Consider the following 72,089-nt stretch of genomic DNA (forward strand, 5'->3'; position numbering starts at 1 on the left):
GCGATCCACATATACAAACACAGAGACAATTTTAACCGAGAAGATGGATTCAGGCTTAGCAATCATTGGAAGGACGTAATAAACCATTTCGATACACATTAGGGTGAGTTGAATAATACATAGTGGTTTACAGCAATACAGTATATAATTTAATGTTGGGTTTATCTATGGCAGTATATAGCAGAGGTGTGGACTCGAGTCATGTGACTTGGACTCGAGTCAGACTCGAGTCATGAATTTGATGACTTGCGACTCGACTTGGACTTGCATAACAATGACTTTGTCCCACCTATGAGATGTGGACTCGAGTCATGTGACTTGGACTCGAGTCAGACTCGAGTCATGAATTTGATGACTTGCGACTCGACTTGGACTTGCATAACAATGACTTTGTCCCACCTCTGGTATATAGTACTGTATATGCTAAGAGAATAAAGTTTAGATGGAAGTATATTATATACTTCTTACGACGTAGAATTGTAATTTATTATTTGTTGTTAGTAACTCAGCTTATTGTAGAGTATAGTAAGTATCAGTTTATATTTTAGTTTTTTATGTAGTTTTTTACTTTGGTTTTCTACATGGTTGTTTGGTAAATGCAGCTACATATCATTAACATTCCTTTCGTTTATTAACGCTGTTCCTTGCGCCCCCCCGTGGTGCTGTTGATCCTGCATAATGCATGGGCATAATGGGACTTTGAAACCCCTCCGCCCACCTCCTACGCATTGCCCATTGGTATGCTAAATTCCTCTTCATATGCACATTCTTTTGTTAAGGCGCTCCTCCTCGCTACACCTATATAAGCTCCTAGCTTGATAATGTCTCATTCTTCGCCTGAGGACGGCTGCTTGCGTTGTGGCCGAAACGTCGTGAGAATTGTTTTATTATGTTTTATTTTTATTATTTTATTACTTCCCTTCTACGTGACTTTACCGAAAGAACCAAGAAAATAAAAATATAAAACAATAAAATTATCACGACGTTTCGACTGCAACACAAGCAATCATCGTCAGGTGTGAAATCCACACAGCGGTTGAACTTATGACTCTCGGTCCGAACAGGCAATTGGACTTAAGAACAGGTTTGTTCGTATTTCTGAAAGTTCGTAAGTCGGATGTTTGTAACTAGAGGCATTTCGGAATTTTTTAAAGGTGTTTTCGGCCATTTAATATTCGCCTTTTGGCGTCCTCTGGTCTGACACTGGTGATACTATGCCATACAAGTATAACCCGTAAAAACAAAGCTTTTCACTATAAATCCTTTATATGCGTGGCGGCTAGAGTCCTCTCGTCCTCTGGCTTGAGATGGCTGCCACCTATGGGTCAGATGATTGCATGGCACCATTAAGCAATTGGTAATTAAATATAATATTTTTGTCCTAAAAAGTGTAAAATGTTGGAAAAAATTTGTCACGAACATTAATTGTCACGCACAACGAGTCTGTGTGGAAAATGTCAGCTCGATTGTATCACGGGAAGTGGGTTAAAAAACGACCGAAAGATTTGCACGGTCGTAAGCACGCAAAGCAAGCGCGCAAGTGAACTTAATATAAAGGATTTAAAAAAAAAGTCTGCTGCCTCTGGTGTAGGCCAATCAGTTTCAAAGACAATGCCCATACATTATCAGAGCCACGTGTGTGTTTGCATGTTCAGTGATGAAAAAACCCGCCGTGATGTAGCATGTGTGTGTGTTCGCGATGGATGCATACAATTTTGCGGACAACGGTGTAATATAATTGTTCAGGTGATATCTCTGGCGGCCGAATGCTCAACACAAACATTTAGCGTCATAAAATATGGTTCCATTATATGGCTACAGTCTTTGAAATGTCTCACGTATTTTGTTTGTTGCGATTGCACCCGACTTAAGAGCCGCATGGCTCACAGGGCTATACCAAATAAATGAAACTCTGAAAACTCTTGACAAGCACTGTGTGGTTAATGCGCACTTAATTCCTTGCAAAAAGGTTTCTATTCGGCGAACATCTTACCACCTCCTGTATTATTGCCAGAAAGGCTAAACACCTATTCTTATATTTTCTTTCATAATTAGACACGCGGATAGCTTTTGTTCGTATCTCTGAGAGTTCGTAAGTCGAGAGTTTGTAAGTCGAGCGTCCGTAAGTCGAGCGTGTCCGTAAGTCGAGCGAGTCCGTAAGTCGAGGAGTCACCGCCCCCTTCTCCCTACGTAAGATGGCCGCTGTCTTCGCGCGTGACCCCCACGGGATCCAGGAAGCTTTCGCGCGCCCAAATCGCAAACACGCCCTCAACCCACGGGTCGCGCGCCGCTAGACTCCGAGTGTTTAAAGTGGTGGTGGTTGTTGTGGTGGTGGTTATTGTGGTGGTTGTGGTGGTGGTTGTTGTGGTGGTTGTGGTGGTGGTTGTTGTGGTGGTGGTTGTGGTGGTGGTTGTTGTTGTTGCTGCTGCTGAGCCGTTTTGGCAATCGAGAGTAAGTCATTAACCAACCCAGCCGACAAGTCGTCGTCGTCGTTCTCGACAGGTGAGGAGGAGGAGGGGGGGGGGGGGTGAGGGGGAGGAGGTGAGGGGGGGGGGTACAGGTGAACTCGTTTTGAGGCTGAGTCGACCCAGGGGGTGGGCAGATCGTCGTCGTCGATATTGACCGTGAACGGGAATCGAACTCCCCCCGGTTCCTGCCAATGGGATTCGTAGCGCAGCGACGAAACCGCTGCACCACCGCTCCCCGTAAAGAGAGACAAAGGCGGCCGGGCGTGGTTTGCTGGCTACCCCCCCCCCCTCGTGTCACGTGGGGGCCCTCGCTAACAGCACTTGCCCCTGACAGTCTCGCAGGCTACACGCGGCTTTGTCTTAGTACAGTGGGTACAGTGCAATCATCTTGGCAATTCAAGGACACTTCGTCTGAAACGCGGAAACTCGAGAATCTCGAGTTCGATACGCTGCTTGTAAGAATGTGTCATGAATTGTTTGTTAAAGTGGTTGTTTTATTATAGAATACGGGACTAGGCAATGTGTTTGTTTTTGTAATCGTCTAGTTGTGCATGTCGGCCCAACTTCTTTCCAACAAGTACTAGTTGACCCCATTGGAACCTCCTTTGCCAGTAGCAAAATATGATAATTGTTTTTTTACACTATGAGACATCTCCTTTACCAGTGGCAAAATATAGTAATAGGTTTTTACCCTTTCAACTGGTACAAAACCTATTACTATATTTTGCCACTGGTAAAGGAAATGTCTCATAGTGTAAATGCTTAGCCCCGAGCTCTCAATACTCTGATGGTGCATTGTCTTTGAGTTGTGCGCCTTTTGGCGTCATCTGGTCCAACACCAATGGAGACTAGGCTCTAAGAAAAGCTGTCTCGGGTGTGGACCAATCAACTTCAAGGACAGTGCATATCATTATCATCATCAGAGTTGTTTCTTTTTGTTTGCATTTTGACTGCTTGTGTTGTGGTTATTGCAAACATGATACCTTGTATAAAGGTGTCAGTTTTTGTACCAGTTGAAAGGGTAAAAACCTATTATTATGATAATTGGTTTTTTACCCTTTTTTCTGGAAACAAAACTGACAACTTTTTTTTACAAGGAGTCATGTTTGCATTGACCACAATACCTGCAATTGGAATGCAAACAAAAAACATAACTCTGATAATGTATCCACTGTCCTTGAAGTTGATTGGGCCACACCCGAGACAGCTTTCCTTAGAGCCTAGTCTCACATGGTGTTGGACCAATCAGTTTAAAAGACAATGCATTTATTATCAGTGTGTTTTTTTTGCATTCTGACCACAAGTATTGTAGTTAATGCAGACATGATTCCTTGTAAAAGGTTTCAGTTTGGTGTTTTAACATCTGTTTTGTTGCCAGAAAAAAGTGGAAAACCTATTCATCCGGCAAAACAAGAGGGCAAATGCAATCTGTACTTTTTTCCCTGCCATGTGAATGTGTAATTTCTGCAGCCGAGTGCGACCGAGTAATGTTTTTTGCATGACCTTCAAACGGGTATTTTCCAATTTCTGACATGGAAATAATTGAGTGCAGAACCAAATTTAATTGTGATAGTTTTTGGTGACCTCGGACCAATATGCCCCACTTGAGAAACGGGTCTAATCACAGGTGGCTGAAACCTGGATTCGAACCCAGAATTTCAGGGATTAGAGCTTAGATGTATGCACGTATGTATGTTGAACTTCTTTCGCACCACACCTAGCCAACCGTGCTAATAGGAGGTGAAGGACAAGAAACTAAACACAAGAAGTAGTTTCTCTAACCTCTGTGAAAAAGAGCTTCATAGTTCATCGGATTCCTCCAGCCTAAATAAAGAGTCTGATTCTGACCTGGCCTGTACTTAACAGATACGTGCTTGTGAGGAATTTATTTAATTATTTTTTCCCTCTTATGCCGGCCCAAATCCACCCCCCCCCACACGCACAACCAGGAAGGAGAGCGAGAGGCATGTGTGCTGCGTTCAATCCCTCCGCCAGCCTGCTCGACGATTCGGCGCCCAGGCAGTATGACCCCGACTTCACGCAGGACATCAGCGAGAAGATGAGAATCCCCAACACCCTGAAGGCATGCACGTCGACCGCTGACACCGTCGTTCGCAAAGTTTACACGCAGCAAGCCCCGCTTTGCTTCATTCGCGCCATGCGTACCCAGTATGGGATTTGCTCCTGATATATAATTCATGTACAGCGTTGTGGGAAGCTGTTGGCACGAATGACGCCGTATAAAATGAAAGTTTTATTATTTTCATGGCGAATTGGCTGATCTTCTTGGTTCTTTCGGTAAAGTCACGTAGAATGGAAAGAATAAAATAATAAAAATATTTTATTATTTCCATTCTACGTGACTTTACCGAAAAAATAATAAAAATATTTTATTATTTCAATTCTACGGGACTTTACCGAAAAAATAATAAAAATATTTTATTCTTTCCATTCTACGTGACTTTACCGAAAGAACCAAGAAGATGAATCCCTGCAGTCACGAAAGCTTTAAATCGAAATTGAATTGGCTGATGTGTGAGCGTTTGTTACGTCTCCTGATGCACGAGGCACAAACGTTCGTTGTGCTGGCCCAGTTGCCTTGCTCGCCCCGCTCTCCTGTGGCTCTCACCCTCTTGCTGCGCCCGTTTCACTTCTTCTGTCACCGCAGGTGGCATCCACCGAGGCTGACGGCGGGCAGGAGTCCCCGTGGCCCAAAACGCAAAACTCACACTATCATCACCCGGCGATGGTGATGGAGGTGCCGGAGAGGATCATGGTTGCCGGTAAGCAGCACTCTCTCTCTGTCTCTCTGTCTTCCAACGAGACCTCTTGTTCACGTCCGTTTATGTGTCTGTCTGTGTGTCTGTCTGTGTGTCTGTCTGTGTGTATCCGTGTCTGTTTTGTCTCTCTCAAATTTAGTTCTACCTGATGACGACTGCTTGTGCTGCAATCGAAATGTCGTATTCTATTATTAAATTTATTTTCTATCGACGTGACTTTACTGAAAGAACCAAAGAGTAATTCCTGCAGTCACGAAAGCTTCAAATCAGGTAACTTGTTCTTTGATGTGTTTTTTTGTGGGTTGTACCACGTGTTGGCTTGGCATGGTGTCCCAACGTTTTTCTCCACTTGCTGGGAGCTTTTTTCAGAAGCGAAGCATCCGACACCATTCCGATCAACGGCATCGTACAACCCAAAAAAAACATCGGCAAACTGTACAGCACAACTTAGAAAACCCGACACAGTCGTAAGGTGACCTCTTCTTGGTTCTTTCGGTAAAGTCACGTAGAAGGGAAATAATAAAATAATAAAAATAAAACATAATAAAATACAATTCTCACGACGTTTCGGCCACCACGCAAGCAGCCGTCCTCAGGTGAAGAACAGGTCTGTCGGAAAGACAGCGTCTGAATGAAGATGAATCCCTGCAGTCACGAACGCTTTAAATCGAAAAGTAAGGTGACCTGTTCGCTTCTTGGAACAAACCTAGCACGGCGCGGGCCAGCTGTCCGAAGGTCAGTCACGGAAACGGGGCGTACCATTTTTGTCCTGTAGACTCCGGGCAGGACCCCAGCCGCTCGTCCATGCAAGGGCCACGGTTCTCCGTGGAGCTCCCACGGGAGATGTTCCACCTGCAGACTCCGCCGCGCGTGCTCACGCTGGAGGAGCAGCCGCTGGACTACATCAGCCTCGTGCCACCGGCATCGTCGCCCTCCGTGGCGGCCGAGACGCCATCGAGACCGCCGGTGCAGCGGGTATGCAACGAAACGCGCGTTGCGAGAGACTCAACTCTGGCACCGGCTGTGGCCGACTTGTACGATGCACCGATAAGTGCCAGATGTCCCGTGTTATTACTTTGCCGCTCTGACAAGTCTTATTAGGGGGGTGATGTTCCCCGGTTCAGTCCGCAGCTCGAGATGGTATGCTGATAACGATTCATAGTCCCGTGATAGCACAAGCCATTTCGCTACTGCGCATGAACTAACCTCGGAGTTCCATCGCCGCAGTGATGATCCTATCGGGCGTGCCTACTCTTTAGGTTTAATGATCGCAAAATGCCTTTTGCACTCCATAGCTCGATATATCATGCTCATGAACAATTAATAAGGGAGAAATTCACATTGCAAGTCGTAGCTCACATTAATGTGCACACTTAGCGGTGGCGGTGGTATGATCACATTTCACTTACAACGCGAACTCTCCTGTCGTTTTCACCACATTGAGGAGTTTTCTCTGATCCTTTAGAGAAAGAACCCAGGTGCTCGGCCGTACAGGGAGCGGTCACTGAGTGAGCGAGGACCTCGGCTGGGCACGCCCGCTCAACGGCAGCATGCGTGAGTCATCGCGACGCCGCGTTTCCCACGGCGTCAACCTCGGGCCTGTCCGTCGCGTGCAAGTGTCAGTGGCAGCGATGGCGCTTTCGCGTCTGTGGCGGTATTTCCGTTGCTCTACGCGGTCCCGTTATAAACACTTTGTGGAATTGGTTGCTTGAAGGGTGGGAGACCAGATCCGGATGAGATATTGCCACTGATGTTAGCCGTGACCGGGAATTGAACTCGGCTCTGGAGGGCGGCTTCCCCAATTTGACGAAAAATCTGATGTCGTGTCGTTGCCCGTTCTCCACGACAACTCGCGCGGTGCCAAAGCCTCACCGGCAGCGGGCTTTATTGTGCGATTGGCTCTGCCGAATCACTCGGCTGCTTATGCACACCAAATATATGGCTGCTATGAATTTCCACATGATAAGCCACTTCGTTGAACTATCATTTCGTGGTCAGGTCGCAGCTTCAAAATAACTCCATAGCTCAGTGGGACTTACCTGGTAAAGTAAAATATTTAAAATACAGAATATCGGAGTAAGAATGCTCGAAGCTAAATTTTAACACAGCTAATTTTTTAATGGCTATCATCCCTTCAATTGTGATAAAACAATGTTTTGCTAATTTTTTTAACTGGAGCTTATTATAGGCTGTCATTGATTCCGGTACAAATTGTGCGCCATCGCTTTGCATGTCTGTTCGAATGGCTCCTTTCCTTTCCTCGAGCTCTGTGGTTGACTCTCGAGGCGGTGGCGTAGTTACCGAGGGTGCAGGCGGTGCAGCTGCACCTCCGGCTTGATGATGTGACATCAGAGGTCACAACCGGGTACCCGTACCCTACCCGATACCCGGCTACCCGTACCCGGTCGGGTACGGGTAGCCGTTTGCGACACTGGTGCGGCCAGGTACGGGTACGGGTAGACCTTGAGTCACTGGTGAGTCACCGTTTGTCACTCATTTCCCAACATCTTGTCTCTTCTCACAATTCAAGTTCCTAGAATCAACCCACCCGCGCCTGCAACATGGCTTCATCCTAGAAGTCGCAATCGGGTACCCGATACCCGTACCCTACCCGTACTCGGCCGGGTATTGGGTAGGGTACGGGTAACCCGTACCTGTACCCGGCCGGGTACGGGTACCCGTTTGCGACCCTGGTGCGGCCGGGTACGGGTACGGGTATGGAATCAAAACCCGTTTGCGACCTCTGTGTGACATGGGACACGGGACCCATTACATCCCGTGAATCTGGGCCCATGCCAACCGCGCTACGCCACTGCCTCGCAGCCTAGAAATTGAGAAAGGACACTCCTCCGTTCTTACCTTCTTGGCTGTCATTTTCCCTTTATTTTGATCTTTTTCCACTGCCTGCCCTTTCTAGCCCAAGATCCCTTCTCAGTCCTTCCAAATCCAGCCCTTCCCTCAATCCGCTCAGGTAATCTCAGCCCCCTCTGCTCTTGTCACAGCAAACGTCAATGTCATTTTTTTTGGCCAGTGCTTGGCAGATCTGGGGGTCATTCGTGATCAGAACGGCACCAGCCGTTGTTAGCCGACGTTGCAATTACTTTGCGACGGCGTTTCGTAACGATTGACACCATTATAATTGTTATTATACCCCAGCTCTGGAGCTTTGCCAAAAGATGCTGTTAACGTGTCTCCTGCTTGTTGTGGATCCTGCACGTACGACGTGATAAGGGCTCTTGCGTCCCACGAGAATGCTAATGTAGAGCCTGTTCACACGTGTGCATCTCCACTACTATCACACTCTGTCCGCTCTACGCGAGGATCTTCTCAAAGGACTCACGTTTCCTCGTGCGTGCTAGAGTGCATCGGCCCAACATCCTAAGCAGGACCCTCGTGATAAGAGTCTTGAGACTCGGTGAGATTGTCCTGTGTAAGTGAATGCCACGAGCAGCTAAATGGGAATAAATTAATAATTAATTTAGTAATTTTCATCAAATGAGACCTCGCCTTTCAATGGAACACATGTGCAATACTGCCATTTACCAAACTTAATTTGTTTTATGTGAAAAATATATTTCTAGCTCATCGGATTCCTCCAGTATAAATCAATATTCTGATTCTGTATGGATCTACGTGTTTATTAAACAGGTGCCAGTACATGTGTGATGACTTGTCTCTGAACAGAGAAGCATGCTAAAAACATAAACCTGGACCGGAATATGGTCTTGTGAAACTGTGGAATTATTTGGTCCAGTGTTTATTTTCAGAAGCGTTTCGCATGATATGGGTCAAAAGCTGGAGTACTCTGAAAACATACCCACGCGTATTCTTTGAGTCTTTCGGTAAAGTCACGTAGATAGGTTCAAAGAAAATAACAAAAAACTACGACGTTTCGATTGCAACGCAAGCGTTTTTTTCTTTCTTTTTTTCTTGATGACGACCGCTTGTGTTGCGATCGAAACGTCGTAGTTTTTTGTTATTTTCTTTGAACCTATCTAAGTGACTTTACCGACAGACCCAAAGACGATGAATTCCTACAGTCACGAAAACTTTTAAGTCAAGGTATACCCACACGTGTTTAGGACATAGCATAGAGCTGGGATCACGACCTGTCTCTTGGCCACCTCACAGGAAGTGGTGGTGTGGTGGTTCACGCACCGTACTAAGAACCCAGAAAACCTGAGTCTTGATACCTGGCCACGGCTAATACCAATGGCGAGTGATATATTAAGTGATATCGCCAACTGGTTCACCGTCCGCATTGCGAAGTCTAGTCAAACGTCCACCGCCACCGACACGGTGTGGGGAGTCCATTCCATCCGGCAAGTGGATTAACAAAGGGCTGTGCGCACACACGCGCACACACGCGCACACACACACGCACACACATGCACACGCACGTACACGCGTGCACACACGCACGCGCACGCATGAGGTATTGGGAGAGAATCTTGATTTGAAGCTTTCGTGACTGCAGGAATCCATACTCTTTGGTTCTTTCGGTAAAGTCACGTAGGTATAAAATAAAAGAAATCACGACGTTTCGGACGCAAAACAAGCGCCCGAAACGTCGTGATTTATTTTATTTTATACCTACGTAACTTTACCGAGAGAAGCAAAGAGTTTTAGGAGAGAGCCACTCATGGGCCCCGCGTTTGATTTCCTCCTCGGCAGGCAAGAACTGGCGCTCGTGGATGACGTGGGGGAGGACCAGTACGCAGACGGTCTGGAGCTGGATCTTGCAGTAGTGAACAGTCAGGTAACGTGGCTTATTGTTACTTGTTATCAGAGGTCGCAAACGGGTTTTGATTCCTTACCCGTACCCGGCCGCACCAGGGTCGCAAACGGGTACCCGTACCCGGCCGTACCCGGTCCTTACCCGACCGGGTACGGGTAGGGTACGGGTATCGGGTACCTGATTGCGACCTCTGGGATGAAGCATTTTGACTGCTTGTGTTGTGGTTATTGCAAACATGATCCCTTGTATAAAGGTGTCAGTTTTTGTACCAGTTGAAAGGGTAAAAACCTATTACTATACTGGAAAAACGACTATACTCTTAGGTTTTTTTGGTAAAGTCACGTAGGTACAAAATAAAAATTCCTCCCCGTAGAGGTGACTTTACCGACAAAACCTAAGAGTATGACCTTGCAGTCACGAAAGCTTCAAATCTAGAATGGAAAAACGACTGTTGGTGATGGCCGAGCGGTCCTTGTGTGATGGCACAGTGTTGTGTCAACGTGGTGCCGTGTTGCCGTGCAGGTTTCGCGGCTGGCGGGCCGGTTGCAGGCGGTGGAACGCGCCGCTCACGCTCGCCAACGCCGAGAAGTTCTGCTCTTCTCACTCACCGGGCTCGTCTTCCTCTTGAACGGGTGGCTCTGGCTGCGACGATGATGCACGTGGCACAAGGCCGAGCTGCACTGATGCTTCCCCCAATGAGTGAGAAGCTGTGGCCACCCAGTTTGACCGGTGTGAAATTCACAAATAAAATCCCCTTTATTTTTAAAAAAATCTGACTTTTTCCAGGGGTGGTTGCTCATCTTTTTGCGAGAATCCCTAAGCCTGCGGTCGAAACTCCACGATCCTATGGCAGGGCCAGTATATCCGTAGGAGATTCACTTGACTTAAAGCTTTCGTGACTGCAGGAATTTATATTCTTTGGGTCTTTCGGTAAAGTCACGTAGATAGGTTAAAAGAAAATAACAAAAAAACTACGACGTTTCGATCGCAACACAAGCAATCGTCATCAGGAGGACGATTAGGAGATTCACTGTTGACTTCCCACAAAGTGGCACGCTTGTTGCCGACACCGGAGCGATGGTGTGCTCGGAGCGACACCAGATAGGAATTCGAGCTCTCGGTCGTTTATCACCCGCGGGACGTGTTGGACTGTTGGTGACGTGTGCACATCATTGTGCCCGTTTCCCGTATCGCCGTGTATAAACTAAACACTTTTCACCCAAGGGCAGGGGTGCCGAACCTATGGCCCATTGGCCCAATGTGGCCTGTGACCTAATTTAATGTGCGCCGTCACCCCCACCTTCCCTAGCCACACGAGGTTTACCACTTCGAAATGGCCTGCAAGACATATTTATCCACTGCAAGCATCGTAGCCGGACTATTTGGGTACTAGAGGAATATTTTTGACACCGTGTCAATGTCGAGCCGGCCGGGTACGGGTAGCCGGGTATCGGGTAGGGTACGGGTATCGGGTACCCGGTTGCGACCTCTGGGTTACGCACATCTGGTCAGCATCGAAAGAGTTTGCTCCCGCGTGTAGGCCCGTCTGCTGCCAGCGGCGTCAGCAAGCGGTCGCAAGGGTTGGCGCCTCTCCTGAAGCACGATGGAGCAGTCGAAGGAACCCGTGCAAGCGAACCACAGAGATGTATACCGACGATACACTTAGGCTCATGGAGCGAGCAAGCGTCGATGCAAACAAGATGGTACAGCTGCAAAAAAAAATCGAGCCAAAATTAATTGCCGCTTCAATCCAACCATGACCTCGAATCTTGACAATTCGTCTAATCGCATCTCGTTTGTTCGAGGGTCGGTTGTCGTTTTATTGCCCAGTGGCTAGATTACAACGAATGTGTGCTTGGCTTACACTTTATCTGTGGGTCAGTTTTTAATGCTGTAGTTTAATCGTGAAATTGAGATGGGGAAACATCTGCAGAGAATGATTGGAATCTGTGTTTTTGTCGCCTTTGGACTCAGAAAGAGACTCACAAACGGCAGCAGTAAGCAATGGCGGGGGCTGTAACTGTACTGATGACTCCTAATTAGGCTTAAACCGGTCTACAGTTGCCATTCCTCTTCTACTAAATACTTAAAATTTAAATGGGCTTCAATTTCATCTCTGTTGAGATGGTGTGGCGAGTGTCGGCCACGTACGCCAAATTTTGTGGGAATGGTGATGCCACCACCTTGAACATGCAAAGTATGCTTTGGCTTCTGGTTGGCTTTTGCCGTACAATGTCAACACACTTTTTCTGGCATAAGGTATTCCAACGGTTTCAAGGTAATTTTGGGGTGCTGATTCCAAATCTGGCATCAGTTTTTGTCTATCACATGAGGTTTTTGAGATATCAAATATTGCATTTTCAATAAAAACTGCAGAAGAAAAATATTAAATAAATGTGGATATCTACATAAAATTATATTATAAACACACTATTCTGAAAATACAGCACCATATTTTAACACTAAAGCATTCACTGACTCGCAACAACTTGCAATCATAAGTGACAGAGTTAATTTCGGGTAAAATCAATGAAAATGGGGTATGCCGATAGCATAAAAATGAGATGTGATAGAGCAAATCTGAGATCAGATTTGGAATCGGCACCCTGAAATTAGTCGAAAACAGCTGCAAAAGTCCAGGCCAGATTTTTTTTTTTGTTGACCAGTGTTATCAGAGAGGGCATTGTCGCCAAAGGGGAACGTTGGATCCCACTGACTGCCCTGGTAGGAGATGCCGAACGTAAACCACCACGCGTAAACGTTACGTCGATTCATCTTCTTGGTTCTTTCGGTAAAGTCACGTAGAAGGGAAATAATAAATAATAAAAATAAAACATAAGACATTTTTTTATAATTTTTTTTATTCTATTATTTCCCTTCTACGTGACTTTACCGAAAGAACCAAGAAGATGAATCCCTGCAGTCACGAAAGCTTTAAATCGAAAGTTACGTCGATTATTTGTGCTGCTGTCATCGTCATCATCATCAGCCGTGATCTATCCACTGCTGAGCGAAGGCCTCCCCAAACCGTCGATATATCTCGGTCTTGCGTTGCAACAATCCGTCGAACGCCTGCGCACGGTGCGCACGGTGCGCACGGTGCGCACGGTGCGCACGGTGCGCACGGTGCGCACGGTGCGCACGGGCGCAATCTACCGCTCCGCCTTCGTGGTTGACGCTGAAATAATCTCTTCGGAAGGCATTCTTCCATTATTACCAAGTAGTGTTCGAACCTGAATATATCTGACCACCTTGCAGTGTATGTGTTGTTGAAATAGGCACTTGGAAAGTGTTATAGCCTTTTTGATGAAATAACAGCATTTAATTCCAGCAACAATGCCCCCAAATTTAATGAGATTTGGCAATAATAACTTTAATAGTACAATCATTCCCAAAGGTTTATTGATACGATGGAAAATACCACGTGAGATTACATTTTTCAATCAAACTATACGATTGGTGTTTTGTTTTGTTCCAACTCTCAATACAGGGCATTTATTATTTGGTGCCGCTGTATTAAAGGGTAAAAAATTGGGGAACCGTCTTGCGGATGTTGTACAATATTTAAACACAATTTACATTCATCTGTACAAACATGAATACAATTCCTTTGTTTTAATCATACTCGTAAAATAGAATTGTGTTGTCCACAGGACACATGATTCCACTTTAAAAGGCATTAATCCAGCCTTTTTTATACTTACCTTTCTCTCGTTATAATATTTTGGTCTGAGCACTGGACGCTGCCGGAAGGCTACCGTGTTTGTAGTTTTTGGGCAGTGCACTTGGTGATCCGTAAACATGAAGTGGAAATTCCACCCAGCGACCCGGTGAATCCCAATTTTCAACGCACTGCCTACCCGTGCCCATTGGCGCAGCAAATCGGCCCCGTTTCTGCACCTAGAAAGTGGGCCCGGTCCCAATTCCCATGGGAGCATTCGGCCAAGCCAGCAGCAACTACGCCACGTGGTCTGCATTCCCAAGGGAGGTTAGGTGGCCCAGGTTAGAGAGTAACATCTCATCTGCAACGAGTCGCCCTTGAAAAAGAGCTACTCAGCTCAGTGGGCTTTAATCGGCAAATGCACTTCTGATTATGAAATGCAGCACCGTGTTTGCGAAAAAAATAATACGCGGAACAATATAAAACATTTTTGTTTTGTATAGCATAACCTAGCTCAAGCCTACGTAAGTGAAACCTTGTTAAAAAGCAAAGTGAATGAGTGTGTCCCTCCAGCTGCAGAGGGAATGGAGTTGGAGTTGGGTCTTACCCTGGGTTGGGTCAGTGGGCCTTGCCTAGTAAATAAAAAACATTGTTTTAGGGTGGAACATTATGGTAGGGTCTGCATCCACATAGAAGGAGTCTTGAAGTGTTGAGCCTTACATGGAACAGCCCAGCGTGACTTGCGTCTGCTTTCCAATGGTCGCGGAAACGTAGCAACATTGACATCACCTCGAATAGAGATGAATTATTATTTTTTCCTTTGCAGGGCAAGTGTCTGTTGGTGTAGAATTGAGATTTACAAAAAAACAAAAGTTACCTGTTCCCACGTCCGGCACCATGATAAATGGACCCTTTTGGTCGGCTTTTTTTAGATTGCTGCAGCGTGGTGGACATTATCAAGTTCCTGCTTTGATTATTATTGTGATTTATTATTCTGGCTGAACGTGCGGTGCTCTGAATGCGCAGATTTTCAATGTCCGTGTTGTGCGCGTGTGCTTTCTTCGAGACTTGAAACTGAGCATCGTTTTTGTCTTGTCCGCAAGTGCATCCGTTCATATTCATACCACGCGGTACATAACCCTTGTTTAGTCAACAGGCACTGTGCTGTGCAAATGTGCATACTGTTAAATAAAAACTATTCTTCCAATGAACTTGAAGTATTGGTGAAAGATCATACCCGGCTGCTGTTGTTTGTATAATTGCTTACTTTCCCTGTTTTGGTGAAGTGAAAAATGCATCGGCGGCTGTTCTTCACGTCACAGGTATTGCGTATCTGTCAAACCCCTTATCAGTGCCCTACCTTATTACAGACCAATTCAGACCTTATTGATCACCCCGTGCCCTTAGAAATCTCAACGTTCATCCTACAAAGTCCCATCACAAGGGAGAAACACAAACAAATATACGAAAAATTATTTTGCACGTATTGAAAAGTCTGCCAAGGTTCAGCAAATTGTTGTTTTTATTTACATAACATAGCAATTATTTTTATAGCAATATATTGGGGGGGGCATTTTGAGCATATTTGGGGGGGGGATGTGTGTCCCCCCCAATATATTATAATTACGGCCTTGACAAGCACTATACATTACCCCCTCCCACCCCCCAGCCTTAAGGGAGTTATGTAGTGAGACAAAACTTGCAGGGCTGATGGTCACGTGGTGCTGCTAAAGCAATGCTGCTCTGCCCCCTCTTGAATATCAATTCTAAAGCCGTTTTACTTACCTATGGGATGGAATCGCTGCGTGAGCTTGTGCAATTGGGTGTCTTCCTAACCCTTTCGCACACACAACCGCTCCAAAATAAGTTTCAGAGGTGACCGGCCGAATTAATGAATTGGTGGCTATGCACTCCTGTGGTCCAGCAACCTTGGATGCGATGGGTTTCTGAGTGTAACGGGCACAGTAGGCTTTCGCGACCAATAATATCCATAATAGAGGTGTTTTTTTGGGGTTAGATCGCGTAAATATGAGTGTTGTGTCGTTAAATCCGCCGCCGCCACCACCCGACACGGCCAATTAGTAAAGGTCTGTCACGTAAGGGGCCGTCCATAAATGACGTCACGCGATTTTGGACGAATTTTGACCCCCTCCCCCCCATCGTCACATGGCGTCACAAAAAGTCAGACCCCCCCCTCTCAAATATGACGTCACAAAGCTCTGCCCCCCCCCCCCAAAAAAATAAAACATGCTTCAAATCGCTTTAAACTATTGTCATTGTAGTGCGTATTCAATGTGGCGCTGCACTCTGATGTTGTAGGAGAAAACATTTATTTAAAAGTCTATTTAATTAAGTAGAACGTGTTGTCTATATTTATTTAAAGTTGCGCATTTTGATGTGACGTCACATTTCTCAACCCCCCCCCCCCATCGTCACATCGTCACAAATGTCTGCCCCCCCCCCAAGGTGCGTGACGTCATTTATGGATGGCCCCAAAACAAAATATGCTAATTCGTTACTAGTTCAGCACGAAGCGTTTTATTGCCAGGAATGGTAAACACCTATTTTACTGGTAGGAACCGCCTGGTTACACCAGCCCACAGGGGATTATTGTGTCCGTCCGTCGTGCATCAAAAAATGGGAGGGGTGGGGCTGGGTGGGGAGGGTGGGGCTGGGTGGGGGGTGGGAGGGGTGGGGCTGGGTGGGGAGGGGCTGGTCACCCCGTGGTGCCCTTATAAAACTCAACGTTTAACCTACTCACGCCGGCTTGTGCCCGCCCTCACAGTCGGGCATATTTGCGGAATACACCACGCCGCCGTTGACACTGGCCATTGACCGAGCAACCCAACGTTCCTACACCAGCTCCCTCCGCAGGAATGTGTTTTAAGTAGAAATCTCCGCGTTTTCCCCGCCCGACATCACAAGATGAATGACACCACAAGATGAATGACACCACAAGATGAATGACATCACAAGACGAACGACATCACAAGAAGAACGACACCACCACAACACGAATGCCACCAGCCACCGCCACCACTAGCCACCACAACCACCACCACAACCACCACTAACCACCACCAACAACCACCACCATCCACCAGCCACCACCAGCCACCACCACCCACTAGCCACCACAACCACCACCACCCACCCCTCTCCGACCCGTTATAGCCGGAGAGGGCCACGTCCAGAGAGCAGGAGGTGGTGGTGGTGGGGGGTAGTGGTGGTGGTATTAGTGGTGGTGGTAGTAGTGGTGGGGGTAGTGATAGTGGTGGTAGTAGTGGGGGTGGTAGTGGTGGGTGGTGGTCGGGGTGGTAGTGGTGGTGGTATTAGTGGTGGTAGTGGGGGGGGGGGTGGTGGTGGGGGGCAGTGGTGGTGGGGGGTAGTGGTGGTGGGGGGTAGTGGTGGTGGGGGGTAGTGGTAGTGGGGATAGTGGTGGTGGGGGTAGTGGTGCGGGTAGTGGTGGTGGTGGGGGGCAGTGGTGGTAGTAGTGGTGGGTGGTGGGGGTAGTGGTGGTGGGGGGCAGTAGTGGGGGTGGTAGTGGTGAGTGGTAGTGGTGGTGGGGGTAGTGGTGGTGGTGGGGGGCAGTGGTGGTGGTGGTGGTGGTAGTGGTGGGGGGTAGTAGTGGTGGCAGTATTAGTGGTGGGTGGGTGAAGGAGGGGAGAGAGAGGAGAGAGAGCGAAGGAGAGCAGTGGCAAAGCGCAAGGGAGACATGGCGACGGGCAGCAGCAGCAGCAACAACAACAAGAAGAAGGAGGAGAAGGAGGATGAACATCTGAGGCTGCTGCGGGAGCTGTCGTCCCTGGCGCACAACCGGCGGTGTTTCGAGTGCGCCCAGCGGGGCCCCACGTACGTGGACATGAGCCTGGGCACGTTCGTGTGCACGGCGTGCAGCGGGCTGCTGTGAGTAGCACACACACACAGACACACACACAGACACACACACAGACACACACACAGACACACACACAGACACACACACAGACACACACACAGACACACACACAGACACACACACACAGACACACACACAGACACACACACAGACACACACACAGTACACTGACACACACTGACACTCACAGACACACACACAGACACACACACAGTACACTGACACACACTGACACTCACAGACACACACACAGACACACACACACACACACAGACACACACACAGACACACAGACACACACACAGACACACACACAGACACACACACTGACACACACACAGACACACACACAGACACAGACAGACACACACAGACACACACACAGTACACTGACACACACTGACACTCACAGACACACAGACAGACACACACACAGACACACTGACACACACAGACACACACAGACAGACACAGACACACACACACACAGACACACACACACACAGACACACACAGACACACACACAGACACACACACACACACAGACACTGACACACAGACACTGACACACAGACACACACACACAGACACACACACAGATACTGACACACAGACACTGACAGACACACACACAGACACACACACAGACACAGACACACACAGACACACACAGACACACACACACAGACAGACACACTGCACCGTGTGTGTGTGTCTGTGTGTGTGTCTGTGTGTGTGATATTCATCAACACTTTCCGTGTCTGTGTGTGTCTGTGTGTGTATCTGTGTGTGTCTGTGTGTCTGTGTGATATTATTCAACACTGCTACGACTACTACACATACTAACTACGACTGCAATAGCAATGCAATACACTGGGCACGACTGCATGTGTACTGTAGGGTGTACACACAGACACACACTGCACCGTACACACTGCATGTGCCTTCTGCGACATACACACAGTGCACTAAGTGTTTCTGTGTGTGTGTCTGTGTGTACTGTGGGGTGTACACACAGACACACACACACACAAACTGCACCGTGTGTGTGTCTGTGTGTGTGTCTGTGTGATATTCATCAACACATTGCACTGTGTGTATGGTGTCATTATAATGCAGTACTGCAATAATACAGAACGATGTGTACTGCGTGGGTACAGTCTATACACTAGCAGTGCATCGCCTGTGTAACATAGTATGCGCACGTGTACTGCACGTGTACTGCACACACTGTAACGACCACGTGTGCACTGCATGTACACAACACGCACAACACCGTGATCTGCCTTGCACAATCAACACACAAAGCGTATACACAACACACACACACACGTGTGTGTACATTACACACACTGCCCATGTATTGTGTACACACTGTGCCCATATATTGTGTACACGCTGTACCCATGTATTGTGTACACGCAGTGCCCATGTATTGTGTACACACACTGCCCATGTATTGTGTACACGCTGTACCCATGTATTGTGTACACACACTGCCCATGTATTGTGTACACGCAGTGCCCATGTATTGTGTACACACACTGCCCATGTATTGTGTACACACACTGCCCATGTATTGTGTACACGCTGTACCCATGTATTGTGTACACGCAGTGCCCATGTATTGTGTACACACACTGCCCATGTATTGTGTACACGCTGTACCCATGTATTGTGTACACACACTGCCCATGTATTGTGTACACGCAGTGCCCATGTATTGTGTACACACACTGCCCATGTATTGTGTACACACTGTACCCATGTATTGTGTACACACTGTACCCATGTATTGTGTACACACTGTGCCCCATGTATTGTGTACACACACTACCCATGTATTGTGTACACTGTACCCATGTATTGTGTACACACTGTGCCCATTTATTGTGTACACACACTGCCCATGTATTGTGTACACACTGTACCCATGTATTGTGTACACACACTGTCCATGTATTGTGTACACACACTGTACCCATGTATTGTGTACACATTGTACCCATGTATTGTGTACACACATTGCCCATGTTATGTGTACACAAAGGTCCATATACAGCGTTACATCCGTTTCAATATTGACACAAATAAAAAGTGTTGTCTATTTGTTTGTGTTTCTGGGAACTTTGTAGGATGAACGTCGAGATTTGTAAGCGCACGTGGTGACCACTAAGGTCTGAATTGGTCTTTAATAAGGGGATTAACACACTGAAAATAGCATATAAAGTGTGCAATGTACACCACTATACAGCACACACAGTATACACACCATGCACCACACTATATACACACACACAAATAATCCCCGTGTAGCCTTCACAGACTGTAGGGGCAAGTGCTGTTAGCGAGCACCTATTAAGGTTCCGGCCCGGCACACGAGGGGGTGGGTGGTCAACACCACGCCCGGCCGCCTTTGTCTCCCCCAGTGGCGATGTTTCCTACACACCGCACCAGGTACTCATTTGAGGCTGAGTCGACCTAGGGGAGGCCCTGGACCGGTTCAGATAATCGTCACCGGTGGTGTTGTTGTTGGCCGTGAGCGGGAATCGAACTCGGGTCCCCAGGTTCGTAGCGCAGCGTAGCGCTAACCACTGCACCACCGCTCCCCACTACTTATGTGTGTGCGTGTACTGATGTGTGTGTGTGTGCATACACACACATCATTACACGTACACACAGCAGCACACACGCATTAGTGCTGTACACACACACACATAAGTACACGCACACACAGCAGCACACGCATTAGTGCTGTACACACACACACACATAAGTACACGCACACACAGCAGCACACGCATTAGTGCTGTACACACACACACAACAGTACACGTACACACACATTAGTGCTGTACACACACACACAACAGTACACGTACACACGCATTAGTGCTGTATACACACACACATCAGTACACACAGCACACACGCATTAGTGCTGCATACACACACACACGCATCAGTACACGTACACAGCGCAGCACACACGCATTAGTGCTGTACACACACACACAACAGTACACGTACACACGCATTAGTGCTGTACACACACACATCAGTACACGTACACAGCGCAGCACACACGCATTAGTGCTGTACACGCACACACACAACAGTACACGTACACACACATTAGTGCTGCACACACACACATCAGTACACGTACACACGCATTAGTGCTGTACACACACAACAGTACACGTACACACACGCATTAGTGCTGTACACACACACACATCAGTACACGTACACACGCATTAGTGCTGTACACACACACACAACAGTACACGTACACACACGCATTAGTGCTGTACACACACACACATCAGTACACGTACACACGCATTAGTGCTGTACACACACACACACAACAGTACACATACACACGCATTAGTGCTGTACACACACACAACAGTACACGTACACACGCATTAGTGCTGTACACACACACATCAGTACACGTACACAGCGCAGCACACACGCATTAGTGCTGTACACGCACACACACAACAGTACACGTACACACACATTAGTGCTGCACACACACACATCAGTACACGTACACACGCATTAGTGCTGTACACGCACACACACAACAGTACACGTACACACACATTAGTGCTGCACACACACACATCAGTACACGTACACACGCATTAGTGCTGTACACACACAACAGTACACGTACACACACGCATTAGTGCTGTACACACACACACATCAGTACACGTACACACGCATTAGTGCTGTACACACACACACAACAGTACACGTACACACACGCATTAGTGCTGTACACACACACACATCAGTACACGTACACACGCATTAGTGCTGTACACACACACACACAACAGTACACATACACACGCATTAGTGCTGTACACACACACAACAGTACACGTACACACGCATTAGTGCTGTACACACACACATCAGTACACGTACACAGCGCAGCACACACGCATTAGTGCTGTACACGCACACACACAACAGTACACGTACACACGCATTAGTGCTGTACACACACACATCAGTACACGTACACACCGCAGCACACACGCATTAGTGCTGCACACACACAACAGTACACGTACACACACGCATTAGTGCTGTACACACACACATCAGTACACGTACACACCGCAGCACACACGCATTAGTGCTGCACACACACACACATCAGTACACGTAGACACAGCAGCACAAGTGAAGAGGCACAGGGGAGAGGACATGGTGCCTCCGGTTAAGATTTTCCGACACCCGAGTGCCGAGGCAGCTTTGTCATTTCCCGAATTGCTTGCCTGACCTTGATGTCTGAATAAAACGTACGCCCTTGCGGTGTTCATATTAATTACGGTGTTAATTCACCACGACACTTGCTGCTATTGCTGCTGCTATATGTACAGGAACTATTACCATTGATAATTGTTTTTTTTTACCCTTTTATCTGGCAACAAAACTGACACCTTTTTATTTTACAAGGAAGTCATGTTTGCATTGACCACAATACCTGCAGTCGTAATGCAAACAAAAAACATAACTGATAATGTATGCACTGTCCTTGAAGTTGATTAGTCCACACCCGAGACAGCTTTCCTTAGAGCCTAGTCTCACATGGTGTTGGACCAGATGACGCCAAAAGGCGCACACACGTTCTGCAGATGTAGATGCCACTGGTTTTTCAAGTTCTGCAGGTGATGTTTACATCGCACACTAGGTAGTCATTTGAAGCCGAGTCGACCTAGGGGAGGCCCAGACCGGTTTAGATAATCGTCGCGGGTATTGGCCGTGAGTGCAAATCGAACTCGGCTCGCCGGATTCGTAGCGCACCGCGCTAACCGCTGCACCACCGTTCCCCACAGCCACACACACACACGCGTGTCAAACAGAATAACGTCAAATGCATCCGCGACGCGATGTCCCAATTCGTTTTGTTTCTTCACGTAGCCGCGGATTAAACCCGCCGCATCGCGTCAAGTCCATCACGATGACGACGTTCACCGACCAGGAGCTGGATTTCCTTCACAAGCACGGCAATGAGGTGGGTTGTTGTGTATGTCGAGGTGGGTGCCTGTCCAGGTCACATGCTCATCGGTGCACAGCTGTCCCATGGCCGCAGTGACAGTGTGTAGGTACTGTTACTCGTAATGAAGGGTTTCTTTATGGGTTAATAAGGTTTGTCACGTAAACAAAAAGCGCCAATTAAATTTCGAATTAAAGCTTTCGTGACTGCAGGGATTCATCTTCTTGGATCTTTCGGTAAAGTCACGTAAAAGGGAAATAAGAAAATAATAAAAATAAAACATAATACCGAAAGAACCAAGAAGAAGCGCCAATTAGTTGCTACTCCGGCACACCGCGGAGCGTTGGAGGGTGAACCCGCGACATTCACAATTTGGGCACGACATTTCGCCGGTGATTTTGCAACCAGCTTCATCAGGTGGTTTGCCAGAATTGTGAAGAAGACTTCCTGTTTGGGGGTCTTAAATAGGGCGAAGGTGATGTAATCACTGTGAGCGTATCAGATGCGAAGATCACAGGTGGGTTAATGAAGTCAGATCAATTGCAATGTATGATGTTCATCTGAGAATGTGCAGTACCTATTATTGGTTAGTTTACTCGCATTTAATCAACATACAATGTATTATGTTGATCTGAGAATGTGCAGTACCTATGAAGAGACTGCTATAATGTTGAATAAGTGACCGTCGCATATCCGGCTTGATATCCGAATATCTGACTATCGCAATATCTCCTCTCATCCGTTAGCAGCCCACACCCAGGGTAGTTTTTATCGATAGGTGCGGGAGAGTAACAAAAATCTAATCGCAAACAGCAATTCTAAAGAAATGCGTTTCTCCAATCTATGCACTTTGAAATCTAGATTGAAAACTCCCTTCCGTAGAACTGCTTTTTGTGTCTAGTTATATCGTATTCTTAGGTTTTTTCGGTAAAGTCACGTAGGTAAAAAATTTAAATTAATAAAAGTAAAATAAAATAAAAAATAAAATAATAAAAATCACGACGTTTCGGAGGCAACACAAGCTTCCGTCTTCAGGTGGAACCGTCACAGCACGATTGCTGTATGCTACTTGATACATTGCTGTATTACTTGATACAACAATCGTGCTGTGACGGTTCCACCTGAAGACGGAAGCTTGTGTTGCCTCCGAAACGTCGTGATTTTTATTATTTTATTTTATTTTACTTTTATAAATTTTCATTTTTTACCTACGTGACTTTACCGAAAAAACCTAAGAATATGAATCCTTGCAGTCACGAAAGCTTCAAATCTAGAATTAGTTGTATCGTCCTTCCCCCGCACCTCCGATGAGCAGGGTCGGCTATGTACGGTTCGAAGGAAGTTCAGTCGTTTGCTGTAAGACGTTCACAAATTTGACTGTTTCACACTCGGCAATGCATTATTAATCGCACGCGCGTGTCCCCGCTCGCCTCCAAAGTACAGTCGAGCATTTTGCCCGTGTTTAATGCGGTTTGCGATTTATTTTTGTCTCGTTTGGGCTCGGTGTGCAACTGTCATGCCCTATATGTGATCGCATATCCGAGATTCTCGCATATCCACCTATTATACCTCACTCAGTCCACTGTAAGATATTCGACGTTGTACTGTATTCGATAGCAGCACCATGGACGCAGATTTGGAACACCAATGCCGGTAGTTTTATAACGAGGCATCGATTCATCAAAACTAAAGTAAACTATTTTTTTTTATTTTACCATGTAAGGCCCACTGAGCGGTATAGCTCTTTTTAAGAAGTGACCTGACCACAAATGATAGCTCAACAAAGTGGCTTATCACGTGGAAATTTATAACAGCCAAATGCTCTCAAGCGCTCGTTTCTAAATGTGGAGGGAAAAACCGGAGGACCCAGAGAAAAATCCACACGACTACAAGGACAACACGCAAACTCCAAATATACAGCCGTCAGGGTCGGGATCGAACCCACGACCTCCTGCACACACCAGGCGAGATAGTTAACATCTCCTAGCCACCGTGGCGCCCACAAAATAACCGTGGGATTTGAACCCAGGTTTCCAGCTTCGAGGACAGCCAGGCTATCCGATACACCACGTAGCCTAGGTAACACAAAAGTGACCAATCTCATCAAATGTCAGAAGCTAAGCACGGGTAGAGCCTGGATAGTGCCTTGGATGGTTGACCACCGTACAAAAACAGGTTGCCATTGAATTTCGATTTAAAGCTTTCGTGACTGCAGGGATTCATCTTCTTGGTTCTCTGTCTTATCGACAGACCTGTTCTTCACCTGAGGACGGCTGCTTGCATTGTGGCCGAAACGTCGTGAGAATTATTTTATTATGTTTTATTATTATTATTTTATTATTTCCATTCTGCGTGACTTTACCGAAAGAACCAAGAAGAAGGTTGCCATTGGTCGCTGCTGGGGGGTACAGACATGATGGGCAGGCAATACGGATTAATCTGTTGTAATATCCTGCACATTCTCCCACATCTGTGCTGCTCACATTGACCAACCCGCACTCGTGAAGTGCGGTGGAATAACCCCGCGGCCCGCACCGCATGGCGAGGCCCTCATCCGGCAGTGGGTTGCCGGACACGTGCACGGGCCTCTAAGCTGCCGGATTCGCCGGCTCGCCAACACGGCCATCTCCGAGCAGCTCAAACCTCATCGCCCCACAGCAATTTCATTACATGCTAACACAGGGTGCTTCAAAGTGTGTTTTTTTTACACTTCCGAGAATTTGCAACAATGCCGCAAGAAAGTGTGCCTCCGGGCTCTGGAGACCACCCGGAGAAGATTCCAGGGCTGTGCGTTGACAACGATGGCGAACAAGTGGGGGAGACTGTTTGACTTTTTGAAGCTATTAACGTTACATTTGTTATCATGTTGCAGCGTATCATCCGTTCTTTTTTGATTAAAAGCGATAGTCCCATATGAGTGTTAACATTTTTCTTGAAGCACCCTGTATAATGGAAAGCCCCCCTAAAGGGAACGTGATTCGTCGGGAGCAGGTGGTTAAACACATTCCTGCGGAGGCAGCTGGTAGGAACGTTGGGTTGCTCGGTCAATGGCCAGGGTCAACGGCGGCATGGTGTATTCCGCAAATATGCCCGACTGTGGTGATTATGATGGTGGTGCTGGTGACGATGCTGATAATACTGTCAGTGGTGATAATGCGGATGATGATTGATGTCTGTGCTGATGATGATTGATACTGATGATGATGATGGTCATGATCGTGGTAATGATGGTGCTGGTGATTATGATAATTATGCTGATGTTTGTAATGATGATGATGGTGGTGGTGTTGAAGATGTTGGTGGTTCTCATGCTGGTATGTATTTCGATTTAAAGCTTTCGTGACTGCAGGGATTCATCTTCTTGGTTCTTTCGGTAAAGTCACGTAGAATGGAAATAATAAAATAATAAAATAAAACATAATAAAATAATTCCACGACGTTTCGGCCACAACGCAAGCAGCCGTCCTCAGGTGGAGACAGACTCTGTCGCCTCGACAGACCTGCTCTTTACCTGAGGACGGCTGCTTGCGTTGTGGCCGAAACGTCGTGAGAATTCTTTTATTATGTTTTATTTTTATTACATTATTATTTCCATTATACGTGACTTTACCGAAAGAACCAAGAAGATGCTGGTATGTATTATGTTGGTGCCGCCGCTGGTGCTGATGGTGGTTGATCGCTAGTCTGCCGCCCATTGTCACGTACAGGTGTGCAGGATCATCTGGCTGGGTCTGTACGACGAGCGGTCGTCTCTTGCGCCCGACTTCAAGGACCCGCAGAAAGCCAAGGAGTTCCTGCAGGAAAAATACGAGAAGAAGAAGTGGTGAGTGCGGAGGGCGCGTCGCTGTTGCGATGCTCTGCCGCCAATCATTGCTGCTTCACGTGGAATTCGGCACCCTAAGTCGACAGCCGCGTTCTGTATGTGTGTGTTAATTCCTCGGTGCCATTCTTGCTTGAGAACCGCCGAAATAGGCAAAGATGTGGATTCGGCGCATTCTTCGAGGTTGTATGTACGTTGAACTTCTTTCGCACCACCGTACGTGGTTAAAGATGTTACCGTACAACAGAAACCAATCGTAAAACACTGATCGTGACATGCACGTGAATCCGATGCCGTGTAAAACGATGTTAAGAATCAAAACTATTTGATGGATTACTGCATCGTCCCTCTCTATTTAAAAAAAGTGGTTTGTGTCTCAAACGGCCATTGACGTGCTACCCACCTAATGTTTACAGCCCTGAATTAGTGGTGGAAATTACACATCCCTGTGGTTGGAGTGAATCTATCCGTATGACGAACACTGTTGACTTCTCCACAAATTGTTACCTATTTTATCTACCCTGGCGGGATGATGGGCTGAGACAACCCCCAACCAGGATTTGAACTTGCGACCTTCAGATTTTGTGAGCCGCTCGCTCTACCGCAGATCCGGACACGTACAAATCTGAATCTTTATTTGGACTGCAGGAGGAATCCGATGAGCTATGAAGCTCTTTTTCACAGATGTCCAGTGAAGTCAAATCAGTCTGGTCGACCGAGTCCTCAACCTCTGATTAACACGGTTGGCTACGTACGGTGCGAAGGAAATTCAACATACATACATATTCCCATCGAGATATACATATACTTCCAGAGACGCATAGAGATACATAGACTCCCAGAGACAACAACAACCACTAAGTGGTGGTGACGTCACCACGACGCTTGTGCCAGGCCATGTGCACCTTGAGGCCACGTGAAGTGTCGAACGACCGCTGGCAGGAGGTCATGGGGCAGACCCAGCAGGTGCCACGGGTCGACTGACTGAAACGACCGTGATGACTGGCTGATGCACCACCTGTGCCCCCTACTCTGCCAACTGTGTGTCCCAGAGACACACAGACTCCCAGACACATAGAGACACGAAAGAGCCCCTTAGAGACACGTAGAGATTAGCACGATTGGCTACGTACGGTGCGAAGGAAGTTCAACATGCGGACGTGCGTGGCTGCTGCATTGGCATTGGTGCACAAGCGCTGTTAACAAATAAAACAAAAACTCTACACATTCGTTAATGACGCAAATCAAGGCGGCGTTATTGACTCGTGCGCATTTTTTCACTTCAGATTTACTGTGCACGGCGATCCGTTTACGGACACCCCGCTTAAATAATATGGATAAATTACGGAGATCAACGACATTTTACTTGGAAGCCTTTGGCACGGCTCCCACCAATCCCGATTTACATCCTGAAAAACACTCGACAAATAATGGTTCAATAATATTTGTTATTACTTACGCTCATAAGCCACTGGAGCTATGCACTTTTAAATCATCTAGATTTAAAACCCATTTCTTTAGAACTGCCTTTTGTGTTTAGTTTGTTGTCCTTCCCCGATGAGAAACGGTTGGCTACGTACGGTGCGAAAGAAGTTCAACATACATACATAGAGACCCATAGACTCGCACAGAAACCCATAGACTCGTCATACAGAGACCCACGGAGTCGCACACTGCGCCGCGCGCTTCTGCGGCCGTCTGGAACGTTCTTCCTCGCATACGGTACGCGCGTACAGACTCGCTCTCGTAGCTGACACGCCCCGCCAGGTGACCATCCCCGCCTCTGCCCGTTGTTACCCCCCCCCAACCCACCCCCGCAGGTTCGTGGCGCCCGAGCAGGCGCGCACCGTGGCGGCGTTGCACGCGTCGCTCTCGGGCTCCTCCGCCAGCAGCGGCAGCAGCACCCCCGAGGTGCGGCCGCTCCGATGCGCGGGGCCCGCCGGGTCGAGCACGCCGACGCTCGACGGGCTGCGGCACACGCCCACGCAGGTGCGGGGAACGACGCTGACGCAGCCGCCACGCCGGCCAGCCCGCCACTCTGCCACCCTGCCACTCTACCAATCCACCATCCCACCACTCCACCACCCCACCACCCCACCACCCCACCACCCCACCACTCCACCACCCCACCACCCCACCACCCCACCACCACCCCACCACTCCACCACCCCGCCACTCCACCACTCCACCACCCCACCACTCCACCACCCCGCCACTCCACCACTCCACCACCCCACCACCCCACCACTCCACCACCCCACCACTCCACCACCCCGCCACTCCACCACTCCACCACCCCACCACCCCACCACCCCACCACTCCACCACCCCACCACTCCACCACTCCACCACCCCACCACCCCACCACCCCACCACTCCACCACCCCACCACTCCACCACTCCACCACCCCACCACTCCACCACCCCACCACCCCACCACCCCACCACTCCACCACCCCACCACCCCACCACCCCACCACTCCACCACCCCACCACCCCACCACTCCACCACCCCACCACTCCACCACCCCACCACTCCACCACCCCACCACCCCACCACTCCACAACCCCACCACCCCACCACCCCACCACCCCACCACCCCACCACTCCACCACCCCACCACTCCACCACCCCACCACTCCACCACCCCACCACCCCACCACTCCACCACCCCACCACTCCACCACCCCACCACCCCACCACTCCACCACCCCACCACTCCACCACCCCACCACTCCACCACCCCACCACCCCACCACCCCACCACCCCACCACTCCACAACCCCACCACCCCACCACCCCACCACCCCACCACCCCACGACTCCACCACTCCACCACCCCACCACCCCACCGCTCCACCACCCCACCACTCCACCACCCCACCACTCCACCACCCCACCACTCCACCACTCCACCACTCCACCACCCCACCACTCCACCACCCCACCACTCCACCCCACCACCCCACCACCCTGCCACTTCGTGTGTGTGTCTGTGTCAATGTGCGGTGGCGCAGTGGTTAGCGCGCTGCGCTACAAACCCGGCAACCCGTGCTTGATTCCTGCTCGGGGCCACCAACATCAGTGACGATTATCTGAACCGGTCCTGAGCCTCCCCAAGGTTCGACTCGGCCTCAAATGAGTACCCTGCGCGATGTGTAAAAAAACATCGCCACTGGGGAGACAAAGGCGGTCGGGCGTGGTGCTGGCCACCCACCCCCTCGTGTGCCGTGCCGGCCTTCAAAGGCGCTGCTCGCTAACAGCACTTGCCCCGTCAATCTGTTAAGTCTATACGGGGGATCTCTGTCTTTGTTCTGTGAGCGGCTTACCTTTAGGTCACGTGACTTACCGGCAGCGCAGGTAATTGGCTACAGCGGCAAATTAGACCTGAACGGGCAGGTGGTGGTGGTGGTGGGGGCACTTTGGGCGTAATCGCAACCCCCCCCAGCCCCCCACAAATTAAAAACGTCGAGTGCACGCCAGATTTACAATGCGGTCACGGGGCAATCGTCACTGCCAAGTAAACACTGCAGCGTGGCGAGATGCCAGCCGTAAGGCTGATAAGATGTGTGAAGTACGCGAAGAAATACAGGGTGTTTCAAATAGATGGACACAGCACTTGCCCCGACAGTCTGTTAAGGTTACACGGGGGATCTTTGTCTTTCGTGTCGACGTCCCCCAGTCTCCCGTAGTGAGCCGCCCGCACGCTCTCCCACCCGCTCACTCCCGTCGACCGGCCCCGTTTGAGCTGACGGAGGACCTGCCAGGGGATCCGTTCGGCACCTCGACTCAACCTCCTCCTCCGCCACCGCCACCACCGCCTCCGCCGGGCAGCGCCTTTCCCGGCTTCCCCTCCATCGTTGCCGGTGAGGAACGCGCTCCACCTGCCGCTTGACAGTGATACGGTACGTTGAATGATACGGTAACGCGGAATGATATAGTAATGTGGCGGCTTACCGTCATCTCAGTTTTTTGTACTGCCATGGGGTAACTGCGGGCCGATTTGTATAACTCGAATGTGATTTGGCAGTTCGTCGCTTAACGCGGTTTTCACTTCACGTGGCACTTTTCAGTACTGCATCTCAGAGGTCGCAATCGGGTACCCGATACCCGTACCCTACCCGATACCCGGCTACCCGTACCCGGCCGGGTACGGGTACCCGTTTGCGACCCTGGTGCGGCCGGGTACGGGTACGGGTACGTCGTGAGTCACTGGTCAGTAAACGTTTGTCACTCATTTCGGGTAGGGTACGGGTAGGGTACGGGTACCCGAACTCCGGCCGGGTAGGGGTACGGGTACCCATTTGCGACCCTGGTGCGGCCGGGTATGGGTACGGGTAAGGAATCAAAACCCGTTTGCGACCTCTGCTGCATCTACAAGCGCGTTAAACGAGGGATCGCTCTTGACTGGCACCTTTCATAATTAATCCAAAACTTATGCTACGATATTTCTGCAGAGGGGAAGTAATACCGGCGCTTCTACGTTGAAGTTTGGACCACTGCACAGTGGTATCCTACTAAAATAGTCTTTAAATTGTTCAGGCTTTTTTGGCTAAATTTAAATGCACAATTATTAAAATTATTCGAAATGCATATTTTTTTAAGTACAGGGAACAGGAATTTTTAAAGTTTTTTTTTTGTTTGTTTTATGATAGAACCCTGGGCTCACAGCAGAGAGACGTTATCTTATTTATTTAAAATATATAAACCGCGGATGTTGTTAAATTGTAACATTAATAGCGTTCATTTAAAGGCACGCAGTTAAAGGAAGGAAGCCACTGTGTCACGATTTTATTACGTGCATTGCTTTATGATTTCAGAACACTTGGGATTGCTTTTTTATCTTTCCCTTGGCATTGCCTACAGCAGAGGTCGCAAACGAGTTTTGATTCCTTACCCGTACCCGGCCGCACCAGGGTCGCAAATGGGTACCCGTACCCGGCCGTACCCGTACCCTACCCGTACCCAGCCGGGTAGGGGTAGCCGGGTATCGGGTAGGGTACGGGTATCGGGTACCTGGTTGCGACCTCTGGCCCACAGTCTACAATTTTTTTAAATTAACATTACCATCACGACGTTTGTTTTTCAAAGTGAACTTTTGTAAACGTCTAAAGTAAGTAAAACATTTTTTTATTACGAATTCTTAATGAGTTCAGTCCAGTGCGCATCGATCACACATTGATCACACATCGATCACACATCGATCACACATCGATCACACATCGATCACACATCGATCACACATCGATCACACATTGATCACACATTGATCACATTGACGTAGGCTCTCTGAACCACCGGTTTTAAGTCTCTTGCAGAACTGGCTCCGACTCAGGGATGGATCCCGAACGTGAGCCGGTAGCGTGTTCCAGCTCGTTGAGCCGGAGACCCCCAAAACTGAGCTGGCCATTTTAGTTCCCCCCCACCAAACCCCACCCCCCCCCCGCCCTCCATGATACTTTCCGCTGCTTTAGACCGCACGATTGACACGGACGCGTAGCTTGCGCACGAACGCCCCAACGGCCGTTTCCATCGCACCTTTTTCTGTCTGTCTGTCGCACGTGGCCGCAAAGGCGAGCTCTTGCAAAGCGTGACGGCGTCGCACCGGGGGTGGGCATTTATTTCCCCTGCCCCTGTGGGGGGCGGGGGGTTGGGGAGCTTTCAAAACCACCGGATCTGTGAGTGCGGTAACATTTTCAAGCCAAGCTGCACGTTGTTTGGCAATGTGTTTTTTAATGAATCGGCTATGTGTGTGATCTCAAAGTTATGTGGAATCCCTCCCCGTAGAGCAGAGGTCGCAAACGGGTTTTGATTCCTTACCCGTACCCGTACCCGGCCGCACCAGGGTCGCAAACGGGTACCCGTACCCGGCCGCACCAGGGTCGCAAACGGGTACCCGTACCCGTACCCATACCCGGCCGTACCCGTACCCTACCCGTACCCGACTGGGTACGGGTACCCGGCTGGGTACGGGTAGGGTGACTTTACCGAAATAACCTAAGAGTTAGTTGTTTTAATTTATTTTATAAAAAAAAAAAATGTTTTACCTACGTGACTTTACCGAAAAAAATCAAAGAGCATCACCTCTCAATGTTTGTATTTTCAGGCTCCGGAGGCTCGAACTTTGCAAACTTCGATTCGTTCGGAGGGTCAGGTTCTTCGGGCAGCTACGCACCTTTTCCCAAAAGCGGACACCCGGTCCGGGCTCAGAGCACAGGTGAGAGAGCCTCTGGCTCAATCTCTCTTCCCACAACCGCCCTTTTGTTGCACTGACCTGAGTGTCACACTACATATATATAAATATGCAATGATTATTTGCCCAGGAAAGCCACGCTGAATCCGATGGCTCCTTTTGCGAGAGGCTCCTTGCAGCTTTGTGGGTTGTTTGGTCAACACCAATGACATTCTTACGTAACTGGAAAATCGGGAGAAAAATCGACTGCAGAGCGGGGAGGGAGGGGGGGCAGAACGTACAAACGCCACCCAAGAAAGAAAGATGCCCGGGTCAGGAAGTGAACCCATTTCCTTCTTGCTGCAGAGCGCAAGTTGTTACTGCTGCGTCACTCTGCCACCTAAAGGTCAAGGGGTCACCGTTAAAATGAGTCCGTTTAACACGTGGTAAGAGACTTTCGCGACCAATATTATCCGTAATAGAGGGGTTTTTTTGGGTTAGATCGCGTAAATATAAATGTGTCGTTTAAACCTGCCACCACCACCCGACACAGCCAAATTATTGAGGTGTGACACGTAAAAACAAACCGTGCCAATTAGTTACTAGTTCAGCACTAGCCGGTTGTGTGTTGGCGAGTATCGCCGGACTGCGTGCGTGTGTGACAAAAAAAAGTAGCTATGCTTGATTTCAGTGTCAGATATTACATACACTACATTATACACTACATACGGGGGGGGGGGGGGGGGCGGGGGGGTAGGCAGAACGTACAAATGTGTGTTGTCTTTCTCTTTTGCTCTCGTGGTTTTTTTGTCGTCGTCGTCGCCGCGTTCGCGGGAGCTTTTTTAACGTCGCCGTCCTATTTCCCCGCTGTGTGTGTGTGGGTTTTTTTTGGGTTCGGGAAAAACTCTGCGCCCACACGACGGAGCCCCCCCCCCACCCCCCCGTGTAGCCAGTAGGCGATGTCGCCTCGTGCCGCCACCCCCGGCCGCCCCACACAAAGCAGGTGAACGCCACCCCCCCCCCCCCCCCCGTGAACCCCACGTGCCCCCCAGCCCCCCGGCCCCCCCACCCCCCCGTGTAGAACGGCCGCCCCCCCCCTGCAACTCCCCCCCCCCCCTGCCCCCCTCTGCCCCCCCGCCCACCCTTCCCTGGCAAGTGGCAGGTGAAAAATCACAAAGCGAGCATTTATCAACCACACGGTGTCCCCCGACCGCTCCAGTTGAAGCGTCCAGGGGCTTCATTGCAGCCGTGTCTATCCGGAGCGGAGAGTAAATCGTCTCGTGGCACACCACGTCAAGTATTCCTCTCGTTATCGTTGTTGATATTGATCACGTGCCCACTCCGGTCCACCAGTGAACCCTATGGACGCCACATTTAACCTTTTCATTGTTCTCTTATATGATTGATTTTTCCGCATATTTGAAAAAAAAAATTTTACTCGCAAACCCGCGCGTCTTTAGGACGTGGCCGTCCGTTCGTCGCTTCCCAGCCAGCCAGCAAAACTTTTTTTTCTTTCAAATTCTTATACGGAGCCCTGCCTCTTTCCACCTTTCTCTTGCCTTCCGTGAATTGTCTATCCCAAGTCGTCTTGATGGCCCCGCGTTGTCTCCGTGGCTATCCGTACTCCCTGCACTGCACCTCACCCACTGCCCCCATCCCCCCCTCTCTCTCTCCCTGTTTCTCTCTTCCCACCTCGCATACTCGCTCTCCCTTTCCCATGTCAATCTCCCTTGCCTCTCACGAATCCTCCCTCCCCGCTGCTCTCCCTCGCTCGCCTCTTTACGTTTTGTTTTCTCTCTCTCCTCTCCATGGCGCACCCTTTCGCTCTCCCCCCCCCGCTCCTCTCTCCTCTCTCTTCTGTCTCTCTCCTCTGTCTCTCTCCTCTGTCTCCCCCCTCCTCCTCTCTCCTCTGTCTCTCTCCTCTGTCGCGTTCGCGTGGGGAGATCCACGTCTGGGGTGGAGGGTGGTGGGGGTGGAGGGTGGGGGGGTTGGAGGGTTGGAGGGTGGGGGGGTTGGAGGGTGGAGGGGTTGGAGGGTGGGGGTTTGGAGGGTGGGAGGGTTGGAGGGTGGGGGGGTTGGAGGGTGGAGGGGTTGGAGGGTGGGGGGGTTGGAGGGTGGAGGGGTTTGAGGGTGGGGGTTTGGAGGGTGGGAGGGTTGGAGGGTTGGAGGGTGGGGGGGTTGGAGGGTGGGGGGGTTGGAGGGTGTGACGTCAGTGCGACGCACAAACCCAGCACTGTGGGATGCGGGTGACGTCACCGCACAGAGGTCTGCGGTGACGTCACCACCGCGCACCAGCCAGGCAGCCAGCCAGCAAAACTTGAAAAAAAAAATAACAGTATGACATTATTTTCCAACAATGCTGTTGGAAGTTTTACAGCGTGAAGTGCACATCACCCTGTGTTACAGAACAGCCCGGGAAGATGACGTCATGGACCTATTTGTATAGTTTCTATCGCACCCACACTTGGGAGCACAATGCACATGTAATAATGCCCTGCAAAGTTGGTTTTCCACATGCCAAATCGAGCAAAAACGTTTAATTTTTCAAAAAAGCTGTCAGAAGCCAAATTTAAAACGTGAAATGGCCTTGATAATAATCATGCCGAGACCATGAACACCTCCTTGCACTTGAGAACCCAGTTTAATTACAGGTCTGGTTTTGAACCCAGGGCCTGGGCGTTGCCGGCTCAGCCCCCTGACCCCGTGGGCCACCCAGCCATTCCAAGAATCGGTCGACCGATCGCGATCCTTAATTGTGGTTCGGGAAATTGCGTCCGCCAAGATTAAAATTTGGGCATGTCGGCGATGCAGCCTCACGTCCTCTTGAGCCGCCGGACTTAACTTTTTCGGAAAGAACGGTTTTGTAAAAAAATCTAATTTATTGTTCTGCCTGCTACATGGGGCAGTAAAATGTGTGCACCCTCAGCACGTTCTGGAAATCCATTGCCGGCGGGCTTAATTGATTTAAAGAGTTGATGTCCAGCGGGAGCAGTAACCATAGCGGGTGTGATGTTTCTGAACGTTCTAATGCTGAATATTACTTTGTAAATGACCTCAGTTTTTATTTAAATTTTATTTTAAATAAGACCCCCCCGATGTGGTGAATATCTTTCGCGACCACGTCTTTTGTTGTTGTACTGCTAAGAAATGCCGCGAATCGGAACGTTGGAGGGATATTGCTAGCGGGTCTTGGTGGTTGTGGCTCATTGCGTCGTCAGATGTGGCAGCAGGGGATCTCTGTTATCACGCGCTCTGTTTCTTTAATACGGTCGACAATACAATACCTCTGATTAGCGCGGTTTGCTACGTGCGGCACGAAAGAAGTTCAACATACTTACATAGACTACTCACACGGAGACCCATAGAGTTACGCAGAGACCCATAGACTCATACAGAGACCCATCAACTCACACAGAGACCCATAGACTCACACAGAGACCCATCGACTCACAAGGAGACCCACAGACTCACACAGTGACCCATAGACTCACACACAGACCCATATACTCACACAGAGACCCATATACTCACACAGAGACCCATAGACTCGCACAGAGACCCATAGACTCACACGTAGACCCATAGACTCACACGGAGCCCCGTAGACTCACACGGAGACCCATAGACTCACACGGAGCCCCGTAGTTTGTTGTCCTTTCCACGCACCTCCCGTTAGCACGCTTTGCCATGTACGGTGCAATACAACAAACAGCAGCATCTGTTCGTGAGCTTTTCTCACGCGTGGCCTTCAGTTCACCAAGGTGCTCGCGGCAGCACGCGGAGCAGAAATGTTGGACGCGCTTTGGGAACGACGCGGTTTGGGAACGACGCGGAACAACGACGCGTCGTTGGTGCAACGCAGAGGACATTGGGAGAGCTGTACAACGCATCCGCGTGAACGTACGCGGTCGTGTGTACGTCGATCAGAGGTCGCAACCGGGTACCCGATACCCGGCTACCCGTACCCGGCCAGGTACGGGTAGGCCGTGAGTCACTGGTGAGTAACCGTTTGTCACTCATTTCGGGTAGAGTACGGGTACGGGTAGCGTACCCGTACCCGTACCCGGCCGGGTACGGGTACGGGTACTCATTTGCGACCCTGGTGCAGCCGGGTACGGGTACGGGTAAGGAATCAAAATCCGTTTGCGACCTCTGACGTTGATCTCGCCATACACGTGCACCGTATTCGTGCCTAGGGTCCGCATGCAGCCAAACTTGTGCTTGGTAATTGTATTTAAACCTTCTTGGTTCTTTCGGTAAAGTCACGTAGAAGGGAAGTAATAAAATAATAAAAATAAAACATAATAAAATTATTCTCACGACGTTTCGGCCACAACGCAAGCAGCCGTCCTCAGGTGAAAACCAGGTCCGTCGAGGCGACAGCGTCTGAATGAAACAGCACACGAGCTTTGAGCATATATATAAGCTGGGCGCCTTGACAAAGGAATTTGCATATGAAGAGGAATTTAGCATATTTATGGGAAATGCAGGAATGTGATTAGTACTACATATGCATGTGCATTAAACCGCTGGGGCGAGCGGTGACTCGGGTTCGATTCCCGTCCACGGCTGACATCAGTGACGAGTAATATCTGATTTTCGATCCCGGGGTCACTCCCTTCACCGACCAGCGCTGTCCAGAATGGTGAAGTATGGTCAAACAACGTCCCGCAACCAACACGGCATTAGGGAGTCCTTCATCCAGCAGTTAATTGAAAAAGGGGCTGTAAATGATGACGTCACTAATTATCATCACCACAAATCTTATTTTTTACATCTTTTTAACGTCTACCCATCTTTTTCATGACTTCCTTCTGTGTGCGCGTGCGCGCGTGCGCGCGATTGTTCGTGATGCTGCGCGCGTGTGACAACGCACGCGTCTGTACTCGTGTGCGTTCGCTTGTCCGTCTCCGCGTATGCACACGTGCATGTGCAAGTGCTGCACGTGCTTGTACATGCCTGCACATGAGCTTGTGGATGCGTGTACGTGTGTGTGTGTCTGTGCGCCGGGTGGCTAAAGCACACAGCAAGTTGGCACAGTAGGGGGCACAGGTGGTGCATCAGCCACTCGTCTCAGTCAGTCGACCCGTGGCACCTGCTGAGTCTGCCCCGTGACCTTCTGTGTGCGCACGTACCGCGCACGCTTGTTCTTTTTTGTTGCCGTCGTTATAACTCCACTCATCTGTGCTGTTACATTTCTTTTGTTTGTTCACTCTCGCCGGCTCCAGTAGCCTCCAGGCCAGTCCCCTCCAGCGCAAGTTTTGCCGATCTCTCGGGCCCATTCCATTTGCCGAGAGCCCACGGTGAGTGCCCGTCCACCTGCCTGCACCCCCGCCGTGCCTGATGCCCGCCAGCACTGGCACTTGAAACTCAGCGTTTTCATCAACAACAACGTCTGGAAAAGGGAGCTGTTATGACACAAATCCCTTCAAGTCCTCGTCTTGTCTTTGTCGTTGCAACTTTCTGAACCGCCCCCTCCTGGTTGATCTGCGGGTGCCACAGTGGTGAGATGTTAACTCCCTCGCCTGGTACGCAGGAGGGCGTGGGTTTGATCCCGACCCTGACGCCTGCTGCTGTCTCTCATCACAGCTCAGTGGGCCCTCAACCTGGTGAAAATAAAACAAATAGTCAATTCTAGATTTGAAGCTTTCGTGACTGCAAGGATTCATATTCTTAGGTTTTTTCGGTAAAGTCACGTAGGTAAAACATTAAAATTAATAAAAGTAAAACTAAATAAAAATCACGACGTTTCGGAGGCAACACAAGCTTCCGTCTTCAGGTGTCGTGGCTGTGACGGTTCCACCTGAAGACGGAAGCTTGTGTTGCCTCCGAAACGTCGTGATTTTTATTTTATTTAACTTTTATAAATTTGAATGTTTTACCTACGTGACTTTACCGAAAAAACCTAAGAATACAAATAGTCAATTGTCAGCTAAGCGACCACGACGCGTCGCCACGTGGTCGGAGAGACGCGAGACCGCGTTCCCCCCGTCCCGCTCGCAGGGGGAGCGACCTCCGGCACGACGTTCGCCAACTTCGCCGACTTCGACAACTTCCCAAAGTCGTCGAGCGCCGACTTCGGCTCGGCGCTGGGCGGTGGCGGTGGCGCCGCGGCGCGACCCGGAACCGGAGGGGAGGTGCCGCCCGCGGACAAGTACGCGGCCCTCGCCGACCTCGACAGCATGTTCAGTGCCGGCAAGCAGCCGTCCCCCGCCGCCGGTGAGCCGTTCGGTGACGTCGGACGTTCGTGACGGCGTCGGCGTTTTGAACCCTTTCCGATGACGTACGTGGACTTGACTGCTGATGTTGAACTTGTTTCGCACCGTACGTAGCCAACCGTGCGATTTCGAGGTGCGCGGGAAGGATGACAAACTATGGGTCTCTGTGTGGGTCTATGGGTCTCTGTGTGAGTGTATGGGTTTCTGTGTGAGTCTGTGGGTCTCTGTGTGAGTCTGTGAGTCTCTGTGTCAGTCTGTGGGTCTCTGTGTGAGTCTATGGGTCTCTGTGCGAGTCTGCGGGTCTCTGTGCGAGTCTGCGGGTCTCTGTGTGAGTCTATGGGTCTCTATGTGAGTCTCTGTGCGAGTCTGTGGGTCTTTTTGTGAGTCTGTGAGTCTCTGTGTGAGTCTGTGTATCCATGTTGAACTTCTTTTGCACCGTACGTAGCCATCCGTGCTAATCGGAGGTGCGGGGGTGAAGGACAACAGACTGAACAACAAACTAAACTACGTACGTGTACGTCGATCAGTTTTTCTTCCGATTACGTTCCGATTACATGCGTTTGTGTCATCGGAAGTAGAAGGCCGTGCGGGTAGGGGCATGTGACGCAGTTTGCCCGCCAGCGGTCGTAGAGTGCGGCGATCGTGCCGCTACGGTTCCCTGCGGCGAGCACGTCTTTAAAAACGACGGCGCCACTACGCCTCTCTAAACAAATGAATGCCGAGCCGCTCGCGCGTCCCGAGATTCAGCGGTGAACGGGACACACCACCCGCACCCTGCAACTTGCAGACGTCTCGGGAACGGGTTAAGTTGACTTGACCCGGTTTCCTTAGGCAATGCCGGCACGCTGGCAGTGTCACTCATGGCCAACGTCCGTCCAGAATCAGAATCTTTATTTAGTGCCGGAGGTGGAATCCGATGAGCCATGAAGCTCTTTTCAACAGATGTCCAGTCGGAGCTCAGGGTCAGTGAGTTACGTCAATAAACATATTTTTTTTTAAACGGTATAAGAAGCAAGATAGAGAAACGGTAAGCAAGTCGCGATGAATAAATCAATATAATTAAAGTATAGAGGTGTAAATTGCATAAGTACATAAATTCCTGCCGATTTGTTAACACCAAATGCACGCTTGGGCAAGACAGCAAAACAACAAAAACAACAACAGTGCCAGACCACACCAAGACAACACACAGTCCCTTGATTACATAGTACAGAGATTCCTCTACTTACGAACAAGTTAGGTTCCAGAGGTCTTGTTCGTAAGTCGATTTGTTCGTAAGTCCAACTTTACCGCCGTCGATTCCAAACGTGTTATACGGCATGTACACTAAACACGGGGAATGGCTTTAAAAGTTGTATAATTTCCTGTAGATGTGGATGCCACTGGTTCTTCACGTTCTGCAGATGTAGATGCCACTGGTTCTTCACGTTCTGTAGATGTAGATGCCACTGGTTCTTCACGTTCTGCAGATGCAGATGCCACTGGTTCTTCACGTTCTGCAGATGTAGATGCCACTGGTTCTTCACGTTCTGTAGATGTAGATGCCACTGGTTATTCACGTTCTGCAGATGTAGATGCCACTGGTTCTTCATGTTCTGCAGAGGTAGATGCCACTTTTTCTTCACGTTCTGCAGAGGTAGATGCCACTGGTTCTTCAAGTTCTGCAGATGTAGATGCCACTGGTTCTTGATGATCTGCAGATGTAGATGCCACTGGTTCTTGATGATCTGTATATGTAGATGCCACTGGTTCTTCATATTCTGCAGATGTAGATGCCACTGGTTCTTGATGATCTGCAGATGTAGATGCCACTGGTTCTTCAAGTTCTGCAGATGTAGAAGCCACTGGTTCTTGATGATCTGTAGATGTAGATGCCATTGGTTCTTCATGTTCTGTAGATGCCACTGGTTCTTTACGTTCTGCAGATGTAGATACCACCACCACCATCTATTGCGCAGCGGTTTAACTTACGACTCTCGGTCCAAACGGGCAACTGGACATACGGACATGTTTGTTTGTATCTCTGAATGTTTTTAAGTCGAATGTTTGTAAGTAGAGGAGTCCCTGTACACTAAAATGTAACTATTCCATGATGCTGCTGAGAGAGACACGTTCTGCTTGGGCGTTCCCCTGCACCGTGTCCAATCGAAGCATTCACAGAAGAGAATGTTAAGAAAACCCTTCACCCCAAAAGTTCGAGTCTCTCGGTTTGTAATAGCGTTTAAATGCAACGCGGTTTGAAAGTCAGAAAAATAATGCGTCCGCGTGGATTATGTAACGCTTTTGAACACGCATTTTCATTCGCCAACGGGCAGTTGTTAGGTCAAAGATATTTGCACGTTCGCAAATAGTTATTGTTTTTCCTCGCCAGATTTCACAGACCTTAGTGCCCCCAGTGATTCAAAAATACAAATGATAACGGCAGTGATTGCACTGTTGCGTATAATAATAATGATAATAGGGTTTTTCCCCTTTTTTCTGGCAACAAAACTGAAACCCTTGTAAAAACCGAAACCCTTGTTTTGTTGCCAGAAAAAAGGGGAAAACCCCTATTATTATATTTTGGTACCGGCAAAGGAGGTCTAATGATGTAGATGCTCACCCCGAGCCCTCATTACTGTGATAGTGCAGCATTGTCTTTGAGCTGTGGACGCCTTTTAGCGTCCTCTGGTCGAGCACCAATTGGGTCGAGGTTCAAAAGAAAGCCGTCCCTTGGTGTGGACCAATCAGTTTCAAGGACAATGCATATATTATCAGTGTGTGTTTTTTGTTTGCATTTTGACTGCAAGTATTGTGGTTAATGCAGACATGAATCCTTGTAAAAAGGTGTCAGTTTTGTTGCCAGAAAAAAGGGGAAAAACCCCTATTATTATATTTTGGTACTGGCAAAGGAGGTCTAATGAAATAATAATGATGATGAAGTGTACGTGTTACTGATGTTTCGCGTGTCCGTCGCTTAAACAGCGCCGCTTTCCCATCTGTCGCCCCAAAGTGGGCGGTCACGTGACCACGTACGTCCTGTCGGGGCCGGCGGACCAGCGGTTTGCGGATCAGCGCGGCAGCCCCGTCACCGCGAGCGCCACCGCCTCCTCCGCTCCTCCGGGCTGGTGAGAGCCGTACAGCCAAGTGTCACTCATCGTCGTCATCACCGTTGTCATCGTCGTCATCGTCGTCATCATCGTCGTTATCGTCGTCGTCGTTATTATCGTCGTCATCGTCATTGCCGTCGTCATTGCCGTCGTCATCGTCGTCGTCATTGTCGTCGTCATCGTCGTCGTCATCGTCGTCATCGTCATCATCGTCATTATTGTCGTCATCGTCATCATCGTCGTCATCATCATCATCATCGTTGTCGTCATCGTCATCGTCGACATTATCAGCGTCGTGATAATTGTCACCGTAATTTATCATCGCAGATCTCTCACGCCGGAAGGTGAGTGCAAGTGCATCCTCGAAAGACCAGGCTGATTTAGTGTACGTGTGTAGGTATGTTCAACTTCTTCCTCAATCTACGTAGCCAACCGTGCTGGTGATGGGGGTGCCTGGGAATATCAGTTTCCTTAAAACCTCGAGAATCCACGAAGACCAAATTGACCTCATTTGCAGTTTAAAAAAATAATACCTGAAAAATATAAAAAGCGGTGTAAACAAGTGGCAGTGAGTCCAATGGAAGGATCATGAAGATGGCGAGGACACGCGACTTTGTAGCTCATCCGAGACCGGACTGGGAGCCGTTGGAGGGTTCTGAGAATTGGCATCGAGCTGGCCTCGCTCACTGGTGCTGGCAATTCTGGCAAATCGCCTGATGCTGGTTGTATTCACCAGAGAAACGTCACAGTACTCGCATTCTCTTTGGTTCTTTCGGTAAAGTCACGTAGGTCGAAAAAATAACAGATCGCGACGTTTCAATCGCAACGCAAGCAATCGTCATCAGGTGGGACAACCACAGCAATAAAAACTGCTCCCCCCCCCCCATCTCTCTCCCCTCCTACTGCCGAGGCCTATACAACCTCGAACCACGGCAGATGTCTCGCCTACTTCAGCAGTTTTTTTCTTGCTGTGGTTGTCCCACCTGATGACGGACGCTTGTGTTGCGATCGAAACGTCGCGGTCTATTATTTTTTCTACCTACGTGACTTTACCGAAAGAACCAAAGAGTATGGGTTCCTGTAGTCACGAAAGCTTCACACCAAGATTAGTACTCACGTTGTAAATGTTGTGGATTTACTCACCAGCACACGACCGGTGTGCTGAAGTCGTAACTAATTGGTTAGGTTTTGCTTACGTGACAAACCCTTACCAGTTGCCTGTGTCGGGTGGTGGCAGGGTTTAACGGCGCGTTTATAGTAATAGGTTTTTACCCTTTCAACTGGTACAAAAACTGACACCTTTATACAAGGCATCATTTTTGCAATAACCACAACACAATGCTCTGATAGTGCGCTGTCTTTGAGTTGTACGCCTTTTGGCGTCATCTGGTCCAACACCAATGGAGACTAGGCTCTAAGAAAAGCTGTCTCGGGTGTGGACCAATCAACTTCAAGGACAGTGCATATCATTATCATCATCAGAGTTGTTTCTTTTTGTTTGCATTTTGACTGCTTGTGTTGTGGTTATTGCAAACACGATGATGCCTTGTATACAGGTGTCAGTTTTTGTACCAGTGGAAAGGGTAAAAACCTATTACTATATTTTGCCACTGGTAAAGGAGATGTCTCATAGTGGCGCGTTTATATTTACGCGATCTAACCCCAAAAAGCCTTTACTGTGAATAATATTGCTCGCGAAAGCCTACTACTACTACTACTACTCCGTGTTAAACTGCTCGCGCGCTAGCTGGCCATGGAGGAGACGACGTCGCAAGAGCAGTCGGGACGTGCGCGCTAAGTTTCTGTGCGGGTCGAGAATTTCGAGAGATTTCCAAGAACACCTTCACGCGAACGCGGTTTCCGCATCTTCCTGACCGCGTCCGTGTTTCCTCCTGGTCGGCGCCGCAGCGCGTACGGCGCGGGAGTGGCAGCGCTGGGGCCCGTGCCAGCGCAAGGGGTCGCCGCATTCGCAGGTGAGGTCTCCTCCCCCTCGCCGTACGCGGAGAAGTAGTACGGGGAGCGGTGGCGCTGTAGGAGACGCTGGACTGGGGCAGTTCTCCCTCTCTCTCTTCCTCCCTCCTTCGCCTCCCTCCCACCCTAGCCTCCCTCCATAGCCTCCCTCCCACCCTAGCCTCCCTCCCTCCCCAGCCTCCCTCCCTAGCCTCCCTCCCTCCCCAGCCTCCCTCCCTAGCCTCCCTCCATAGCCTCCCTCCCACCCTATCCTCCCTCCCTCCCTAGCCTCCCTCCCTCCCCAGCCTCCCTCCCTAGCCTCCCTCCCACCCTAGCCTCCCTCCCACCCTAGCCTCCCTCCCTCTCTTTCTAGCCTCCCTCCCACCCTAGCCTCCCTCCCTCTCTTTCTAGCCTCCCTCCCACCCTAGCCTCCCTCCCTCCTCCGCTGATAGTGTCGCTCATCCGACCGTCGCGTATCCACCCCGACCAATTAACCGCCCAGCACCCAGTTTTAGGGCGGACGCGGGTGTGAGGGTGGTGCGGGTGGGAGGGGAGGCGGGTGGGAGGGGGGGGCGGGTGGGAGGGCTGGGACGGGTGGGAGGGGGGGTGGGAGGGGGGGGCGGGTGGGTGGGTGGGAGGGAGGGGCGGGTGGGAGGGTGATGCGGGTGGAAGGGGGGGTCGGGTTGGAGGGGGCACTACTGATCTTTTGTGAAGCTCCAGTTAACTCCCAGGTGCCCCCCCCCCTCCCCCCATAGAATGTTCACTGGGATGGGTGAGTTGTATTAACACCTTTCCCGTTCCGAGGTGTCTGCAAGTTTCAGGGTGCGAGCGGCTCAGCGTTTATTTTATTTAGAGAGGCGTAGTTGCTGCACCGTTGTTTCTAAAGGCACCGTCCTCGCCGCAGAGAACCGGAGCGGCACGACCGCACTCTACGATAGCCGGCGCCAAACTGTGCCACACTCCCTCCCGCTCGGCCTTGTGGGAGCCTCGGGCACATCTTCCGACCTGAAGCCCTGCCCATGACGTACGCGCGCGTCACCGCGATGGGAAAGGGTTCACATTGCCCCCGTTTGTTCCACTCCTACAGCCGGCAGCAGCAACCCATTCCTACCGGCGGCACCGGCGGCAACGATCGTGGGCAGCACCAACCCGTTTCAAACGCAGGCCAACGGTACGAACGCGCACGCACGCACGGCCCTTACGCACGACCTCACACCCCCACCTTCCCTGTCTCTCCTCCCTGGCTCCTCCCCCCCCTTCTCTTACCCGTATGACCTCTTGTTGCAGCAGCCGCTTTTGCCCACTTCAGCAATTGTTTCTTGCTGTGGTTGTCCCACCTGATGACGGACGCTTGTGTGATTTAATGTATTTTATTTTATACCTACGTGACTTTACCGAAAGAACCAAAGAGTATGGATCCCCGCAGTCACGAAAACTTCAAATCTAGATTGACAATTGGAACGTTCAAACGTCAGCGGGGAGAAAGGGCAGAACTTTCGGTTCCGTTGTTTCGTTTTTCCGTTTCCCCGAGTTCATCCTGACCTGTACCGCCGTGGTCGCGTCGTGAGACGAAGCGTCCACTCGGATTCCTCGGAGAACAGCGTCGCCCTCCATGGGAGCGGATATAGCGACGAGTTAGCACCTCCTCGAGATCCCTTCACGCCAGAGGTCGCAAACGGGTTTTGATTCCTTACCCGTACCCGTACCCGGCCGCACCAGGGTCGCAAACGGGTACCCGTACCCGTACCCGGCCGTACCCGTACCCTACCCGTACCCGGCCGCACCAGGGTCGCAAACGGGTACCCGTACCCGTACCCGGCCGTACCCGTACCCTACCCGTACCCGGCCGCACCAGGGTCGCAAACGGGTACCCATACCCGTACCCGGCCGTACCCGTACCCTACCCGTACCCCGTGGTCGTGTGGATTTTTCTCCGGGTCCTCCGGTTTTTCCCACCACGTTTAGAATCAACGTCACGCGTTTAGAGTGTTTGGCTGGCTGCTGCTATAAACTTTGACACGATACACCGCTTCATTGAACTATAATTTGTGACAGCCAGGTTGCTTCTGAAAAAGAGCTACATAGCTCGGTAGGCCTTACCTGCTAAGATAAACGTAGTTTATAGTTTAAATAGAAGTTGCCAGTTTAATCGAGAGACGCTTAACATAACTTAAAAAAAACCAGTACAAACAAAGCAATGATTTAGATGGTGTGCCTGCGTGTGTGCGTTTCCATTTGCTTGCGTGTTTGTGTTTGCTCTCGCAATGTTTGGATTGTGCGTGGACGCGTGTTTGGCACGCGCGTGTCTTTGCAATGCGTCTGTGTGTTTGTGTTTCTGCGTGCGATTGTGTTTTCCCGTGTCGTTTGCGTGTGCGTGTCTTTACACGCGCGTATGTGAATTTTCACATTTGCTCGTGGTAACGGCGGGTGGAATTGGTAGTTTAGCGGCGAACGAACTATGTTGCGAACCCGGCCACCTGCGTTCGATTCCCGACGGTGACCAACATCACTGGCGAGTGATGTGCAGCACTAGTCCCGGGGTTCCCCTCGGCCAAATCTGACTCAAATGAGCACCTGGTGCACTGTGTACACATCAGCTCTGGGGAGAGACAAAGACGGCCCGGGCGCGGTGCTACCCACACCACCCTGTCACACGCCGCGGCTAACCCACTTTGGCGTTTCCTAACAGCACCACGTCCTACGTAGGCGGGGGCATTTTAGTACGTTTGCGTGCGCTCATGTAATGTGTGCTTGCTCGCTCGTTCGTACGTGTGCAGGCTTTGCGTACGGCGGATTGCCGGCTGCCGCGCCGGCCGCCACCGCTGCCACACCAGCTGTGGTGCCGGCCGGATTCGGCGTTCCCGTCGGCTACGGCGGCGCGGAAAGCGGCGGGCAGGCTGCCCACGGCGGCGTGCAGTACTCCCAGCATGCAGCGCTGTACGTGCAGCCGGCGGCCTACGGGGGACAGCACGGTGGTACAGCAACTCGCAGAGACACGCACAGATCCGCTGCCGCACGCACTCATATGCACGCACAGAGCCTGCAATTGGCGCGGTTGGCTATGTACGGTGCGAGGGAAGCGTACGTACATACGTGAACAAAGACAAAGATCCTCTGTCCTCCGTATAGCCTTCACAGACTTTTGGGGCAAGTGATGTTAGCGAGCACCTATGAAGGCCGATACGGCACACGATGGGGTGGGTGGCCAGCACCACGCCCGGCCGACCTTTGTTTCCCGAGTGGCGATGTTTTTATACATCGCACTAGGTACTCATTTGAGGTTGAGTCGACCTAAGGGAGGCCCAGGTCCGGTTCAGATAATCGTCACTGGTGTCGCCTGTGAGCAGGAGTCGAACTCGGGTCGGCGGGCTCGTAGCGCGGCACTTGGATTCATACAACGACAACAGCCACCGTTTGCCACCAGGTGGCTGTGACAGGCTTGGTGCATTTCGAGGCCACGTGAAGTGTCGAAGGCTCGCTTTATAGGAGGGACAGACCCCGGTGTTATGGTTTGTCTGACTGAGATGATTTGCAGGTGCAGATACCTACCGCCTAAGTGGAGATACGAGGCCAGTGTCAGATCCGACTTGTCCTGCGTGTGCATGGTCAGGGTTTGAACCCAATTTGCCAGCATGTTTGGTATCTTTATTCATAACGGGTGCCTTACATTATTTAGAAGGCCTCAGGCTGTAATGTGCGTGTGTCTTTGTACTGGGGAGCGGTGATGTAGCGGTTAGCGCACCACACTACTAACCCGGTGACCCGAGTTCGATTCCCGCTCATGTCCGCCACCAGTGACGATTATCTGAACCGGACCTGAGCCTTCCCTCAGCCTCAAATGGTTACCTAGTGTGGTGTGTAAACATCGCCACTAGGGAGACAAAGGCGGCTGGGCGTGGTGCTGGCCACCCATACCACTCCTGTGCCGTGCCAGCCTTCATAGGTGCTCGCTAACAGCACTTGCCCCAACAGTCTGTTAAGGCTATACGGGGGACATTTGCCTTTAATTTTAATGGTATACCAGGCACTGCATTAATTTAGTAACATTTTTTATTAAAGTTCATGCTTCTTAGGCAGTGCTCTTTTTATCACTGCACACCTAACAGGCTGCAGGCCATTAAAAGGTGCTTGTATTATTATTATAGTTATTCCGTTAGCAATAAAGGTAAACACCCGCCCGACGTTTTTTTTCTAACGAGAAAGAATTGTTGCATTTGAACCTCGATATTTTTTTGCTCAAGTAAAAAAAAAATACGTTTGAAATTCCATTTTCCGCCCTTACAGCTGTAATGAACGCGTCGCTTTTAACAGGGCCTCGGGCTGAGTACATTTATAAGTAAATAAAAAAAACAACCCCTTGTTGATTTTTTAGGTGTTTCTTTTTTTTACGGCAAATCCGTTCGGTTGTGTTTAACGTCCGTTGCTTTGGACACTTTTTAACTCGCGCGTTTATTTGCGTATTTTTTTTGTCCCAGGAAAGTCCCACTTAGGGGCCAAGGCTTTGGTCAGCAGGCTCCTTGCTAAGTATGAAGGAGGGGGGGGGGGGCGTTGACTGCTATGTGTTTCTAAGTGAAGCAATATGTGGGTTATTTTTACAAAGTGTAGAAAAGAGGGGGGGGGGGACCGTGACACCAGCGCACATACGGCCTCCACTTATTCAAATGACGGCAAACGAAATTTTTATTTGTATGAATCATTTATCATTATATATATACACATTTTCATCTTCTTGGTTCTTTCGGTAAAGTCTGAATGAGACGCTGTCTTTCCGACAGACCTGTTCTTCACCTGAGGACGGCTGCTTGCGTTGTGGCTGAAACGTCGTGAGAATTGTATTTTATTATGTTTTATTATTTTATTATTTCCCTTCTACGTGACTTTACCGAAAGAACCAATAAGATGAATCCCTGCAGTCACGAAAGCTTTAAATCGGATGCACATTTTCACTTTATATAACGATACGTGAGCCGCGTTACAGCTCCCGGGCGCGATTCCACACGTCCCGGGGGGAGGTCAAGGGTCGCGAGCCCGTTTGTAGGTTAGGGGGTGCGGAAAAAGAAGGGGAGGGGCGGGGAGGGGGGCTGCTGCCCCAATCAGGTGAGGACATCGCGACGGGGGAATGATGAAGATTTAAAAAGGGGGGGGCGGTGGGGGGGGGGGATGAACGGGGAGGGGGAAGTTTCACCAACCTAATGAGGGTAATAAGGGGTAGCAGGGGAGGGATCGGGGGACTGGGCAGATGAGGGGGAGGGGAGGAGGGGGTAGGCGGGGGGGGGGGGACAGAGAACAACCCCTAAACACTGATAACATACTTCTAGATTTGAAGCTTTCGTGACTGCAAGGATTCATATTCTTGGGTTTTTTCGGTAAAGTCACGTAGGTACATTTTTAATTTTTTTAATTTTTTTAATTTTTTACCTGCGTGACTTTACCGAAAAAACCCAAGAATACTGATAACATGCGTCCGGCATTTTGGCCGCTTTTTACAGTCCCTCCGCCTTCGCGAGATCCCCTCCCCGTCGGCGGTGGCGGAATATTTGAACGCTCGCCGTGAAGGAGGACGGCATCCGGGGATTTTACGGTGAACGCCCGCCCCCCCCCCCGCCCGCGGTATTGACCAGGGCGGCCGTGGGGCTTGAAGCGGGAGCCCCGTGCAACGAGCGGTGAACTTTGCGGCCGCTTGGCCCTCTTGTGATCGCAAGGAAAACCCGAAATGTATTCGTTTCCTCAACGCCAGAGGTCGCAAACGGGTTTTGATTCCTTACCCGTACCCGTACCCGGCCGCACCAGGGTCGCAAATGGGTACCCGTACCTGGCCGGGTACGGGTAGCCGGGTATCGGGTAGGGTACGGGTATCGGGTACCCGGTTGCGACCTCTGCTCAACGCACAGAACGCCGTCCGTCTCTCCGTCTGGGTTCAGAGGTCGATGGTGAATGTGTGCCAGCACTTCTTCTCTCTCTCTCTCTCTCGGCGTATTCCTCGGTCCGGACACCCCTCAATTATTCACGTGGAAATCTGACCCCTTTGGCTGCCCATGTTGCAGCTCCTACTTGTTACAAAGACAAAGAGCCCCCCCCCCCCCCCGAGTAGCCTTAGCAGATTGTCGGCGCAAGTGCTGTTGATGAGGAGCGCCTATGGGGGGTGGCACTGTACGCGCGATGGGGCTGGGTGGCCGGCACCACGCCCGGCCGCCTTTGTCTCCCCAGTGGCGATGTTTTTATACGCGTCACCAGGTACTCATTTGAGTGGGGAGGCCCAAGACCGAGTTCAGATAATCATCGCCGGCTTTGGCCGCGAGCGGGAATCGAACTCGGGATCGCCGGGTTCGTAGCGCGGCGCTCTAACCGTCGCACCACCGCTCCCCTACTTGTTACGGGCAACGCGTCCACGCGCGCCGGTCGCTATTCCGCGCGGAGTGGTGGCGCAGCGGTTAGCGCACTTGACTACAAACTCTGCCGCCCGAAGTTGATCCCTTTCTCCGGTGACGCGGCTAAACATCGGCAGCGAGCGATCACCTGCCACGGTGCTGGGCCCTCCTCCCCTTCCTCCGCTGGCTACCTGAAGTGCGATCTAAGGGGCCGTCCATAAATGACGTCACACACTTCGGGGGGGCGGGGGGGTCAGACATTTGTGACGATGTGTGACGAGGGGGGGGGTTTGAGAAATGTGACGTCACATCAAAATGCGCAACTTTAAATAAATATAGACAACACGTTCTACTTATTCTTAGGTTTTTTCGGTAAAGTCACGTAGGTAAAACATCAAAATTAATGAAAATAAAATAAAATAAAAACAAAAATCACGACGTTTCGGAGGCAACACAAGTCTCCGTCATCAGGTGGGACCGTCACAGCCGAATTAGCTGCATCAAGTGAGGCAATGATTCAAGAAGTAATCCCTTATAAGCAAGTTGAAGGGGGGAGGAGAGGGGGGGGGGGAGCTCATCAGAATGTGGTAGCCAATGAATGGAACGTATCGGGAGGGAGGGGGGCGAGGCTCAAAGACAGCACGGAGTGCCACGTACAACGCATCGGGGGGGGGGCGGGGCCAAAAAAATGGACGACGGCTTGGACGCGGTTGCTGCTGCACACGCCAACACAATGGACAGAGAGGGGGAGGGGAGGCCTGATACACATGATAGACAAAAGAACGAAAATGCCCATGTTTATACCAATGCTGGCTGAACAATGAAGAGAGTACTGTTAAAAAATAACTGGGGATGTTAACACTCGGTAAAGTAAAGTAAAATAGTGCCTGTCAGATAAGATGGTCCAAAAAAGTGTAATTAATTAAATCGACTATTTAATAAATGTTTTCTCCTACAACATCAGAGTGCAGCGCCACATTAAATACGCACAACAATTACAATAGCTTAAAGCGATTTGAAGCATGTTTTATTTTCAAAATGGAAATATGGTTTTGGGGGGGGGGGGGGGCAGAGCTACGTGACGTCATATTTGAGGGGGGGGGTCTGACTTTTTGTGACGCCGTGTGACGAGGGGGGGGGGGGTCCAAAATCGTTCAAAATCGTGTGACGTCATTTATGGACGGCCCCTAAACACCTGCGCCGGGAAGACGGAGGCCAGAGGTCGCAAACGGGTTTTGATTCCTTACCCGTACCCGTATCCGGCCGCACCAGGGTCGCAAACGGGTACCCGGCTACCCGTACCCGGCCGGGTATCGGGTAGGGTACGGGTACGGCTACCCGATTGCGACCTCTGGGATGAAGCCATGTTGCAGGCGTGGGTGGGTTGATTCTAGGAACTTGAATTGTGAGAAGAGACAAGACGTTGGGAAATGAGTGACAAACGGTGACTCACCAGTGACTCACGGTCTACCCATACCCGTACCCGGCCGCACCAGGGTCGCAAACGGGTACCCGTACCCGGGTATCGGGTACCCGGTTGCGACCTTTGACGGAGACAAAGCCGGCTCTGCTGCTGGACACACAGGCCCCCCTCCACACCCTCTCGCGCTCAACTAGCCTCGATCTTTCCTCGCCGTCGCCGTTAGCGAGGACGCAGGGGTGCGGTCGTCAATAAATGATGACGTGAAAGTTTCGGTGGCGGCAAAACCCTGCGTTGGGTTTCCCCGTCTCCGCTTGCGCGATCCTCTCCTCCGTCAACTGTGACGCGACTCGGGCCCTCGCTGCCAACACCGGCGACACGCGCACGCACGCACGTACACACACACAACAACAACAACCGCCATTCGCCACTAAGTGGCGGTGACATCACCACGACGCTTGTGCCAGGCCAAGTGCACCTTGAGGCCACGTGAAGTGTCGAACGCCCCGCTGGCAGGAGGTCACGGGGCAGACCCAGCAGGTGCCACGGGTCGACTGACCGAGATGACCGAGATGACTGGCTGATGCACCACCTGTGCCCCCTACCGTACCAACTTGCTGTGCTTTAGCCACCCGGCGCTCGTTGTTGTGAGCGTCGCTCCTCCGCCCTCCGTTGTTGTTGGAGGGCGACTGCCTCCAACTGCCCAGTAGCGTCCTTCACGAGCCTCCTCCACAGAGGCCGATCTTGACACCGCTGGTACCAGTCATCGGCAAGTCCACTCAGCTCCACGTCCTCCTGTACCACATCACTCCATCTCTTCTCTAGCCCGTGCCGCGCCCGTTTAGCCCCCTCGATCCGGCCGAACATACACACACGTACACACACATACACACACGAGGACTTTCTGAGGTGGGCGGGTGGGGGTGGCGGGGGGGGTGATGAGGTTTATTTGAGCGGCTCCCGGCACGTGGGTATGCCGATGGACCCCGTCGAGTATCACCGTGCTGGCGTCGCGATTGGCCCTCAATGCGGCCACCCAGAGGTCGCAACCGGGTACCCGATACCCATACCCTACCCGATACCCGGCTACCCGTACCCAGCCGGGTACGGGTACCCGTTTGCGGCCTCTGGGTACGGGTAGCCGGGTAGGCCGTGAGTCACTGGTGAGTCACCGTTTGTCACTCATTTCCCAACGGCTTGTCTCTTCTCACAATTCAAGTTCCTAGAATCAACCCGCCCGCGCCTGCAACGTGGCTTCATCCCAGAGGTCGCAATCGGGTACCCGATACCCGTACCCTACCCGATACCCGGCTACCCGTTTGCGACCCTGGTGCGGCCGGGTACGGGTACGGGTAGGCCGCGAGTTACTGGTGAGTAACCGTTTGTCACTTATTTCCCAACGTCTTGTCTCTTTTCACAATTCAAGATCCTAGAATCAACCCACCTGCGCCTGCAACATGGCTTCATCCCAGAGGTCGCAATCAGGTACCCGATACCCATACCCTACCCGTACCCGGCCGGGTACGGGTAGGGTACGGGTACGGCCGGGTACGGGTACGGGTACCCGTTTGTGACCCTGGTGCGGCCGGGTACGGGGGGTAAGGAATCAAAACCCGTTTGCGACCTCTGGGGCCACTCCTCTCGTCAAGATCCCTTATCCGGTGGTCACGTGACACGGGAGATCTTTGTTGTTGTTGTTGTTGTTTTCCTCGCACTTTTCTGTTTGTAGGTGGCGTGGGAGATCTTTGTCATTGCCCTTGTTGTTATCGCCCCCCTCCCCCTCCCCCCCCCCCCGTGCGTACAGAGTCTGCGTACGCCGCTGCTTATGCGCAGCCCAAGGTGATGGCCGCGCAGTTTGGCCAAAGCACTCGGATATTGCCAACGAATCCCTTCGTGGTGAGTGACCTCTGTCCACGGAGGGGGGACGGCGGGGGGGGGGGTTCTCTGTGACGATGAGAGCTGAGCTCCGTAGCAGCCGCGGGTGCCATTCTTTTCAGGGAGGGGGGGGGGGACCACGTGGTGGGCAACCCTGGGTGGCTCAGAGGTCTTAACGAGCAGCGAGCCGCCGCTACCACCGAGATCATCTGGGCTTAGCAGGCGGCTGCCGAGTGCGCTCCCCCCCCCCCCCTCACCGCCGATTAACACGGGCTGGCTACGTACGGTGCGAAAGAAGTTCAACGTACATACGCACGTGACAGGCTGACAAGTCGAGTTGTCACGTGCTCAGACAGCGAGTCGCCTGACACGAACCCTTAATTAGGGTGCGGTGTTGTCATCGGATCGGCCAAACCGCGTGAGCCAGAAGTTAACGTGATAATATGAAATTCCGAATTCATATCATTATTTACTAGTATGTTGTTAAGACTATGGTCTTATATTTGTGGTGTTATTGTTATTCTATATGACACCAATTTGGATTATGTGTGTATGTATCTTCTTGGTTCTTTCGGTAAAGTCACGTAGAAGGAAAGTAATAAAATAATAAAAATAAAACATAATAAAATTATTCTCACGACGTTTCGGCCACAACGCAAGCAGCCGTCCTCAGGTGAAAACCAGGTCTGTCGAGGCGACAGCGTCTGAATGTATGCATGTTGAACTTCTTTCGCACCGTACGTAGCCAACCGTGCTAATTGGAGGTGCGGGGAAGGACAACAAACTAAACACTGAAAACAAATTGTCAATCATAACGCCGTGGTAGCGATGGCCTGTGTGTTAATTTACACGCTGCCCGCCGACTCTTCAAAAGTGCAGAAGTGTGTCTCTTCGCATAAATGACATGACCTTGACAGGGCGGCTAAGATATACACAATTCACAAATACAACAAATACAACAACAACAACGACAGCCGCCATTCACCACGGCGCTTGTGCCAGGCCAGGTGCACATAAACACACACGCAAATTGGTAATGCCCTCAAGTGAATCTGCATAACGTATTATTATTTTCATTGGCATTTTCTAAAAATGCTCATTTACATCTGTTTGCTAATCCGCTGCTGGATGAATGCATCCCCACAACTGTGTCCAGTAGTGGGGATCGTATGGCCGTCCTTCACCAGCGCTGTATAGGTGGATTGGTGACGACGGGGGGTTGGGGGGGGGCAGGAGCGCAGGGCAGAGGTCGCAACCGGGTACCCGATACCCGTACCCTACCCGATACCCGGCTACCCGTACCCGGCCGGGTACGGGTACCCATTTGCGACCCTGGTGCGGCCGGGTACGGGTACGGGTAGGCCGTGAGTCACTGGTGAGTCACCGTTTGTCACTCATTTCCCAACGTCTTGTCTCTTCTCACAATTCAAGTTCCTAGAATCAACCCACCCACGCCTGCAACATGGCTTCATCCCAGAGGTCGCAATCGGGTACCCGATACCCGTACCCTACCCGATACCCGACCGGGTACGGGTAGCCGGGTATCGGGTAGGGTACGGGTACCCGTTTGCGACCCTGGTGCGGCCGGGTACGGGTACGGGTAAGGAATCAAAACCCGTTTGCGACCCTGGTGCGGCCGGGTACGGGTACGAGGGGTAAGGAATCAAAACCCGTTTGCGAGCTCTGGCGCAGGGTCGGCTAAGACTTCGATCGTCACTGATGCTAGCCGTGGCCGGGAATGGAACTCGGGTGGCTTGGGTTTGTGTCGCGGTGCGCGGACCACTGCACCACCGCTCCACCCGCCCGCCCACCCGCCCAAACTCACCCACCCGCCCGCCCGCCCACCCGCCCGCCCTCCCTCCCGCCCACGGCACATTATTCTAGGCGTTATTAAATTGCCGGCATAATTTCTCGGAGCAAAATGCAATTTATTTTGCTTTCAAATTCTGCAGCGCAAGTCGGCTCAGCTCAGCTGCGACCTTTATTTCCCGGGTCACAAGGTAGGCACTTTTTGCTTTTAATTAACACATGCCGCCTAAAAATTGCTTACGTTGAGTGGTTAATTTAAAAAATAAATGCGTGGTAACCTCTGTGCAAACTCATGTGCCAGTGGATACACGAATTTGCTTTTAGCTGTTTGCTTTAAGGGAGGGCTCTGTGATCCAGTTAGTAGCTAATTCTCTTTTGGCTCCAAGGCACAGCATAATTTGTCTAAACGTAAATGCATTTTTTTTTTGACTTAAAGAAACGTTGCTGCAGACAACCCGATTAAGGTCGCACGTCAGAAATCAAGGATGCTGCTGCCACAATCGCGATCCGGAGGTTCTTACTCCATCTGTACAACAAGCGTCAAGGTCGGGATCGAACCCACGACCTCCTGTATACCAGGCGAGGTAGTTAACATCCCTTAGCCACCATGGCGTCCCACTTGATTAACAAAAATAATTAATGAATTCATCATTAGTTTTGTTATTCACAACAGGAATGGTCATTTTCGTTTGGTCCTTTCAACCAGTGGTGGCAATTCCCACATTCCTACAGCGGGCATCAGTCTAAGTCATAAATTCCCACATTCCTACAGCGGGCATCAGTCTAAGTCATAAAAGCCACGATCAATGAGGGGTGGCCAGGTGTCTCCAGGGTTCAGAGCCACTCAGCCCGCACCGCTGAGAACCTCGGTTTGAATCCAGGTTTCAGCCACCAGCGATTGAACCGTGTTCTCAAGGGCGCAGCGAGTTGATGGGAAAAGCGCAACGGGCACCTATTGAAGTGGCGTTTCCTTCTTTCTCTTGCAGAGTGGAGCGACCTCAGGGACGTTTCCAAGCACGAGTGTCTCCAACAATCCCTTCCTGTAACCCCCGACTTTGCCTTCCACCCTCAAACCCACCCACCCACTCACTCGCCCCCTCGCCCGCCGAGTAAATTGCCCCACAAATCCACTCACCGGCATACTCACTCGTCACTTGTTAACCTACTCGCTCGCCCTCTCACCCGCCGTCTCGCACGACCCAAATCGCCTGCTCACCAACCCACCTACCCACCCACCCACCCACATACTCATTTGCACATCCACATACCCGCCCGCCCGCCCGCCCGCTCGCTCGCACACCCCGTATACTCGCCTCCTACCCACTTGCAGACATGATCACGCATCCACACACAACAACAAGAACTGTCGTTCACCACTAAGTGGCGGTGATGTCACCACGGCGATTGTGTCACGATAGGTGCACTTTTAGGCGACGGGAAATGTCGAAGGCCCGCTGGCAGGTCACGGAACATGCCTCAGGTGCCACGGGGTGACTGAGATGCACCAACGAAGACAAAGATCCCCCGTATAGCCTGAACAGACTGTTGGGGCAAGTGCTGTTAGCGAGCACCCATGAAGACCGGCACAGCACACGAGAGAGAGGGTGGCCAACACCACGCCCGACCGCCTTTGTCTCCCTGGTGACGATGTTTACACAGGTACTCATTTGAAGCTGAGTCGACCTAGAGGAAGCCCAGGACCGGTTCAGATAATTGCCACCGGTGTTCGCCGTGAGCGGAACTTTGGTTCGCCGGATTCGTAGCGCAGCAGTGCGCTAACCGCTGCACCACCGCTCTCCGAGATGCACCAACACGCACGCACGCACACACGCACGCACGCACACCCGCATTCACGCAGCCGCCAGCGCAGCTGCCCTGCACACACACTCAAACGCTGCCCCGTGTAGTCTTGAATCTCAACTGCGCGGGGCAGTGTCCACCTGCGGTCGTGCTGCGCGCGAAGGTCATGAACCCGACACTGCAGGACGCACACGCGTCTGCAATTCGGCGTTAAGCAGTATTTAACTAAAGACTAATTGTGCAATCGACTGAAGCTTGGTCGCGAACGATCGTGATTTCACTCCTCAGCTGCCGGCTCTGGTTTATACGTTTGTATCTTTCATCGTGCGGTACGTACTTACCAAAAAGTGTTGTTTACTTGGCGTCTGTAGCATTAATCGTTGTTTTTCTACACGATCCGTCGGAATCGGCCGACACTCCACGAGCCAGACTGAGAGGGCCTCTGTCGTGGGGAGCCTCTCGGCATCGGATGGAACGCCGCAAAGCACTTGTTGTCACGTGGGCGGCGTATTGTCGATGACACGTCCACTACCGACTGTATCCTCGGCCACTGAAATGCGAGTCGGGTGTTGTGACCGAAACGCTGACAAATGGCCACGGCTCTGTTATTATCCACTCGGTATGATTACGATTATCTTTGATCATCCACCTGTTTACCGTACTCATGCACATATACAGTACGTTATGTGTTACACAAGAGAGATTTACATCGTCACAATTGTACGTTTGCCTTGCGGGTAAATTATTTGAATTCTTTGTCACCTAGCCACCTGGCCTGCACCTGTCATTGCAAAACGTCGTGGTATTTGTGTACAAACTCTTCCCCCCCCCCCGCCCCACACTTCCAATGCACTATCTATTCTTGTCACGACGACCGTACGAAGCAAACTGGAAGCAACGTAAATCTTCTTGGTTCTTTCGGTAAAGTCACGTAGAAGGGAAGTAATAAAATGATGAAAGTAAAACATAATAAAATAATTCTCACGACGTTTCGGCCACAACGCAAGCAGCCGTCCTCAGGTGGAGAACAGGTCCGTCAAGTAGACAGAGTCTGACGGACCTGTTCTCCACCTAAGGACGGCTGCTTGCGTTGTGGCCGAAACGTCGTGAGAATTATTTTATTATGTTTTATTATTATATTACTTCCCTTCTACGTGACTTTACCGAAAGAACCAAGAAGATGAATCACTGCAGTCACGAAAGCTTTAAATCGCAACGTAAATCTGTTTTTTTTTATAAGGATGTTTAATATATTTTTTATGGACAGAAGATGAGTACGCCTTTTGGTGTCCTCTGGTCTAACACCGTTTTGAGACTAGGCTCAAAAGAAAGCTGTCTCTGGTGTGGACCAATCCGTTTAAAAGACAATGCATATATTTTCAGAGTGTGTTTTTTGTTTGCATTCTGACCACAAGCATTGTGGTTAATGCAGACATCATAATAATTCCTTATAAAAGGTTTCAGTTTGGTGTTTTAACATCTCAACCCCTGTTTTGTTGGCAGAAAAAAGGGGAAAACGTATTCTCATAAGATGGGTAATATTGACTGTACTATAGATAGCAGATGCAAATATACAATGTATGAGATTAATGAGAGAAAGGAAAGTTATATATCTTGAACGAGACTGAATATAAATGAGTTGACTGGGACAATTAGGGATACAAGAAGCCGGGGAACATAACGAAATAATCACAGTGGCTAGGAGATGTTAACTCCCTCGCCTGGTATGCAGGAGGTCGTGGGTTCCATCCTGACCCTGACGCCTGCTGCTGTATATTTGGAGTTTGCGTGTCTCTCTCTTTCATTATCATCACGGTGGCTAGGAGATGTTAACTCCCTCGCCTGGTGTGCAGGAGGTCGTGGGTTCCATCCTGACCCTGACGCCTGCTGCTGTATATTTGGAGTTTGCGTGTCTCTTTCATTATCATCACGGTGGCTAGGAGATGTTAACTCCCTCGCCTGGTGTGCAGGAGGTCGTGGGTTCCATCCTGACCCTGACGCCTGCTGCTGTATATTTGGAGTTTGCGTGTCTCTCTCTTTCATTATCATCACGGTGGCTAGGAGATGTTAACTCCCTCGCCTGGTGTGCAGGAGGTCGTGGGTTCCATCCTGACCCTGACGCCTGCTGCTGTATATTTGGAGTTTGCGTGTCTCTTTCATTATCATCACGGTGGCTAGGAGATGTTAACTCCCTCGCCTGGTGTGCAGGAGGTCGTGGGTTCCATCCCAACCCTGACGCCTGCTGCTGTATATTTTGAGTTTGCGTGTCTCTCTCTCTCCCCGTGGTCGCGTGGATTTTTCTCCAGGTCCTCCGTTTTTTATCCCACCACATTTGAACGTGCGTTTAAAGAGTATTTGGCTGCTTTACATATCCACGTGATAAGCCACTTGGTTGAGCCATTGTGTGTGGCCAGGTCGCTTCTGAAAAAAGAGCTATACGGCTCAGTGGGCCTTACCTGGTAAAATACAAAATGGTTTAGTTTTACATAAGCAATTTGAACAATTTCATGCAATTTGGAGTATTCAATGTTCTTGATAATGATCATGGACAGAGCTAATCGTAAGGCTATTATCTTTGAAAAGGACATGGTAATATTTTTTTATTTTAAGCTTTCGTGACTGCAGGGATTCATATTCTTGGTTCTTTCGGTAAAGTCACGTAGAAGGGAAATAATAAAATAAAATAATATAAATATAAGACATGGTCATAGGCATCAAAATTACATATTTATGTTACACACTTGCGCATTTTGATTTGTTCAGGGTGTCGTTTGGAGGATACTCGTCTGGCGCGTGGCAATAAAACACTTAAGTACACAGGAAAATATGTTGCCATCGTTTAAACCGTGCAGCCCAAACGGCCGTCGTTATAATTCTTTCCTCGCGGATAATTCTTTACGAGCATCCCATATGAAGCGTTGGGAAAAGCTTATTCCTGCATTTGTCATTGCCGATTGCACACGGCTGCCACACAGCCCCCCAGACACTGTTTATGATGATCTGTCTGCCTCGTCGAAAGGACGATAGCAGGTGTTTGCGTATTCCCCGTCGGGCATTTAAACCCCTGTAGTAGAGCACCATGCCTCGCTCACACGTGCGCGCATGTACGGAGCAGTTATCACCGAGGGAGAGAAATCATCCTTGAGATTTCAGCGATTTCCCACCCCACCCCCTCCCCAAAAGGTAACAACTGCCTGCTTTTTTGTTGTTGTCCGTAACTCGTTATTGACCTTACCTTACGCTAGTGACCCTTGACCTTTCTGGGAATCACGGGCTTCTGTCCGCCCTAAAAAAAAAAGAAATACGCGGGCCACCGTAAACCAATATCGTGAAAAGGCCACGTGGCTTGATTTTTATTTATTTATTGACACGCACTCGTGAGATGGGGAAGTAAAAAAAAAGCGCCGTGATTCTTGACGCAAATCGTAGTGTCTGAAACAATTCTGTTGACCATTGTCCGCCCCCCCGTGGCCTCTGCAGACCTCCGGTTGGTAACCCCTGACCTAGTGACCTCGACCCGAGCACTTGGCGCGCTGTACGGCACATCGAACCTCCGATCGTTGGCCAGCTGAGCGGCGTCATCGCGTGTTGTTGCAATGACCTTTAAAACATCGTCTGGCGTGTCCCCCCATTTCTTCAACTTCCTCTGTTCCATCTTCTTGGTTCTTTCGGTAAAGTCACGTAGAATGGAAATCATAAAATAATAAAAAATAAAACATTAAATAATTCTCACGACGTTTCGGCCACAACGCAAGCAGCCGTCCTCAGGTGAAGAACAGGTCTGTCGGAAAGACAGCGTCGAAACGTCGTGAGAATAATTTTATAATGTTTTATTTTTATTATTTTATTATTTCCATTCTACGTGACTTTACCGAAAGAACCAAGAAGATGAATCCCTGCAGTCACGAAAGCTTTAAATCGAAATTCCTCTGTTCCATTTTCTCTTCTCCCTACGCTCTTTCGGTTTATTTGCCTGGCCTTTCAGTCGAGGTTCTCGTCCGCACGACTGAAATTTTTAATGAACCCACACGAGATGTCGGCTACGCAGTTTCGTGGGAATCTCGCCCAACAGCTGGGATATTTGTCAGCAGCCTCCCATCGTTTTCTATGCACCTGTGCCACCGTGGAACGAAGGGCCAACGTTTCCAATCGTCGGTCGACGGATTCACAAAATGTCACGTGTGACCACTTGCAAACGGCATCGTGTAGAGCAGTGGCGTGTCACACTCGGTTTGTTGCAACACACAGAAGCCTCCTTCAAAGAATTTAAACGCATGGGGTTGCCTCTTTGGTGATGTATTATTCGTTGCTACTTTTTTTCTTCCGATTAGCACGGTTTGCTACGTACGGGGGCGAATGAAATTCAACATTTTGCTAATACCAATGTGAGAACTTGCCAGACCTGGACAAACGTGGGCTCTTGTGGCATCCCGTCGTGGTGTTGGAGGTGAACTTATGCCATCCGGATGTGTGAATGCAAATTTTTTTTTAATCTTCGGCTTCTCAAGCACGTGCTTGCGTAACTTTTTTGTTCTTTTTACACGTCCTTTTCAAATTGAACGCGTGTTACTTCTAATGACGGGTCGGTGAATCGCTACGAGTCGCTACCGCGTGTATGCTGCGCCGCTTTCTGATGTAATCCCTTGGTTGTACCCACGTGTCGATCGGCATGATGTGGCCTGGCGTTTGGCTGTGGTGGCGAGATATTCACTTCCTCGCCTGGTATACAGGAGGTTGTGGGTTCGATCCGTTTGCAGCCCTCAGCCGGTGGTGGAAATTCCACATTGCTATGGTGAGATTTGGGGTATGAGTCTATCCACACGTCAACTGCTGTTGAAGGTGGGAGCAGGACCTGTAATTACTTTCTCTCTCCGCTACTGGTTGAAGGGCCGCCACGACACGGGGGAGCGAGTCCAGAGAGCCTTTCTAGCGGGGGAGGGTATTTGGCCTACTCTTCTCCACTAAGCGAGACATCTCGGAAGAGGTGACACTATCACCCACACTCTGACCCCAACAGCGTACACGACTGCCAGTCGACGTGAAATTCGCGGGAGCGTGATGCGTCGTTTTTAATCGCCGGATCGTGAATCAAATCGTCCGGGACTTGTCCTACTGCGGTGGCTACCCCGATCTGCTCAGTGACATTCGTTTTGTATATTTTTTTGGGTCGCATCTTCCTTCAACAGGAGTCGGGGCGGTGAGTGGAATGCATATCCTGAGATTGCTAAAGCCGTAATAACCAACCTCTTGCCCTGGCATTCATTTTAAGAGGTACGTCACTTTAGGGGATTGCCACCTGCAAAGTAGGAAAAAACAAAACCCCGCACACGTCATTGGAAGAAAGAGTATCTCCATAGTAGAGGTCTTTTTGGGTTAGATCGCGTAAATATATAAATGTGTCGTTAAAACCCGCCACCACCCGACACAGCCAACTAGTAAGGGTTGTCATGTAAACCGAACGTAGCCAATTCGTCACTGGTACAGCACCACCGGTGTGTTGGAGAGCTAGATTTGTGGCTGTCGCCTGAAGCTAGTTGTAATTACTGGCAAGACGTCGTACTCAGATTGTAAATGTTGTGGGGCTTGGCTCTCCAACACACCGGTGTGCTGTACTAGTATATTACACTATACACTACACTACTATACACTACACTATACACTACACTATACACTACTATACTATACACGACTCTACTATACACTACACTACTATACACTACACTACTATACACTACACTATACACTGCACTATACACTACACTATACACTAGTGCTGTACTAGTAATTACACTATACACTACACTATACACTACACTATACACTACACTACTATACACTACACTATGCACTACACTATACACTACTATACACCAGAGGTGTGGACTCGAGTCATGTGACTTGGACTCGAGTCAGACTCGAGTCATGAATTTGATGACTTGCGACTCGACTTGGACTTGCATAACAATGACTTTGTCCCACCTATGAGATGTGGACTCGAGTCATGTGACTTGGACTCGAGTCAGACTCGAGTCATGAATTTGATGACTTGCGACTCGACTTGGACTTGCATAACAATGACTTTGTCCCACCTCTGCTATACACTACTGTACTATACACTACACTACTATACTCGATACACTATACTATACACTACACTATACACTACACTATACACTACACTATACACTAGTGCTGTACTAGTGACGAATTGGCCACGTTCTGTTTACGTGACAACCCTTACTAGTTGGCTGTGTCGGGTGGTGGCGGGTTTTAATGACACATTTATACATTGACGCGATCTAACCCATAAAGACCTCTATTATGGATATTGGTTGCGAAAGCCTGCTACGTGTTAAACAAAGAGTATATCCGTCAAAGCGAAGAGGCGATAACGACGTTGTACATGCATCGTACTGAGCGGCGTTATCACGACGCATTGGGCAGAAAATCTCGACCTTTTAATGCACCCCGGGAAGGCCGACGGATTTCCCAGGACAGCGACCTCAAAACATCGAGGAGGAGGAAGATCCAGGGGAAAATCGGGACAGGTGGCAACCCCCCCACCCCCCCTACCTAACCCCCCCCCTACCTAACCCCCCCCCCCCCCCCTGAGCGTCATTTAAAGTCGCCGCTTATTTGGCCGCGTTTACTTTGGAAGTTATTTTTCGTAACTTTTTTTTTCTCCGTATGAGCCGATGTCAACAAAAATGGGAGGATGGTAATGAAATGGTTAAGGGAACGTGGTGTTGTCGCGTTCATCTCTAGGCCTCAACGTGCCATCGTTGTCATTTTTAAATCCTTTATATTAAGTTCACTTGCTTGCTTGCTTACAACCGTGCAAATCTTTCGGTCGTTTTTTAACCCACTTCCCGTGATCCAATCGAGCTGACATTTTGCACACAGACTCGTTGTGCGTGACAATTAATGGTCGTAAAATTTTTTTTCCAAAATTTTACACTTTTTAGGACAAAAATATTATATTTAATTACCAATTGCTTAATGGTGCAATGCAATCATCTGACCCATAGGTGGCAGCCATCTCAAGCCAGAGGACGAGAGGACTCTAGCCGCCACGCATATAAAGGATTTATAGTGAAAAACTTAGTTTTTACGGGTTATACTTGTTATACGGTCAACTTACACCAACAAAAAGTCTCATCTTCTTGGTTCTTTCGGTAAAGTCCCGTAGAAGGGAAATAATAAAATAATACAAATAAAACCTAACAAAATAATTCTCACGACGTTTCGGCCACAACGCAAGCAGCCGTCCTCAGGTGAAGACCAGGTCTGTCGGGGAGACAGCGTCTGAATGAAACACCTCATCCTAACCATTTCAACACAAACTGTGTTAAGATCGTAACAATCATCATAATGGTGTCTGTGTTTACCCAGGAATTGCCTCGCTTGTTTGCAGGAGGGCTCACGCATTTCGATTATTTGGCCAATTCCATTCGTGAGTGTTTGGCTTCACGCGAGAAGAGATCACGGCTACTTGGGAGAGAGAAACAAAAACCACGATGCATATTGATCATAACGGCGCAACACTTAAGCCTCCACATGGGCGCAATGATCCATTGTTGTAGTGTCATCTCCTAGCACCCCACGCTGCCCAAAGCGTACAACGCATTACCCCCCTCTAGTGTGGGAAATACGAGTAGGTGTTTTACCCTTTTCTGGCAATAAAACAGCAGGTGTTCAAACAACCAAAAATAAACCTTTTGCCATCTACATGACAAAGGCTCAGTCCCAGCAGCAGCAGTACTAACCATCTCACAACAACTCCTCTCACGCGGCCCATCCTGGCTACTCCCCCCTTAACCAGTATATATAAGGTCGGTCTCTTGGGACTTCTTTTTACTTGATACAGCAATTGTGCTGTGACGGTTCCACCTGAAGACGGAAGCTTGTGTTGCCTCCGAAACGTCGTGATTTGTTATTTTATTTCTTTAATTTTTTCTATTATTTTTTATTTTTATTATTACTATTTTTTTACCTACGTGACTTTACCGAAAAAACCTAAGAGTAATTTTGCAAGGAATCAAATTGCGACAGCCTGCGTGTTAAACTGGATATCTGTTGTTTAAATCTAACTGTGGACACGTGAAGGCGTGTGAAACGAAAGAGCAGATGATATGCGTTACATTTGGAAGATCAGTGGTGCCGATCATTCAAATTGGGGTGGTTCTGAATGCCCTCTGATGTCACCGTAAATTTATTTATTTTAGTTTTAAAATGTTTTAACGGTTTCATTTCATTTCATTAAAATTTCAAACCATCGCGCACGCGACCGAGTTCGAGTGAGCTCGGCTTTGCTTGTAAATACGGTCCTGTATAAAATAAGAAACCTTACGTACATATTTACAGTAATAACATTGATATATATACACAAACACACACTTGCCACACCCTGAAAGTGATGTTGAATAGTAGAATAAACACGGAAGTCAGGAATTTTCGTTTTGTTAAATACGCGTCGTCATCTTCGTTCGGGTTTTTTAATTCCTTTATATTAAGTTCGCTTGCTTGCTTAGGACCGTGCAAATCTTTCGGTCGTTTTTTAACCCACTTCCCGTGATCCAATCGAGCTGGAATTTTGCACACAGACTCGTTGTGCGTGACAATGCATTTTCGTGAAAACATTTTTTCCAAAATTTTACACTTTTTAGGGAAAAAAAATGAAACATTTAATTACCAATTGTTTAATGCTGCCAGACAATCATCTGACCCATAGGTGGCAGCTATCTCAAGCTTTGTTTTTACGGGTTTACTTGTTTTATTCTTCGTCTTAACACAATTCTGGTAAGGCGTCGAGTGACACCGCCTCTCCAACGCCACAGCTCAAAGAAAACCAAAGAGCCCCTATCTTGGATTGGGGGTGTGGGGGGGGGTCGCGATCTCTCCAGCCGCGTGTCGAGTCGGTGACGGGGGGGGGGGGCCTTTGTTGGACCGTGGGGGGGGTGGGGGGCACTTTCTAAACATGTTACGCGATGCGTCAGGGCTTGGAACTCAGAAAGCCGGGTTCATTTTAAATGCGGTGTGCCAACCATTGCCCCACCACTAACACCCCACCCCGGTTTTGGTTTACTAGTAATCTCTGTTGGCTACCCCTTTATTACTAAATCTCTGCCCCCCTACATTTACAATGGTCAAGCGATATTCTGGCTACTTTAACCCCGCGGCTGACACATTCGCACTGTACCAGTGCTGGCCCCGGTGCCACCAATAATCCCAATTTTTTTTTTTAAACAGCTGTTGATGGGGCGGGGGAGTAAAAGAATAATTGTGTGAGTGAGCGGCAGGAATTTGTGCGGGGATGGACTGTTTTAACAAGAAGGCCCCCTTCCAGTGCGGTCTGCGTGTGGCGTCCCCCCCGTGTTCTCTCACCCCCCCCCCCCCAAACGGAGTTGGGCGAGGGCCTACTCACCCACTCACCCAGCCACTCATTCGCCCACTCACTCATTCACCCACCCACTTACTCTCACCCACTCATTCACACACCCACTCACTCATTCAACCACTCACCCACTCACTCATTCACCCACCCACTCATTCACTTACCCAGCCACTCATTCACCCACTCACTCATTCACCCACCCACTCATTCAACCACTCACTCACCCACCCACTCATTCACCCACCCACTCATTCACTCACTTACCCAGCCACTCACTCATTCACCCACTCACTCATTCACCCACCCACTCACTCTCACCCACTCATTCACACACCCACTCATTCACTTACCCAGCCACTCACTCATTCACCCACCCACTCACTCATTCACCCACCCACTCACTCATTCACCCACTCACTCATTCACCCACCCACTCATTCACCCACCCACTCATTCACCCACCCACTCACTCATTAACCAACCCACTCACTCATTCACCCACTCATTCATCCACTCACTCACTCACCCAGCCACTCATTCTCCCACCCACCAGAGCGGTATTATCCAATAGGCCACACAGTAGGCACTGTGCCTAGGGGCCTGTGAAAACTAAAAGGGCCTACGGGAATAAAAAATGTGACGATTGCCCCGTGACCGCGTTGTAAATCTGGGCGTGCACTCGACATTTTAATTTGTGGGTGGGGGGGGGTCGCGATTACGCCCAAAGTGCCACCACCACCACTACCTGCCCGTTCAGGTCCAAATTGCCGCTGTAGCCAATTACCTGCGCTGCCGTTGAGTCACGTGGCCTAAAAAGGTAAGCCGCTCACAGAACAAAGACAGAGATCCCCCGTATAGACTTAACAGACTGTTGGGGCAAGTGCTGTTAGCGAGTCGCACCCTATGAAGGCCGCCACGGCACACGAAGGGGTGGTTGGCCAACACCACGCCCGGTCGCCTTTGTCTCCCTAGTGGCGATATTTACACACACCGTGACAGGTACTCATCGGAGGCTGAGTCGACCTAGAGGGTGGCCAGATAATCGTCACTCGGTGTTGGCCGTGAGCAGGAATCGTAGCGCAGCGCGCTAATTGCTGCACCACCGCTCCTCACCCACACACACACACGCCGTACACAGGCCATTCTGGTTTATCATCAACTTCGTGCAACGCATTTGCTCATGAATGTGGGATCGCAATCTCATTTGGCAATCATTGCCACCACCACCAACCACCCCAGCATTCCTTTTTATTGAAGGGAACGTGTCTATGAAATCTATATAGCCATTATCCACGCAGATTTCATTCATTATATCGCGTTAAAACTCGAGAAACCAGTTAGTTGTCAGGCTGCTAATCAAAACCTGGGTCAGGTTATTTGAATGACTGTACAGGCACCGCACTGTCCCGTAATGACGAACGTCAGATGCAGTCGCCTGTCACAGTCCGACCTCTAAGTGCCCCCCTTTTAGGAAGTGGCGAGGGAATCAATAGGAGTCTTGTGGGCCGTCCAAAAATGACGTCACGCACCTAGGGGGGGGGGGGTCAGACGTTTGTGACGAGGGGGAGGGGGTGAGAAATATGACGTCACATCAAAATGCGCAACTTTAAATAAATATAGACAACACGTTCTACTTAATTAAATAGATTTTTTAAGAAACGTATTCTCCTACAACATCAGAGTGCAGCGCCACATTAAATACGCACTACAATGACAATAGTTTAAAGCGATTTGAAGCATCTCTTTTTTTGGGGGGGGTGGGCAGAGCTTTGTGACGTCATATTTGAGGGGGGGGTCTGTCTTCTTGTGACGCCGTGTGACGATGTGGGGGGGGGGGGTCAAAAATCGTCCAAAATCGCGTGACGTCATTTATGGACGGCCCCTTGAGCGACTTTTAGCTTGACAACAATCTGCGGTTACATTAAAAACTATTTTTTTTAATTCAATTTCCCCGCATATTTTTTGAGATGGCCAACAGCTGGGCCAAATGTCACGGCGAGAAGCGATGCCTGACTTTGAAACGTCGAGCTGGTGGCCAGCTCGAGGTTTGGCGATGTTTGTGTGTTTACTGCATGCGGTGAGGACGCGGTGTATAACCCAGTGCCGGACGAAGATAGTACGGGGCCTGTAGCAATTATTATAAAGGGGGGAAAAAAAAAATGAATCCTTGCAGTCACAAAAGCTTCAAATCTAGAATGTTATAAAGGGGCCCTAAATTAAAAACAAACACAAATGTTAAAACACACTTTTTTTACTTGCATAGTAAAGTAATTGTATTTTTTTTCATTTGCTATACGGCCAGATAATACGACAAATCGCTAACCTTAAACACTCAGTCGTTCGTAAAAGTTGAAGGCGGTATAGTACTATAGTAATAGAGCAAGTGCAGAACCACTGAACCGGAATTGATAGCTTGAAAGCATTTAGCGCGGGGCCCTTGAAAGTGCGGGGCCCGTCGCGTGTGTAGCTCCTGTTGCTACTAGAATAATCCGGCACCGATATAACCTAATAAATGAAAATCACCATCACCATCGATGTTGACGATGGAGATTGACTCAGCTGTTTGCTGCGACGTGACGGGGTCGTTTGCGAGGCGCGCGTGTTGTAGCGTAAAAGTTATTTCGTGCCTGTTTTATTTTTTGAAAGCGTTACAGGCAAACCTCCTCCTCCTCCCCTCTCTCTCTGTCTGTATTCGCGTGACTTCGTAGGCAGGATGTGATGGGGAGCGGTTGTGACACGTCCAGGGTGCGTCCCTGGCAAGGGGCTTGGTTCGGTGGTGGTTTGGTAGAAGAGAGCGGGGTGGGAGGAGACGCGACGTTTTTCATTGTATCATGGATCTCAATCCGTTTGCGCTCCTATGTCAGGATATCAATCGACAGTGGCTCGTCTTGAAGACGCTCACAGGTACGAAACGGAAAGGCGAACGAGTCCTTTTTGGCTCGCAGTCGCTGAATTCTCATCGTGGTTTAGGGTTTTGGTTTGGTTTGTTTTGTTTACATCAGAAGAGTTCATTTTTCGAGCGCGTGTGTTTTCATTTTGGGGGGTGGGATTATTAATTTATATCTTTAACACCGTATCGCACCTTCACTAAGTGTTCGTTTGGTTTCTCAACCACTTTGATGACGGTTATAATTGATAATGATTTGAATCTGGTTGTACCCAATTTTTTTTTTTTTAAACGGAAGCGGTGATCTCGGTTGAAAAATGTAGACTGTGATTTTTTATTTATTTTGTTTGAGCTGGAAATGTCAAAATGTAGCCTCGGTTGACAGTTGAAAAATGTAGTGTCACAAGACGCAGGTTGCTGTACCAGAATGCAGTTCGGGTTACTTGGGGAACGGTCAAACAGTTTATATAAATGTCATTTAAGAATAGATTTGAACCCGACATAAAAAGATTTACGGCTCATTTCAAAATGTCGTACATCTTTGTAATGTCTATTTTGAAGTGTCTTACATCCTCCATAATTGAGTTTTTTTGGGGGGGTTAGATCGCGTAAATATAAATGTGTGTCGTTAAACCCGCCACCACCCGACACAGCCAATCAGTAAGGTTTGGCATGTAAACGAAACACGTCAATTCGTTACTGGTACAGCAACACCGGTGTGTTGGAGAGTAAACCCACTACGACATTTACAATTCGAGTCTGCCGTTTCCACAGTAATTACATAACTAGCATCGTGTTAATTATGGATTTACTGTCCAACACACCGATGTGCTGTACTAGTAACAAATTGGCATGTCGTGTTTACATGAAGAACCTTTAATAATTGGCTGTGTCGGGTGGTGGTGGGTTTAACGACACATTTACATTTACGAGATCTAACCCACACAAAATAACTCTTGTGGATAGTATTGGTCGTGAAAGCCTCGTACGTGTTTAAAGTGTCATACAGATTTGTAATGTCTATTTTGAAGTGTCCGTACGTGTTTGTAAATGCCTAATGAACCGATAGTTTCACGCACGTTCAACATCGCGTGCCCACTATTCGAGTGCTTGAACAGTGAGTCGCCTGCCAAAGATGTTTTGCAGGCAGATCTCGCTCACGGCTCAGCGTTCTCCCTCGTTTTATGCGGCAGGCGAGTTCGAAGTAAATAGCGCACTAAGCGAAATCGCACGTGACAGCGCACACGGTACAGACAAAGATCCCCCGTGTAGCCTTAACAGACTGTAGGGTCAAGTGCTGTTAGCGAGCACCCATGAAGGCCGGCACGGCGCACGAGGGGGTGGGTGGTCAGCACCACGCCCGGCCGCCTTTGTCTCCCCAGTGGCGATGTTTCCGCACCGCACCAGGTACTCATTTGAGGCTGAGTTTACCTAGGGGTCGCCGGGTTCGTAGCGCGGTGCGCTAACCACTGCACCACCGCTCCCCACGGTACAGAGTACACACACATACGATGTTGTCACACGTCCGACCGCATAGCCGTATATGTGAGTGAATTCAAACCGCATAATGTAGTGATTTGTGTTGTTGTTGTTGGTAGAGATGTGTTGCCTCCGAAACGTCGTGATTTTTTATTTTATTTTATTTTATTTTCATTCATTTTGATGTTTTACCTACGTGACTTTACCGAAAAAACCTAAGAAGACGGTAGAGATGTGTTAGCCGCATATGCGGAGCGAAATCGCACAAACTGAAACTCCATAAAGTTTCGGGAGAAACCTGTTTTGCTTTTTTTCCTGGGTCTGTGTTGTTGGGTCTCACGTCAATACCAGTTTGGCAACAAGTCTTTAATGATTGGTCTTCTGTACGTGGATCGGGACAATGCGTGTTGTGAACGATGGGCAACTTTAAAATAACCGTGACGTGGCGATGACCATGATGAAAGCAAACTTGCAAACAGACGTGGGAGGCGATGGCGATGATGAAAGAGCTACAGCGATGGATTGCAAAGGCACGGCAGAAGGGAGGGGTTACGATCCTGCGTGGACGGTAATTGTTCATGCTCATCACTCCTAATACGGCCCGAGTGGGTGGGTGGGTGAATGAGTGAGTGGCTGGGTGAGTGGGTGAATGAGTGGGTGGGTGAATGAGTGGGTGGGTGAATGAGTGGGTGGGTGAATGAGTGGGTGGGTGAATGAGTGGGTGGGTGAATGAGTGGGTGGGTGAATGAGTGGGTGGGTGGTTGAATGAATGAGTGGGTGGGTGAATGAGTGGGTGAATGAGTGGGTGGGTGGTTGAATGAATGAGTGGATGGCTGGATGAGTGGGTGGCTGGGTGAGTGGGTGGCCGGGTGAGTGGGTGGCCGGGTGAGTGGGTGGCCGGGTGAGGGGGTGGCCGGGTGAGTGGGTGGCCGGGTGAGTGGGTGGCCGGGTGAGTGGGTGAATGAGTGGGTGGGTGAATGAGTGAGTGAGTGGGTGGCTGGGTGAGTGGGTGAATGAGTGAGTGGGTGAATGAATGAGTGGGTGGCTGGGTGAGTAGGCCCTAGACACAGTGCCTATTATGGCCTATTGGATGATACGGCCCCTACGTCTTTGTCGTAAATTTGAGCCGCTGCTCTCCCTCCGCTGGGCTCAGCCGCCGTTCACGGTCGTTCGTAAAGCAGGGACGCACACTGTGGTAAGATGAAAGTGGACCATGACGGAATTGACGATAA

At 49.8% G+C, this 72,089-nt stretch overlaps 2 protein-coding genes across 14 annotated transcripts; both read left to right on the plus strand.

The window, feature by feature from the left end:
• The first annotated feature begins 2,257 nt into the window (after nucleotides 1-2,257).
• LOC144950089 (mitochondrial fission factor-like) lies at nucleotides 2,258-14,786 on the plus strand. 2 transcript variants are annotated; one of them, XM_078880113.1, is made up of 8 exons: nucleotides 2,258-2,502; nucleotides 4,418-4,551; nucleotides 5,137-5,251; nucleotides 6,024-6,223; nucleotides 6,714-6,802; nucleotides 8,166-8,219; nucleotides 9,923-10,007; nucleotides 10,509-14,786. In XM_078880113.1, exons 2-8 carry the CDS (start codon nucleotides 4,435-4,437, stop codon nucleotides 10,638-10,640), a joined length of 792 nt encoding a protein of 263 aa, XP_078736239.1. In that variant the 5' UTR covers nucleotides 2,258-2,502; nucleotides 4,418-4,434; the 3' UTR covers nucleotides 10,641-14,786. The 2 variants fall into 2 exon arrangements, with proteins under 2 accessions (XP_078736239.1, XP_078736240.1); XM_078880114.1 differs by lacking the exon at nucleotides 8,166-8,219.
• A 2,485-nt stretch (nucleotides 14,787-17,271) lies between these two features.
• LOC144950093 (uncharacterized) lies at nucleotides 17,272-57,979 on the plus strand. Of its 12 annotated transcripts, none has more exons than XR_013640346.1 (15): nucleotides 17,272-17,553; nucleotides 22,500-22,593; nucleotides 26,283-26,398; nucleotides 28,216-28,384; nucleotides 30,079-30,262; nucleotides 32,503-32,613; nucleotides 33,518-33,571; nucleotides 37,800-37,871; nucleotides 38,572-38,787; nucleotides 41,751-41,893; nucleotides 43,784-43,848; nucleotides 44,913-44,996; nucleotides 46,603-46,800; nucleotides 53,418-53,478; nucleotides 56,442-56,462. XR_013640346.1 is itself a non-coding variant. In XM_078880129.1 (15 exons), the coding sequence occupies exons 1-15, from the start codon at nucleotides 17,363-17,365 to the stop codon at nucleotides 56,713-56,715; spliced, it is 2,004 nt and encodes a 667-aa protein (XP_078736255.1). In that variant the 5' UTR covers nucleotides 17,272-17,362; the 3' UTR covers nucleotides 56,716-57,979. The 12 variants fall into 12 exon arrangements, 11 of the variants coding, with proteins under 11 accessions (XP_078736255.1, XP_078736256.1, XP_078736250.1 ...); XM_078880129.1 differs by having other exon boundaries at nucleotides 41,779-41,893; nucleotides 56,442-57,979; XM_078880130.1 differs by having other exon boundaries at nucleotides 41,779-41,893; nucleotides 46,603-46,797; nucleotides 56,442-57,979.
• The last annotated feature ends 14,110 nt before the right edge of the window (nucleotides 57,980-72,089 follow it).

Source organism: Lampetra fluviatilis, chromosome 56 (genome assembly GCF_964198595.1).
Source record: "Lampetra fluviatilis chromosome 56, kcLamFluv1.1, whole genome shotgun sequence".
NCBI lineage: Eukaryota > Metazoa > Chordata > Hyperoartia > Petromyzontiformes > Petromyzontidae > Lampetra > Lampetra fluviatilis.

Coding starts and splice junctions, on each gene's coding strand:
- LOC144950089 (XM_078880113.1), top strand. CDS start 4,435: ATGTGTGCTGCGTTCAATCCCTCCGCCAGCCTGCTCGACGATTCGGCG. Junction 5,252..6,023: donor GGAGAGGATCATGGTTGCCG/GTAAGCAGCACT, acceptor TTTGTCCTGTAG/ACTCCGGGCAGGACCCCAGC. Junction 10,008..10,508: donor TTGCAGTAGTGAACAGTCAG/GTAACGTGGCTT, acceptor GTTGCCGTGCAG/GTTTCGCGGCTGGCGGGCCG.
- LOC144950093 (XM_078880124.1), top strand. CDS start 17,363: ATGGCGACGGGCAGCAGCAGCAGCAACAACAACAAGAAGAAGGAGGAG. Junction 22,594..26,282: donor TTCACAAGCACGGCAATGAG/GTGGGTTGTTGT, acceptor TGTCACGTACAG/GTGTGCAGGATCATCTGGCT. Junction 46,798..53,417: donor GGCCTACGGGGGACAGCACG/GTGGTACAGCAA, acceptor CCGTGCGTACAG/AGTCTGCGTACGCCGCTGCT.